This window comes from Panulirus ornatus, chromosome 10 (assembly GCF_036320965.1).
Source record: "Panulirus ornatus isolate Po-2019 chromosome 10, ASM3632096v1, whole genome shotgun sequence".
NCBI lineage: Eukaryota > Metazoa > Arthropoda > Malacostraca > Decapoda > Palinuridae > Panulirus > Panulirus ornatus.
The window spans coordinates 30,913,174-30,985,262 of NC_092233.1; the positions used below are offsets into that span (position 1 = coordinate 30,913,174).

General features: G+C 43.0%; 1 long non-coding RNA gene across 1 annotated transcript; it reads right to left on the reverse strand.

Annotated features, from left to right (window-relative positions):
• Positions 1 to 4,716: 4,716 nt before the first annotated feature.
• On the reverse strand, positions 4,717 to 25,172 carry LOC139750875 (uncharacterized). The gene is made up of 2 exons (XR_011713241.1): positions 25,050 to 25,172; positions 4,717 to 9,119 (listed from the first exon to the last, which is right to left on the reverse strand). It is a non-coding gene; the product is annotated as an uncharacterized lncRNA (long non-coding RNA).
• Positions 25,173 to 72,089: the final 46,917 nt, after the last annotated feature.

Sequence of the window (72,089 nt, forward strand, 5' to 3'; positions counted from 1 at the left end):
CTCTTCCCTAATCTGATGCTCTGTACATGTCTTCACCCTCTCAATCAATACCCTCCCATATGATTTCCCAGGAATACTCAACAAACTTATACCTCTGAAATTTGAGCACTCACTTTTATCCCCTTTGCCTTCGTACAATGGCACTATGCAAGCATTCCGCCAGTCCTCAGGCACCTCACCATGAGTCATAAACACATCAAATAACCTTACCAACCAGTCAACAGTACAGTCACCCCCTTTTTTAATAAATTCCACCGCAATACCATCCAAACTCGCTGCCTTGCCGGCTTTCATCTTCCGCAAAGCTTTTACTACCTCTTCTCTGTTCACCAAAATCATTCTCCCTAACGCTCTCACTTTGCACACCACCTCGACCAAAACACCCTATATCTGCCACTCTATCATCAAACACATTCAACAAACCTTCAAAATACTCACTCCATCTCCTTCTCACATCACCACTACTTGTTATCACCTCCCCATTAGCCCCCTTCACTGAAGTTCCCATTTGTTCCCTTGTCTTACGCACTTTATTTACCTCCTTTCAAAACATCTTTTTATTCTCCCTAAAATTTAATGATACGCCCTCACCCCATCTCTCATTTGCCCTTTTTTTCACCTCTTGCACCTTTCTCTTGACCTCCTGCCTGTTTCTTTTATACATCTCCCACTCATTTGCATTATTTTCCTGCAAAAATCGTCCAAATGCCTCTCTCTTCTCTTTCACTAATAATCTTACTTCTTCATCCCACCACTCACTACTCTTTCTAATCTGCCCACCTCCCACATTTCTCATGCCACAAGCATCTTTTGCGCAAGCCATCACTGCTCCCCTAAATACATCCCATACCTCCCCCACTCCCCTTACCTCCTTTGTTCTCACCCTTTTCCATTCTATACTCAGTCTCTCCTGCTACTTCCTCACACGTCTCCTTCCCAAGCTCACTTACTCTCGCCACTCTCTTCAGCCCAACATCCTCTCTTCTTTTCTGAAAACCTCTACAAATCTTCATCTTTGCCTCCACAAGATAATGATCAGACATCCCTCCAGTTGCACCTCTCAACACATTAACATCCAAAAGTCTCTCTTTCGCGCGCCTATCAATTAACAAGTAATCCAATAACGCTCTCCGGCCATCTCTCCTACTTACATATGTATACTTATGTATATCCCGCTTTTTAAACAAGGTATTTCCAATCACCAGTCTTTTTTTAGAACATAAATCTACAAGCTCTTCACCATTTCCGTTTACAACACTGAACACCCCATGTACACCAATCATTCCCTCAACTGCCACATTATTCACCTTTGCATTTAAATCACCCATCACTATAACCCGGTCTCGTGCGTCAAAACTACTAACATACTCACTCAGCTGCTCCCAAAACACTTGCCTCTCATGATCTTTCTTCTCATGCCCAGGTGCATATGCACCAATAATCACCCATCTCTCTTCATCCACTTTCAGTTTTACTCATATCAATCTAGAGTTTACTTTCTTACACTTTATCACATACTCCCACCACTCCTGTTTCAGGAACAGTGCTACTCCTTCCCTTGCTCTTGTCCTCTCACTAACCCCTGACTTTACTCCCAAGACATTCCCTTACCACTCTTCCCCTTTGCCCTTGAGCTTCGTTTCACTCAGAGCCAAAACATCCAGGTTCCTTTCGTCAAACATAATACCTATCTCTCCTTTTTTCTCATCTTGGTTACATCCACACACATTTACACACCCCAATCTGAGCCTTCGAGGAGGATGAGCACTCCCCGCGTGACTTCTTCTTCTGTTTCCCCTTTTAGAAAGTTAAAATACAAGGAGGGGAGGGTTTCCAGCACCCCGCTCCCGTCCCCTTTAGCCGCCTTATACGACACGTGAGGAATGCGTGGGAAGTTTTCTTTTTCCTCTATCCCCAGGGATAATATATATATATATATATATATATATATATATATATATATATATATATATATATATATATATACGATTTTTGCAGGGAAAAAATGCAATTGAGTGGGAGATGAATAAAAGAAAGAGACAGGAGGTCAAGAGAAAGGTGCAAGAGGTGAAAAAGAGGGCAAATGAGAGTTGGGGTGAGAGAGTATCATTAAATTTTAGGGAGAGTAAAAAGATGTTCTGGAAGGAGGTAAATAAAGTGCGTAAGACAAGGGAGCAAATGGGAACTTCAGTGAAGGGCGCTAATGTGGAGGTGATAACAAGTAGTGGTGATGTGAGGAGATGGAGTGAGTATTTTGAAGGTTTGTTGAATGTGTTTGATGATAGAGTGGCAGATATAGGGTGTTTTGGTCGAGGTGGTGTGCAAAGTGAGAGGGTTAGGGAAAATGATTTTGGTGAACAGAGAAGAGGTAGTAAAAGCTTTGCGGAAGATGAAAGCCGGCAAGGCAGCAGGTTTGGATGGTATTGCAGTGGAATCTATTAAAAAAGAGGGTGACTGTATTGTTCACTGGTTGGTAAGGTTATTTAATGTATGTATGACTCATGGTGAGGTGCCTGAGGATTGGCGGAATGCGTGCATAGTGCCATTGTACAAAGGCAAAGGGGATAAGAGTGAGTGCTCAAATTACAGAGGTATAAGTTTGTTGAGTATTCCTGGGAAATTATATGGGAGGGTATTGATTGAGAGGGTGAAGGCATGTACAAAGCATCAGATTGGGGAAGAGCAGTGTGGTTTCAGAAGTGGTAGAGGATGTGTGGATCAGGTGTTTGCTTTGAAGAATGTATGTGAGAAATACTTAGAAAAGCAAATGGATTTGTATGTAGCATTTATGGATCTGGACAAGGCATATGATAGAGTTGACAGAGATGCTCTGTGGAAGGTATTAAGAATATATGGTGTGGGAGGCAAGTTGTTAGAAGCAGTGAAAAGCTTTTATTGAAGATGTAAGGCATGTGTACGTGTAGGAAGAGAGGAAAGTGATTGGTTCTCAGTGAATGTAGGTTTGCGGCAGGGGTGTGTGATGTCTCCATGGTTGTTTAATTTGTTTATGGATGGGGTTGTTAGGGAGGTGAATGCAAGAGTTTTGGAAAGAGGGGCAGGTATGAAGTCTGTTGTGGATGAGAGAGCTTGGGAAGTGAGTCAGTTGTTGTTCGCTGATGATACAGCGCTGGTGGCTGATTCATGTGAGAAACTGCAGAAGCTGGTGACTGAGTTTGGTAAAGTGTGTGAAAGAAAATTAAGAGTAAATGTGAATAAGAGCAAGGTTATTAGGTACAGTAGGGTTGAGGGTCAAGTCAATTGGGAGGTAAGTTTGAATGGAGAAAAACTGGAGGAAGTAAAATGTTTTAGATATCTGGGAGTGGATCTGGCAGCGGATGGAACCATGGAAGCGGAAGTGAATCATAGGGTGGGGGAGGGGGCGAAAATCCTGGGAGCCTTGAAGAATGTGTGGAAGTCGAGAACATTATCTCGGAAAGCAAAAATGGGTATGTTTGAAGGAATAGTGGTTCCAACAATGTTGTATGGTTGCGAGGCGTGGGCTATGGACAGAGTTGTGCGCAGGAGGGTGGATATGCTGGAAATGAGATGTTTGAGGACAATGTGTGGTGTGAGCTGGTTTGATCGAGTAAGTAATGTAAGGGTAAGAGAGATGTGTGGAAACAAAAAGAGCGTGGTTGAGAGAGCAGAAGAGGGTGTTTTGAAATGGTTTGGGCACATGGAGAGAATGATTGAGGAAAGATTGACCAAGAGGATATATTTGTCGGAGGTGAAGGGAACGAGGAGAAGTGGGAGACCAAATTGGAGGTGGAAAGATGGAGTTAAAAAGATTTTGAGTGATCGGGGCCTGAACATGCAGGAGGGTGAAAGGCGCGCAAGGAATAGAGTGAATTGGATCGATGTGGTATACCGGGGTTGACGTGCTGTCAGTGGATTGAATCAGGGCATGTGAAGCGTCCCTGTGGATAGGGGGAGAAAGAATACTTCCCACGTATTCCCTGCGTGTCGTAGAAGGCGACTAAAAGGGGAGAGAGCGAGTGGCTGGAAATCCTACCCTTTCTTTATTTTTTTTAATTTTCCAAAAGAAGGAACAGAGAAGGGGGCCAAGTGAGGATATTCTCTCAAAGGCCCAGTCCACTGTTCTTAACGCTACCTCGCTGACGCGGGAAATGGCGAATAGTATGAAAGAAAAAAAAAAAAATATATATATATATATATATATATATATATATATATATATATATATATATATATATATATATATATATATATATATATATATCCTTGAGAACGATTCTGTCGCTATTAAGGTGAAAAGAAGCAGTTAGGGGAATGTGCCTGTTAGGACGACTGAAGATATGAATTAATAAATCGTAAAAATGAAATACATATACGATACCAAGCGTTCCTGGCAGCGTATCAGACCTTTGAAACAGATAGAAGGTCATATAAAGAAGGTGGGAAGAAAAGCAACACCAGTAAAAAGGACTTTGAAAAAATAAAAATTCTCAGCGTGAAGAACTCCAAAGAACTCTCTGAGTACGTGAGAAACAAGATGGAATGAGAGAAGCTATTGATCCATCGTCTCATGAACACGGCAGCTTACTGACAGAAAAAACTGGTTTCATCTCTAACCAGTTCAGAGATGAATATCGAAAATTCCTGATATATACAACACGTATAAATACTATCTCTGGGTACAGAAAGTGAATATCATAAACATATGCATAAAACCATAGGAAAATGAAACACAGTAAGTTCCTAAGTGCACTTTTGTGTAATGATCACATCGTTAAGGGAGATACAAGAACGAGACAAAAGACGTAAAACAGTCTGTTGATATACAAGGAAGGTACGTAGCTAAGACGCCATTGGTAAACAAACATTACCGGATAGGGGTGTTCGGGTTGGTAGTTATGTGCATATTCTAGATAACGCGCACCACTGAGAGTTGGGGGGAGAGAGTATCATTAAATTTTGGGGAGAAATAAAAAGATATTTTGGAAGGAGGCAAATAAAGTGCGTAAGACAAGAGAACAAATGGAAACATCGGGTAAGGGAGCTAATGGGGAGGTAATAACAAGTAGTGGTGATGTGAGAAGGAGATGGAGTGAGTATTTTTAAAGTTTGTTAAATGTGTTAGATGATACAGTTGCAGATAAAGGGTGGTTTGGTCAAGGTGGTGTGCAAAGTGAGAGGGTTAGAGAAAATGATTTGGTAAACAGGGAAGAGGTAGTGAAAGCTTTGCGAAAGATGAAAGCCGGCAAGGCGGCGGGTTTGGATGGTATTGCGGTAGAATTTATGAAACAAAAGGGTGTGACTGTGTTGCTGAATAACCGGTTGGTGAGGATATTCAGTGTATGTATGGTTCAAGGTGAAGTGCCTGAGGATTGCCGGAATGCGTGCATAGTGCCATTGTACAAAGGCAATGGGGATAAAGGTGAGTGTTCAAATTACAGAGGTATAAGTATGTTCAGTATTCCTGGAAAATTGTACGAGAGAGTATTGATTGAGAGGGTGAAGGCATGTACATAACATCAGACTGGGGAAGAACAGTGTGGTTTCAGAAGTGGGAGAGGATATGTGGATCAGGTGTTTGCTTTGAAGAATGTATGTGAGAAATACTTAGAAAAACAAATGGATTTGTATGTAGCATTTATGGATCTGGAGAAGGCATATGATAGAGTTAATAGAGATGCTATGTGGAAGGTATCAAGAGTATATGGTGTGGGAGGTAAGATGCTGGAAGCAGTGAAAAGTTTTTATCGAGGATGTATGGCATGTGTACGAGTAGGATGAGAGGAATTTGATTGGTTCTCAGTGAATGTCGGTTTGCGGTAAGGGTGCGTGATGTTTCCATGGTTGTTTAAATTGTTTATGGATGGGGTTGTTAGGGAGGTGAATGCAAGTGTGTTGGAGAGAGGGGCAAGTATGCAGTCTGTTGTGGAGGAGAGGGCTTGGGAAGCGAGTCAGTTGTTGTTCACTGATGATTCAGTGCTGGTGGCCGATTCGGGTGAGAAACTGCAGAAGCTGGTGACTGAGTTTGGTAAAGTGTGTGAAAGAAGAAAGCTGAGAGTAAATGTGAATAAGGGCAAGGTTATTAGGTACAGTAGGGTTGAGGGACAAGTTAATTGGTGTTTGGACGAGTTTTGCAGGGAAGTAATGCAAATCACTAGGAGATGTATAAGAGAAAGCGGCAGGAGGTCAAGAGAAAGGTGCAAGAGGTGAAACAGAGGGCAAATGAGAGTTGGGGTGAGAGAGTATCATTAAATTTTAGGGAGAGTAAAAAATGTTCTGGAAGGACGTAAATAAAGTGCATAAGACAAGAGAACAAATGGGAACATCGGTGAAGGGGGCTAATGGGGAGGTGAAGTGAGAGGGAGATGGAGTGAGTATTCTGAAGGTTTCTTGAATGTGTTTAATGATAGAGTGGCAGATATATGGTGTTTTGGTCGAGGTGGTGCGCGAAGTGAGAGGGTCAGGGAGATTGGCTTAGTAAACAAAGAGGTAGTGAAAGATTTGCGGAAGATGAAAGTCGGCAAGGCGGCGGGTTTGGATGGTATTGCAGTGGAATTCATATGAAAAGGTTATGACTGTGTTGTTGATTGTGTATGTATGGTTCATGGTGAAGTGCCTGAGGATTGGCGGAATGCATGCATAGTGCCATTGTATAAAGGCAAAGGGGATAAAGTGAGTGTTCAAATCACAGAGGTATAAGTTTGCTGAGTATTCCTGGGAAATTATATAGGAGGGTACTGACTGAGAGAGTGAAGGCATGTACAGAGCATCAGATTGGGGAAGAGCAGTGTGGTTTCAGAAGTGGTAGAGGATGTGTGGATCAGGTGTTTCCTTTGAAGAATGTATGTGAGAAATACTTAGAAAAACAGATGGATTTAAATGCAGCATTTATGGATCTGGAGAAGGAATATGATAGGGTTGATAGAGATGCTTTGTGGAAGGTATTAAGAGCATATGGTGTAGGAGGCAAGTTGCCAGAAGCAGTAAAAAGTTTTTACCAATGATGTAAGGCATGTGTACGTGTAGGAAGACAGGAAAGTGATTGGTTGCCAGTGAATGTCGGTTTGCGGCAGGGGTGCGTGATGCATCCATGGTTGTTTAATTTGTTTTTGGATGGGATGGTTAGGAAGTTGAGTTGGAGGGGCAAGTATGCAGTCTGTTATGGATGAGAGGGCTTCGGAAGTATGTCAGTTGTTGTTCGCTGATGATACAGTGCAGGTGGCTGATTTGGGTGAGAAATTGCAGAAGTTGGTGACTGAGTTTGGTAAAGTGTGTGAAAGAAGAAATCCAAGAGTAAATGTGAATAAGAGCAAGGTTATGAGGTTCAGTAGGGTTGAGGGACGGGACAAGTTAATTGGGAGGTAAGTTTGAATGGAGAAAAACTGGAGGAATTGAAGTGTTTTAGATATCTGGGAGTGGATTTGGCAGCGGATAGGACCATGGGAGCGGAAGTGAGTCACAGGGTGGGGGTGAGGGCGAGGGTTCTAGGAGCGTTGAAGAATGTGTGGAAAGTGAGAATGTTATCTCGGAGAGCAAAAATGGTTATGTTTGAAGGAATAGTGGTTCCAACAATGTTATATGGTTGTGAGGCATGGGCTATAGATAGGGTTCTGCGGAGGAGGGTGGATGTGTTGGAAATGAAATGTTTGAGGAGAAAATGTGGTGTGAGGGGGTTTGATCGAGTAAGTAATGAAAGGTTAAGAGAGATGTGTGGTATTAAAAAGAGTGTGGTTGAGGGAGCAGAAAGGGTGTTTTGAAATGGTTTGGTCACATGGAGAGAAAAAGTGAGGAAAGATTGACAAAGAGGATATATGTGTCAGAGGTAGAGAGAACGAGAAGTGGGAGACCAGATTGGAGGTGGAGGGATGGGGTAAAAAAGATTTTGAGTGATCGGGGCCTGAACATACAGGAGGATGAAAGGCGTGCAAGGAATAGATTGAATTGGAACGATGTGGTATACCGGGGTCGATATGCTGTCAATGAATTGAACCAGGTCAGGTGAAGCGTCTAGGGTAAACCATGGAAAGTTTTGTGGGGCCTGGATGTGGAAAGGGCGCTGTGGTTTCGGTGCATTATTACATGACAGCTAGAGACTGAGTGTGAACGAATGTGGCCTTTGTTGTCTTTTCCTAGCGCTACTTCGCGGGGAGGGGATGCTTCTTCATGTTTGGTGGGTGGCAACGGGAATGTATGAAGGCAGCAAGTATGAATATGTGCATGTGTATATATGTATATGTCTGTGTATGTATATGTGTGTATACGTTGAAATGTATAGGTATGTATATGTGCGTGTATGGGCGTTTATGTATATAAATTTGTATGTAGGTGGGTTGGGCCATTCTTTCGTCTGTTTCCTTGCGCTACTAGGCTGAGGTGGGAGACGGCCCGCTCACTGTATTGTACTGTGAGTATCTACTGTTTGTCTCAAGTGTTTATGTCCAGCACTCAACATCGCTGTGATAAACTACTTCATTTTGTGTTTTTGATGATTAGAAATGTTTCTCAGAACGTCACACACCATCATCAGTCAACATGGATAAACAACATTGAAAATTTTATCTATAATCTTTAATCTTTCACTGCTTGTGAAAACTGCAACAACGAAAATAGTAAAGTACAATTTGATAATAACAATTAAGAAACTAGTGAATACTGAAGTGTACTGGTCTTTAACAGAATTTTATCTATATGGAAGTAAGAAGACTGTAGGCAGTATTGCTGGTAAACTAAATGTCGAACAGATTTCCACATGATGGTACATAAGCCACAACACTACAAGCTTGCTAATGTGAAATCAATTCTAAAAAAGAAAAATATTAAAATTTCACTTCTAACCACTGCCCAATCAGCCTTACTTTGATCCTACAAAAAATGTTAGACTCATTATTTGGAGACAAAATGTTCACATTTTCAGGCAATATTAACCTCATAACCAATTATAAACCTGAGAGTTGAAATGAAAATCATGTTTAACGAAGCTAAGAGAATTCAGTCATGATGCAAATAACAATTTGTACAACAAAATATCCTCAGATGTTATACACTTAGATTCTCGAAAAGCCTTCGACCAAGTACCACATTAACGATGGTTCAGTCTGGTCACACCTCACTTGCAGTACGTTGTTCACTCATGATAGACAAACCTGATCAAAAAAGTAAAAAATACAGAAAAATGCAATAAAGCTAATTCTGCCACTCAACATATATAACCTATATTACTGAACATATATAAGACCTATATTACTCCACATATATAAGACCTATATTACTGAACATATATAAGACCTATATTACTCCACATATATAAGACCTATATTACTGAACATATATAAGACCTATATTACCCTGGGGATAGGGGAGAAAGAATACTTCCCACGTATTCCCTGCGTGTCGTAGAAGGCGACTAAAAGGGGAGGGAGCGGGGGGCTGGAAATCCTCCCCTCTCATTATTTTTTTTTTTAATTTTCCAAAAGAAGGAACAGAGAAGGGGGCCAGGTGAGCATATTCCCTCAATGGCCCAGTTCTCTGTTCTTAACGCTACCTCGCCAACGCGGGAAATGGCGAATAGTTTGAAAAAAAGAAAGAAAGAATATAAGACCTATATTACTGAACATATATAAGACCTATATTACTCCACATATATAAGACCTATATTACTGAACATATATAAGACCTATATTACTGAACATATATAAGACCTATATTACTGAACATATATAAGACCTATATTACTGAACATATATAAGACCTATATTACTGAACATATATAAGACCTATATTACTGAACCCACATAAAACCTATATTACTCCACATATATAAGACCTATATTACTGAACATATATAAGACCTAAATTACTGAACACATATAAGACCTATATTACTCCACATATATAAGACCTATATTACTCCACACATATAAGACCTATATTACTCCACATATATACGACCTATATTACTCCACACATATAAGACCTATATTACTCCACATATATAAGACCTATATTACTCCACACATATAAGACCTATATTACTCCACATATATAAGACCTATATTACTGAACATATATAAGACCTATATTACTCCACACATATAAGATCTATATTACTGAACATATATAAGACCTATATTACTCCACACATATAAGACCTATATTACTCCACACATATAAGACCTATATTACTCCACACATATAAGAACTATATTACTCCACACATATAAGACCTATATTACTCCACATATGTAAGACCTATATTTATCATCGCTGAGAAAAATGCAAACTCTAAGGAATTTCCAAAATACTGAATACTTTCGAGAACATGACGTAAGAAAATGTCTTCCCGTTAGATACAATGGTTCAATAACCATAAATATCGGTGTGAAATCATAAGCAAGATATAACAGCAATCATGGCCATTTTTTTTCTCTCTCTCAAAAGCAGAGTTCCAGACTACTGGAATAACCAGCCACCAGATGTCACTCATGCCAACACTATCAACAACTAATCCAAGCCAGATAAACACTTTCGTAATATCTTCTCGTATCAGCGAAGCGTCATGTTTCAAGACATCTTTTCTTAAAAGTACCTTAAAAAAAAAAATTGTTTGTTTATTTGTTCTAGTGTTCAGCCCAGGAGATAACCCAGTGCACTCAGAGTGGGGAACTCTTCACGTAGACACTGTCCTACACAATATCTCTTGACGTCATACGTTCCCCCCGTGGTGTAGCGGTTAGCGTCCCTGACCGTGACGCATTCACGGGCCGCCCAGGGTCGAGCGCATAGGTTCGAATCCTGGTTGCTGCAGTCGATCCAAGGTCATCCCAGCTGTTCACATCCACCCCTGGTGGTTGGTCGATGAAATGGGTACCTGGCTCAGGCTATGCCGTCTCAGCGAGCATTAGAAAAAAAAACACATCTCACATGGCGTGCACGACTTTCCCCTGCCGCCGGATGGTGAGCCGGAGGGAGTGGTGGGGTGGATAGATAGTACCCTACCCATGAACACTCAGTTCTCCTGTAATCTGTCCTTCCCAGGTACTCTCGTGTCCTGCTGACATCTAGCAATGTTACCTGAACAAGAGGCCCCATACACCGTCAGCCAGGGCACTGTAAGCACCACATAACGTCAGCAGGACACTGTAGGCCTCCAACACCGTCAGCCAGGACACTGTAGGTCCCCACAGAGTCAGCCAAGCACCGTACGCCTCACACACTGTCAGCTTAGGAACTGTAAGTCTCACACATCGTCAGCCAGGGCAGTGTAGGCCTTACACAGCGTCAGCCAGGGCAGTGTAGGCCTCAAACAGCGTCAGCCTGATCACTGTAGGGCCTCACACAGCGTCAGCCAGGGCACTGTAGGCCTTACACATCGTCAGGCAGGGCACTGTAGGGCCTCACACAGCGTCAGCCAGGTCACTGTTGGCCCTAAACAGCGTCAACCAAGTCACTGTTGGCCCTACAGAGCGTCAACCAGGTCACTGTTGGCCCTACATAACGTTAATGAGGGCACTGTAGGCCTGACACAGCGTCAACCAGGTCACTGTTGGCCCTACACAGGGCGTCAACCAGGTCACTGTTGGCCCTACATAACGTTAATGAGGGCACTGTAGGCCTCACATAGCGTCAACCAGGTCACTGCTGGCCCTACACACAGCGTCAGCCAGGGTACTGTAGGCCTTACACATCGTCAGGCAGGGCACTGTAGGGCCTCACACAGCGTCAGCCAGGTCAGTGTTGGCCCTCCATAGCGTCAACCAGGTCACTGCTGGCCCTACACACAGCGTCACTAGATCACTGTAGGCCTCACACAGCGTCAGCCAGGTCACTGTTGGCCGTACATAGCGTCAACCAGGTCACTGTTGGCCCTACACACAACGTCTACCAGGTCACTGTTGGCCCTACATAACGTTAATGAGGGCACTGTAGGCCTCACACAGCGTCAGCCAGGGCACTGTTGGCCCTACATAGCGTCAACCAGGTCACTATTGGCCCTACATAACGTTAATGAGGGCACTGTAGGCCTGACACAGCGTCAGCCAGTAGTGGCTGACGCCGCCAACAATTTACCGCGTCACTCCTCAAGATAAACTGCAAACAACTTTCCCTTCATAAAATTTCACGTATCTTGATCTTCTTTATTTATGGACGAGATTAATTAAACGAATACTTCAACTGATACTTTATTAAGGGATAAAGAAAAGTGATTATAGTGCGACGTTATCTTAGTTATCCTCGTCCAAGATGGCCGGGGAGAGTCGTCCTGTGTGATCACCGTGATAACCGGCTCTACGGCCTTGACAAATGTCAACAAAAAATGGCGACAATATAACAGAAATTGTGACACCATGATAACAAGATAACGTGAATGTGGGCACTTAGATAACTGGTTTACCAGGAACGTAGACTCTAAGAAAACTGCTTTATAAGGAACGTGGGCTCTATAAGATGACTGATTTACAAGGAATGTGAGCTATAAGATAACTAGTTTGCAAGGAAATACTTGGTCTACAAGGAACGTGGGCTCTACGTTAACTGGTCTTCAAGGAATGTGGGCTCTACGTTAACTGGTCTTCAAGGAATGTGGGCTCTACGTTAACTGGTTTACAAGGAATGTGGGCTCTACGATAACTGGTTTACAAGGTTTGTGGGCTCTACGATAACTGGTTTACAAGGTTTGTGGGCTCTACGATAACTGGTTTGCAAGGAATGTGGGCTCTACGATAACTGGTCTTCAAGGAATGTGGGCTCTACGTTAACTGGTCTTCAAGGAATGTGGGCTCTGCGATAACTGGTTTACAAGGAATGTGGGCTCTACGATAACTGGTTTACAAGGTTTGTGGGCTCTACGATAACTGGTTTACAAGGTTTGTGGGCTCTACGATAACTGGTTTACAAGGAATGTGGGCTCTACGATAACTGGTCTTCAAGGAATGTGGGCTCTACGACAACTGGTTTACAAGGTTTGTGGGCTCTAAGATCATTGATTTACAAGGTATGTGGGTTTTATGATAACTGATTGGCAAGGAATGTTCTCTCTAAGATAGCTGGTTTACAAGGAATGTGAGCTGTTAGATAACTAGTTTACAAGGAATGTGGGCACTAAGATAACTAGTTTACAAGGAATGTAGGATCTAAGATAACTAGTCTACATGAAATGTAGCTCTAAGATACCTGGTTTACAAGGAATGTGGCCTCTAAGATAACTGGTTTACAAGGAATGTTTGCTCTAAGATAACTGGTTTAAAAGGAATGTGGGCTCTACAATAACTCGTTTACAAGGAATGTGGACGCTAGGATAACTGAGTGACAAGGAATGTGGGCTATATGGTAACTTATCTACAGGAATGTGAGCTCTAAGATAACGGTTTCAAGAAATGTGGGCTCTAAGACAACTGGTTTACAAGGAATGTGGGCTCTAAGATAACGGTTTCAAGAAATGTGGGCTCTAAGACTACTGGTTTACAAGGAATGTGAGCTCTAAGATAACGGTTTCAAGAAATGTGGGCTCTAAGACAACTGGTTTACAAGGAATGTGGGCTCCAAGATAAATAGTTTACAAGGAATGTAGGCTCTAGGTTTATGGGTTTACTAGGTATGTGGGCACTACGATCATTGATTTACAAGGAATGTAGCTCTATGATACCTGGTTTACAAGGTATGAGCGCTCTAAGATCATTGATTTACAAGGAATGTGGGCTCTACGATATCTGTTTTACAGGGAATGTGGGCTCTACGATATCTGATTTACAAGGAACATGTGCTCTTAAGGTAACTGGTTTACAAGGAATGTAGGCTCTAAGATAACTGATCTACAAGAAATGTGGGCCCTATGATAACTGGTCTACAAGTAAAGTGGGCTCTAACATTACTGGTTTACAGGGAATGCTAGCCCTAAGATAACTGATTTACAAGGAATGTTGGCTCTATGATAACTGGTTTACAAGGAATGTTGGCTCTATGATAACTGGTTTACAAGGAATGTGGGCTCTAAAATACCCATCTACAAGGAATGCGGGCTCTAAGATAACTGGCTTACAAGGAATGTGCACTCTAAGATAACTAGTTTACTAGGAATGAGGGCTCTAAGATAACTGGTTTACAATGTTTGTAGCTCTAAGGTCAATGATATACATGGAAAGTAAGCTCTAAGATAACTGATTTACAAGGAAAGAGGGCTCTAAGATAACTAATCTACAAGGAATGCGGGCTCTAAGATAACTAGTTTACAATGAGTGTGGGCTCTAAGATAACTCGTTTACATATAAAGTGGGCTCTAAGATAAATGATTTACAAGCAATTTGGGCTCCTAGATGACTGGTCTACAAGGTATGTGGCATCTATCTGGTTTACAAGAAATGTGGGCTCTAACATAGCTGGTTTACAAGAAACGTGGGCTCTAACATAGCTGGTTTACAAGAAATGTGGGCTCTAACATAGCTGGTTTACAAGAAATGTGGGCTCTAACATTGCTGGTTTACAAGTAGTGTGGGCTCTAACATAGCTGGTTTACAAGAAATGTGGGCTCTAACATAGCTGGTTTACAAGAAATGTGGGCTCTAACATAGCTGGTTTACAAGAAATGTGGGCTCTAACATAGCTGGTTTACAAGAAGTGTGGGCTCTAACATAGCTGGTTTACAAGAAGTGTGGGCTCTAACATAGCTGGTTTACAAGAAGTGTGGGCTCTAACATAGCTGGTTTACAAGGAATGTGGGCTCTAGAATAACTGATTGAAGGGAATGCGGGCTCTAGGATAACTTATCTACAAGGCCTGTGGGCTCTAAAATAACAGTTTCAAGGAATGTGGGCTCTAAGATAACCGATTTACAAGGAATCTGAGCTCTAAGATAACTCGTTTAGAAGGAATTTGGGGCTCTAAGATAACTGGTCTACAAGGAATGTGGGCTATAAGATAACTGGTTTACTAGGAATGTGGGCAAAGATAACTGGTTCACTAGAAATGTTGACTCTAAGATAACTGGTTTACAAGGAATGAGAACTGCAAGATAACTGGTCTATAAGGAATTTGGACTCTAAGATGACTGGTTTACAAGGAACGTGATCTCTTAGATAATTAGTTTACACGGAATGTGGGCTCTAAGATAACTGGTTTACCAGAAATATGTTGTCATTCTAGGCACTGGGTCAAAGATCACGCTATTCCTTACAGTCACAGTGTGACGGCTGATAACAGAAGTGATCTTTCTTTATAAAGCAAGATGAAGAAAATATGTAAAGTGAGGTGATTCCATTCTTTATAAAGCAAGATGAAGGAAGTATGTAAGGTGAGGTGATTCCATTCTTTATAAAGCAAGATGAAGGAAGTATGTAAGGTGAGGCGATTTCATTCTTTATGAAGGAAGATGATGGAAGTATGTAAGGTGAGGTGATTCCATTCTTTATAAAGCAAGATGAAGGAAGTATGTAAGGTGAGGCGATTTCATTCTTTATGAAGGAAGATGAAGGAAGTATGTAAGGTGAGGTGATTTCATTCTTTATGAAGGAAGATGAAGGAAGTATGTAAGGTGAGGTGATTTCATTCTTTATGAAGGAAGATGAAGGAAGTATGTAAGGTAAGGTGATTTCATTCTTTATGAAGGAAGATGAAGGAAGTATGTAAGGTGAGGTGATTTCATTCTTTATGAAGGAAGATGAAGGAAGTATGTAAGGTGAGGTGATTCCATTCTTTATAAAGCAAGATGAAGGAAGTATGTAAGGTAAGGCGATTTCATTCTTTATGAAGGAAGATGAAGGAAGTATGTAAGGTGAGGTGATTTCATTCTTTATGAAGGAAGATGAAGGAAGTATGTAAGGTGAGGCGATTTCATTCTTTATGAAGGAAGATGAAGGAAGTATGTAAGGTAAGGTGATTTCATTCTTTATGAAGGAAGATGAAGGAAGTATGTAAGGTGAGGTGATTTCATTCTTTATGAAGGAAGATGAAGGAAGTATGTAAGGTGAGGTGATTCCATTCTTTATAAAGCAAGATGAAGGAAGTATGTAAGGTAAGGCGATTTCATTCTTTATGAAGGAAGATGAAGGAAGTATGTAAGGTGAGGTGATTTCATTCTTTATGAAGGAAGATGAAGGAAGTATGTAAGGTGAGGCGATTTCATTCTTTATGAAGGAAGATGAAGGAAGTATGTAAGGTAAGGTGATTTCATTCTTTATGAAGGAAGATGATGGAAGTATGTAAGGTGAGGTGATTTCATTCTTTATGAAGGAAGATGAAGGAAGTATGTAAGGTGAGGTGATTTCATTCTTTATGAAGGAAGATGAAGGAAGTATGTAAGGTGAGGTGATTTCATTCTTTATGAAGGAAGATGAAGGAAGTATGTAAGGTGAGGTGATTTCATTCTTTATGAAGGAAGATGAAGGAAGTATGTAAGGTAAGGTGATTTCATTCTTTATGAAGGAAGATGATGGAAGTATGTAAGGTGAGGTGATTTCATTCTTTATGAAGGAAGATGAAGGAAGTATGTAAGGTGATGTGATTTCATTCTTTATGAGGGAAGATGAAGGAAGTATGTAAGGTGAGGTGATTTCATTCTTTATGAAGGAAGATGAAGGAAGTATGTAAGGTGAGGTGATTTCATTCTTTATGAAGGAAGATGAAGGAAGTATGTAAGGTAAGGTGATTTCATTCTTTATGAAGGAAGATGATGGAAGTATGTAAGGTGAGGTGATTTCATTCTTTATGAAGGAAGATGAAGGAAGTATGTAAGGTGATGTGATTTCATTCTTTATGAGGGAAGATGAAGGAAGTATGTAAGGTGAGGTGATTTCATTCTTTATGAAGGAAGATGAAGGAAGTATGTAAGGTGAGGTGATTCCATTCTTTATGAGGGAAGACGAAGGAAGTATGTAAGGTGAGGTGATTTCATTCTTTATGAAGGAAGATGAAGGAAGTATGTAAGGTGAGGACGTAGAGTGGGAGGAGGGGCAGTGGGCGGCTGCTGATATTGTGTATACACGACTCTTACGTTGTCGGAGTGGAGGAGGGGGAACCGTGTGGCCAGCATGGCGGGACACGCCAGAGTTTCCACATTCACCTGGCTGGAGGACGGTCGCCTGGATGTGGCAGGAGTGGTGGAGGGTCATCCCTCAGGCTTGGGTGAAGGGGAGCAGTGCGGTGTGACCTGATCATCTGCCATGTTCAACTCATGATGAAACATACCCTCGACACCTCCGTGACCCAGACGAACGTCTGCTCATGTTTACGGTCGTCACCTGAACACTTACGACTCTGGCTCCCCAAGGGCGTTGAGCGGTGCCCCGGCCACCCACCCCCATCCTGCAGGTGAGCCGCTCCCCTCCTCCCTGATCCTCTAGGACCTCGTGAGGAAGGCGCGCTTGCCAGGAGCCTGTGTCAGGAGGTATGGCTACGTCTGTGAAGCGTCCCCTCGTGGCTTGCGTCATTCTAACGGTTGTCTGTTTCTTTGATTTTCTTTGTTCGTTTGTAAGTAATCACTGTCGCTGAGCAGGTGTTCCAGCGTCCCTGGCTGTGGTTGTATATCTGGCAGACGGTGTGATGGGCACTAGCCTTCCGTGACTATATCGAGGACAGTAGGTGCGAAGGTCTGGTTGTGGGCGGGTTGGTGTTGTACAGGTTGTTGGTGGTGCTGCAGTTGGAAAGGTTGTGGTGGTGCAAGTGGTGCAGGTGGTTAAGTTTTCGTGGTGTAGGTGGTAAAGTTGTGGTGGTGTAAGTGGTGCAGGTGTTAAGGTTGTGGTAGTGCAGGCGGTGTAGGAGGTAAGGCTGTGGTGGTGCAGGTGGTAAGGTTGTGGTGTTGTAGGTGGTGCAGGTGGTAAGGTTGTTGTAATGCAGGAGGTAGGTCTGTATTCCTCGGTGTCATATGATCGCAACACACTGTGTGTATTCCTAGTAAGCGTTAATCATGTCCCTGTGTCCCTCCCACTAACGTGTTGCCGGGACTGTCGTGTTCACCTTCATGTGTCACCAGCGTGACTCTGTGATGGTGGTGACATTTCGCCTGAATTGTTCGCTGCCTGACGGAAGCCTCGTCAAGCTTGTAAAATTACAAATGATGGCATGAGGATCATCCTTGGCTGCCCTAAAACATCCAACCACGAGGAAAGAGTCTGGTCTTCATAATAACAGAGACAAATAACTTATATCAATCTTCTTTATAGGATCAGGATGCTCAGACAAACACATCTCACTCCATATAAAGAAACCTTCCAGACCTCCTCCTCCTCCTCCTCCTCCTCCTCCTCCAGTGGGAGACATATCCAGACGGGTCACCACAACAGATAATGGGCTTAGAATGTATGGTATGCATGAACTCTACCGTGAGAGACGAGTCACACTATCCTGCCCCGGGGAAGATTAAACTCTTTGTTGTCGCTGTTCACACATTTCCCTCAATCCCCTGCCCTGATCACTGTGCGAGTTAACATTCAGTGCCAGTAATGACGCCCGCTGACACCATTACCACTGGACATAATCATCCACAGATCTTATATACATATGGTCCCCTACAACAGACCACTGGTGCTGCTGCTGCTGTTGTAGCACGTACTCGCGGGTTTTACGATGACCTGAGACAGTGTCAACAACAGGGCAATCACACTCCAGTACTATTTGCCACAGATACCCCTTACATTCGTAAAAAAAAAACAAGAGAGATACAAAGGAATTCAAATAGCAGCAGACCATTGGGTACTTTGGAGGCTATTTGTGATAGTGGAAGATATCGGAAACTCACAGGTTAGGGAAGTAAAAGTGAGAAGGCATACAGATAATTCACACAGAACAACCTGCAAATTGTCATTTTCACTACGTAGGGGAAATTAATGTAAGTCGTGGACATGAAGCGAGATATCTATCAAGTCCATTCTTAAACGTATCTAAACTACTACTTTCAACCAATCTAGTTGACAAATCGTTCCTTATCTCAACAATCCTGTTGAAGAAAAAATACTTCACCTCATCCTAGGTAAATCGTTTGCCCACGAGTTTGCATCCATTACTACGAGTAAAATCAGACGAATCAAGTCTTAAATAACTTGATCAAGGCGATCAAAGCCTTTGATAATTTTGAGTGATTGCATTAGATCACCTCATAACCTCTTTTTTAAGCTAAATAGATTCGGATGGTTTAATCTATTTAATCTGCTCTCGTAAGATTTGTTTCTCAGCCCGGGAATCATCTTGATGGCTCGATGTTGCACTGTTTTCTTATGTAGAGAGACCAAAACTGAAGACAGTATTCAAGATGGGGACGAACCAATAAAATGTAAAGAGTAAGAACGATTTTCCTTGACTTAAATCAGAAGGCGTTACCAACGTATCCGAGAATTTTGTTCGCTCTTTTAAGACACTGCTTTTGTGCAGTTTACATGGTTTTAGGTCACCAGAGATTATTACGTCCAAGTCTTTATTCTCATTTACCTTTTGCATGCAGCATAACGGAATTCATACTGTAGCTTGCCCTTTCCTTTTAACTATCGATACGTCAAACTTTGCACTTATCTATACTAAAATTCATTTGCCACTTATGAGCCCAGTTCATCAGTTCGTCTAAGTCATTTTGAAGCTGCAGACCCTCAAGCTAGCATGTAAATTTATTTTCCAGCTTTGTATCGAGAGGAAATTTTGATACCTTGCAATATAGACTAATATCAGTATCATTAACATATATGAGAGAGAGAACCGGTCCTAAGACTGATCCCTGTGGTACTACACTTGTTACGTCTAACCATTCAGAGGTTTGACCATTGACCACAAATCTTTGTTTATGGCGTCAGCCAATTTCCTATCCAATGAAGCACAACACCATCAATGCCTAGTGATTCAAATTTTGCTAGTAACCTTTAATGCCGAACCTTATTAAAAGTTTTCTGAAAATCTAGATAGCTAACATCAACTGCTTCATTTACATCATACGCGTTGATTATATCATTCAAGAAATCAAGCAGATTTGTCAGACGAGCAATTTCGTCGAAAGCCATGCTAGGAATCGTTTATCAAACGGTGGTCCTCTAAATGGTTTAAATTTTTTCCTCACTAACAGCAATAAACTCGCTTCAGTACGACTGTAATTTGCCTGTGGCTGAAGCACGACACAGGTAACCACATCATCCATGCTGGAATCCAGCTTCTCTGAATTCCTTCACATAATGGACTGAGAATGCACCACACGGCTGATGAACTAGCCAAAACTTCTACCGTGAAGGATAAAACTGATTACCTCCTGGGTCTAACTACGAGTGGCCTTAAAACACAATCATTTAAAAAGGACCACGAACGTGATATTATCAACACAAGCAGATCCATCTACCATCATAATACCATACTATACCAACCACATACATCTGGTTTCACTAACAGGAACAGAAGACACCTTCTTGATGTCCTTGTCGCCCGACCCAGACTGATGATATGATGAACAGACCAAATGTAAACTTTGCCAGCAAAATTAGTCACACCCTGCAACATTACTTACTTGAATGTTGTAGAATTATTGAGTTCGGAGATGATTCTTAATCACCATTACCATATAAGTGTAAGCATTTCCTCCATAACAATGTTCTGCTTCAGATACTCAAAAAGTATCATAACTTCAGTCACTGAGGTTCAACATCAAACGTCCCTTGACCTATTGTGCACTGTGACCTCTTTTGCGTCACCACCCACAGGATGGATAAGAGTACTCAATATACTACTCTCTGATCTTGGAGCAAAAATCAATTAAAAATCATGACTGTTGGTGTTGTGTTTCACAATGAAAAAATATCAGTCGAATTATTCTAAGTCTGAAGGCGTACTGGAGTTGTTTGAATACAAGTCATCTACGTCACCTCACGGGACGTGTAGCGAAGGTTGTGGCGAGCATGGGGGGGCCACGGCGCTCACTCCGACCCTCACGGTACCATTTGTGAGGTCTGGAGGGAAGGGTAATGAGTGGGTCGGATGTGAGAGAGCCGTGTCCTGAGGGTGGGTCGGACTGAGGGAGGGAGGGCTGATGGTGGGCCAGAGTGAGGAATAGAGAGCTGGTAGTTGTGGCTGTTCTACCTTATGTTTGGCTTTAGTTTGGTGCTGAAGTTTTCGAGGGTTAATTGTCTTCCTTGTGTTGGCAAGACTGGCTGATGACGCGGTGTTGGTGCTGATGATTGACACGTGTTGCGGGGGCGGCCGGCGCACCGCCTCCACGCCTCTGTTTTTATCTCCAACTTTAACAGATTTATTTTAGCCTACATTCACTGGTGTGATGATCATACTTGTCGTATTTATGGTTTAATGGAATGATATGAGGGACAAGTACAAATTCCTCTAGTCTCCACTGTTCAGAGAGGGAAATTCAGGTGTGCATTCTTTTAACTTCAAAGATACTGTTAAATCTGTGTAAACTGTTGCTCACAGTTTTCATCATGTGCAGTCTTCTCCGACCATTCACCAGCCTTTCCACTAACACAGCACATCTTTACTTCCTTACTAACCAGTTTGTCGTAAAGGCTTCTGGTAATTCCGGACTGATTCTCGTGAAGAAGTGCTGAGTGTCCAAGTCATCCAACTAATTTAAAAACATGAAGGTTGTCATCAGGTCACCCCTTGCTCTTCTCTCCTCCATGGAGTGCAGATCTGTAGCCCTCATCTTTCCTTGTAGCTCAGTCCTCTTATTTCCGATACCAACTTTGTTGATCTTTTCTGGATCACATGAATCGCATCATCGTGCTGCAGGTAACCAGACACGAAAATCACAATTCAGGTTTGGTCTAGCGTATGTTGTGGTCAGCCATCATTGATCTTTTTCCATACATTTAAATGCCATTCTATTATCTACCACAAGACTGAGTGTTCTGAGGGCAGATCGTCTCAAGAGGAGGGCCCAGGGGGACACAGTAAGGTTAGGCAGGTCCAGCTCAATTAGATTACTCCCGCCATCATAACCAATGCTATACTGTGATCTACTCTGAGGTGCCATGTTTACTCTGGAGTCCAAAGTATTGACTCGTAGGTGTAGACCGTCTCCCAGGTGATCCGTGAGTGTAGGTGGTGTGTGTGTGTACCAGTACACCTGATGCCAAGTAGATGTAGTTACGCACGTCTTTTTTCTGACGCACATCTAACCTGCTTATATATATTTCTTCATCCTCGCCTCTTCACATACATTCTCATCCTCTCTTTTACTTCCTTAAAAATTCTCGGACTTTATTTTCTTTTTCTTTCTCTGGACTACAGTTTTTCCTCTCAAGACCTAGTCCAGCCTGGACCAAGACTTCCGTCTGTCCCTGGAGGCTTTGTCTTAGCCACGACAGACACACTCCTCTGGTGTTCATACTGTGTTCGGGCAGCCATGAGAGAACCCATGGCACGGACGCTACCCACACCTGATCAACTACGGTACACAACAAACGATCATCGCAAATATATAGGAAATTTTTATTCATGTTACCTCAAAGTTCATGGATTACTGGATCTATTCCAGAGAAAACTGAAAGAATGATGTATTTAAGAATATCAACTAATGATCAAACATCCATCACCATCAAGGAATGATAGAGGTGAGAAGCAGCCGATCAAACTATTCTCGTCGAAATTCATTAACTTTTTATTTCTATGGATTTTTCATAAATTCATGAAATAAATGACATCAGGACGACATTCACCAGTGACAAAATAAACTGAAAAATAGAATCAAAACATTTTAGGTGGAGCTGCTGAACAGCCGCTGGGTAATGTGGCGTGTGACCACGTCACGAGAGTGTGTGGGGTCCGCCCCAGAGACCAGTGCAGGCCAGGACCACCCCTCCCTCACCTGCCATACTGTAGACATGTCACCGCACTACACACCATTATCAGTGGTCAGTACATATTGATAACAATGATCACTACAAAACAGTGATCATAACAATGATAACAGGTATAACAACAGTGATCATTACAGAAAGCTAAGTGATCACTACATAATGATAACAGTGATCTCTACATGATGATAACAGTGATCACATAACAGTGATCACTACATGATAACAGTGATCACATGATAGTGATCACTACATAATGATAAGTGATCACTACATAGTGATAACAGTGATCACTACATAATGATAACTGATCACTACATAACGATAACAGTGATCACTACATAATAACAGTGATCACTACATAATGATAACAGTGATCACTACATGATAATAACAGTGATCACATAACAGTGATCACTACATAATCATAACAGTGATCACTACATAATGATAACACTGATCACTACATAATCATAACAGTGATCACTACATAATGATAACAGTGATCACTACATAATCATAACAGTGATCACTACATAATCATAACAGTGATCACTACATAATGATAACAGTGATCAATACATAATGATAACAGTGATCACTACATAATGATAACAGTGACCACTACATAATGATAACAGTGATCACTACATAATGATAACAGTGATCACTACAGAATGATAACAGTGAAAAGTACATAATGATAACAGTGATCACTACAGAATGATAACAGTGATCACTACATAATGATAACAGTGATCACTACATAATGATAACAGTGATCACTACATAATGATAACAGTGACCACTACATAATGATAACAGTGATCACTACATAATGATAACAGTGACCACTACATAATGATAAGTGATAAGTACATAATGATAACAGTGATCACTACAGAATGATAACAGTGAAAAGTACATAATGATAACAGTGATCACTACAGAATGATAACAGTGATCACTACAGAATGATAACAGTGATCACTACAGAATGATAACAGTGATCACTACATAATGATAACAGCGCGAGTCTTGTGTGGTTAGTACCATGTCTGAGGCAGGAGGGACGGACGCTGTCGTGAGGCAGGGTAGTGGTCTTGGCTGTGTTGACAGAACTCCTTCCTTATGAGTTATCCCTTCGTCTACATCGGCCGTGTACAGTGTCAGGAAACATGTAATGGTTTGGCTGGCAACAGTACAGCGAATCTCTCAAGTCCTTCCCGGGGCTCCAGCTATGATATATTCTCTCTTACCTTGTGTTCTTCTACACGTGACAACAACACAAAGTCTACCTGTAGTACTTAGTATGAGCCATCCAAACTCCTCACCCAGATATTCCCTTGAGATATCACAACATCTAAGAAGTCTTAGTCCCTTAAAAAAAAAAAAAATTGTCTGTGTCAATGACCCAGGCGAGTCACCCCTGTAACCCGTCACATTTTCCCTCAATTGCGTCGCGAGCAACGGTCATCCCAGACAGCCAGCGGCAGATTCAAACTTATGGAGAGAGAGAGAGAGAGAGAGAGAGAGAGAGAGAGAGAGAGAGAGAGAGAGAGAGAGAGAGAGAGAGAGAGAGAGTGCTACTGGACGTGTTGCAGACGACGTTAGACATTGTTACCAGTTGGACGAGACGATGTGAAACAGAATACTGGTTGTCTGAATGTTTATCGAGTTCCACATGGTCAGTTGAACGGCTGTGCTGCCTGCCTTGTTGTAGCATCTAGAGAAGAGCAGAGCATGAAGACACGATGGAAGTTATCCACCACAGATGTTTGTGGAGGGACGTGAGCAGTCATTTCCTAAGCAAACTCAGAATAATCATACGAAAATAAAATGAATAAGGCACAGGCGAGGCCCCACAAGTGCACACTTCCCAATGTACACACGAAAAACAGTAGCATAAAATGTTTCAAAGATATATGGTACAAAAAAAAGAGAAAATATGCGAAAATTATCGGAAATAAATACTTTATAAAGACTAAACTAATCTAATTCTTTACTTACCTTTTGTAAAGATCGGTCGACACTGGCTAACAAGTGGTACAACAGCTGGGTCAGACAACAATATAGGCAGATGTGGTGCTGGAACATCCTTAACACCAGGAGATGTTAAGGATATTTCGGTTAGTTGGCCAGCTTGGCGGTAACGACCTTAATGACCCTGGCAGTTCAGAGGTCAAACGTCCAATCAGCCAACTAGCTGTGTAGTAGTTCAGTTGTTACTTGATGTAAGCTAGCTCAGCCACAACAGCTATAAACTAGCTTGCGACTTACAACTTAAATAATACGAAGTATTCTCACCTGCATAACCAAGATGGATTGTAAACTTATTGGTGGAAATTATGAAATGTTCTCGTGCAGGACCTGGAGCCATCAAGCCACAGTGGAGGAGGAGCAGCTCTGCTGTTGACGACTGTAGCACCTGATGTAATAAACCAGTTATCTATATAAGAGACCCAGAGTAAGTGGAACTTAAACACTTACATGTAATTATGAAAACTTACATCGTTATTTTCGTACCAACATTAAAAACTATAATAAGAGACATGAACCTTTAGCTGATTATGAACACTATTTTCTTGTTGTTATGACAGATTTAAACTTTACAGTAAAATCCATTAGAGTGAGTTAGTCGTACACTATTTGTGCAACTGACAGATGTACAAAGATGACCCAGGTACAACAACTCTGGAAAAAATGCCGTGTCGTGGACAGAAACGCCAATACAAATTAAGAACATGTAACTCTCTCTCTCTCTCTCTCTCTCTCTCTCTCTCTCTCTCTCTCTCTCTCTCTCTCTCTCTCTCTCTCTCTCTCTAACAAACTTTGATGAAAATGAGGCAAAACATTAAGAATAATAAATGGATAAATCTCGATATAAACACAGCCGAGGTTATGTGAAATCCTTTCAGCCACAAACTACTTTTCATAAGAAAGATGAAAATATGGCAGCAAGAACTACAGTAATTAACGTATAGTGAGAGGCAGCCCGGGTGACAAAACAGATGATACAGTGTGTGGCAACAATAAACGCACAAATTTATACATAATAACTGAAGCAATTGACTTGTAACTTCTGAACACAACACTGTACAACTACAACCCTCCATAACGTAGCTGGCCGAGCCATCCAGGTATTGACGTGTTCCGGACAAGAATGGAACAATTCGTGCCTATAATGTTCACAACACAATAACAACAGTTGACATCTGGATGATAATAATCAGAAGCCAACATTGGTAAACAGAAAATTCACACAAACGTCTTCTGTTGTCTTCATTCTCATCATCATAATGTTAATAATTTGGTAGTCATCTCTATGTTTCTAGGAGCTTTTGTGAAACTGTAAATCATGAATTATTGATGATGAAATGAAAACTATATCAGAGATTCGCAATAAACTCAAATATTCAGTATAATCATAAAGCAATGTTATGATAGAAAAAACAAAAACGAGATTTACGATGATACACAACACAGAAAAATAATAACAAAAAATTTTGTGTTCTATTATTCCATGAAAATTTCATTAATATTGTTCCAAGTTTTAGAAAGTCTCATGTCGTACATGAGCATAATAAAAAGCATCTTTACCCAGCATATCCCTGATGATGTTAGTGATAGCGTGTATAGGACTCCTAGTGAAGGTTGTGACCTTGTGTTCACGTTGGTCACAAAGGTTGTGTGTACTAGGATTTATGTTGGTCAGTAGAGGGTAACATGCCATACTGACTCCCGTAACTCTTCTAAAAAAAAATGAAACCTTTGTTAAACTGTAATTTCCCTTTGAAGAATTAAATAAACAGCTGATGTGCACTTAGATAAATGTGATTACTTATACAAGGTGAGAAAAATACTTGCCACGGTGGCCAGGTGTGTATCAGGCAGAACCCCTCCGTTCCATACAACGGCCTCTTGTTTGTTATTGTGCACACGTTGTCTGTGTTCCCATTTGTTTGTTATTGTGCACACGTTGTCTGTGTTCCCATTTGTTTGTTATTGTGCACACGTTGTCTGTGTTCCCATTTGTTTGTTATTGTGCACACGTTGTCTGTGTTCCCATTTGTTTGTTATTGTGCATACGTTGTCTGTGTTCCCATTTGTTTGTTATTGTGCACACGTTGTCTGTGTTCCCATTTGTTTGTTATTGTGCACACGTTGTCTGTGTTCCCATTTGTTTGTTATTGTGCACACGTTGTCTGTGTTCCCATTTGTTTGTTATTGTGCATACGTTGTCTGTGTTCCCATTTGTTTGTTATTGTGCACACGTTGTCTGTGTTCCCATTTGTTTGTTATTGTGCACAAGTTGTCTGTGTTCCCATTTGTTTGTTATTGTGCATACGTTGTCTGTGTTCCCATTTGTTTGTTATTGTGCATACGTTGTCTGTGTTCCCATTTGTTTGTTATTGTGCACAAGTTGTCTGTGTTCCCATTTGTTTGTTATTGTGCACACGTTGTCTGTGTTCCCATTTGTTTGTTATTGTGCATACGTTGTCTGTGTTCCCATTTGTTTGTTATTGTGCACACGTTGTCTGTGTTCCCATTTGTTTGTTATTGTGCACAAGTTGTCTGTGTTCCCATTTGTTTGTTATTGTGCATACGTTGTCTGTGTTCCCATTTGTTTGTTATTGTGCACACGTTGTCTGTGTTCCCATTTGTTTGTTATTGTGCACAAGTTGTCTGTGTTCCCATTTGTTTGTTATTGTGCATACGTTGTCTGTGTTCCCATTTGTTTGTTATTGTGCACACGTTGTCTGTGTTCCCACTTGTTTGTTATTGTGCACACGTTGTCTGTGTTCCCACTTTTGTTAACCTATAAATTTGTAAATACAAACTGTGTTCTTAAGGAGTATTGTGGAATCTTACTAGCACGCATTACATTTAAAAATAAAATAGGATAATGGTTAACATTTTATAGTGTAATTCCCACTAAGGCAACTTCATCAATAGATTATAGGGTTCTCGCGAGGCTGTGTGTGATGGAAGATATCAGAAACAATGAGAATAGTTTGGTAAAAGTTATATGACATACACATAATTCAGAGACAATAACCTGCCAATTGTTACTGTGATCATGGAGGCACCAAAAACATAAGTCGTGGACTTGAACGGAAGTATTTATCAAGTCTAATCCTATACATATCTTGTAACAGTACTGCTTTCAATCACTGATTCACAAATTGTTCCACAAGTTAATATGAAAAAGTACTTCGCCTCAATCGAAGTCAGACATTTGCCCACGAGTTTCTATCCATTACTACGAGTGAAATTAGACGAATGAAGTGTATCATCATCAATGTATATGAGAAAGAGAACCGGCCCCAAGACTGATCCTTGTGGCACTCCATTTGTTACGTCTAACTGAATATTCAGAGGCTTAACCATTGACCACAACTCTGTTTACGTCCAGTTAACCAGTTTCCTATCCACCGAAGTATAACCCCATCACTGCCTTGTGACTTGAACTTCGCAAGTGATCTTTGATGCGGAACCTTATTGAATGTTTTTAAAAATCTATACAGATGCCATCAACTGCTTTAGTTTCCGTCATAAATGTTAATTATAACAAAAGGAAGCAAGCAGATACGTCAGACAAGAGCGATTTCACTGACAACCAAGTTGGGAATCATTTGCTGAGCAATCGTCCTCTAAATGGTTTACAAATCTATGGTGAATGATGGTTTCCGTAACTTTTCAAACAACAGACGTTAAGCTAATTGAACGATAATTTCCTCTCAGTGACTTGCTACCTATTTTTGAGTATCGGCGATACACTGGCAGACTTTCATTCATCAGCAGCTTTTTCCTTAGCAAAGACCAGTCAAGGGCTTAACTATCTCATTCTTCGCCTCTTTCATTGTCCTCCTTCAAAACTTCTCAGGACTTTCCGTTCTCTTTATCCTCACTCCGTTTACTGCTGATGTTGTGTCTTCAGCTTTTATGTCAGTTTATCTACAACGGTTCTCCTTTCTTATCAAATGAAACTGGATTTGGGACATGGGTCGTGTCTTCAGTCGTAAACACAGATGCAAAAACAGTCATTTAAGATTTTCGCCATGGCTTCGATGTCTTCAACCAAGTCACCGTTTTCCTTGATTAATAAACCAACTGCCTAGGTAATTAAACATGCTTTTAACATAACTATGAAAGTACTTTGGGTTGCTTTTGTTATTTTCAGCAATATACGCTTCATATTGACTCTCCACGAGTTTCTCATGAGCTACCTTCTTAAACATGAGGCACTTTCATATTTCACCGATCCACCATCTTGGCTTCGATTCTGAAATAAAACTTCTACACCGCATTGGCACGTATGTTCCCTCTACTGATTTGAAGGTTTTACCGAAGCTTTCTCAAACTACGTTCGTGTCGTTTTCATTGACCATATCATCCCAGGTTTGCCTGTGGAGAGCAATGCAAATATCATTAACATATGCATATCTCAAATCGGGTACTTTTTCACGACTGTCTTCCTAACCAGCATTACATGCAATGTTGACTGCGACCTCAAAAGTAATTTGTCGGTGATCACTTGTAACTTTTTTTTTTCAACTTCAGCATTATAAACAAGATCCTCATTTACAGTTAAAATTAATCTATGCTCGTCGCGAGCGGGTATCCCGACTAATTGGATTAGGGTACGATCAAGTCAGATCAAGTCTTTATCTATCTCTGTTGTGTGTGTGTGTGTGTGTGTGTGTGTGTGTTGGGGAGGAGTGGGTACAAACTAGTCCTACTGTCATTTTCAGACGAGATTCGTATCTAATCTCCATAAAAACTATGTCGACATTCTCAACAACGGCGACAACATTTTTTTTCCCCAGTGGATTCAGATGAATAACTGCAAGACACCATCGCCCACAATGTCTCCCCAAACCCTATCAAGGAAGGAGTAACCTGGGACCGAGTATTAAGCCAGAAAATCTCTAGTTTTGATATCTAACCAAGATTCGCCAATGACAATCATATCATAACTTCCTTCTAACGATGTTCTCACCAACTGTGGGACTTTACTGCGTACACCGAGGTCTATTTCGAAGGGTAGTTCCGTAGGGGGATGTGTTTGCTCCACATGGGATGCGATTTTTTTGACCAAACCCGTGCGCGTACACTCACCTCAACTTCGTTAAGGTGCGGTCCGTCCTTCATTAACAAACCAGAAAGCATGTGGAAATTTTTGCCACAAGTTTACGAACTCAACTCCTCCCTGACAACAGAGGTTCATTCATCTATCATTCAGACTGAACGCCTTACTGAGGAGGGCGTTCCCGGTGCCGATCCCGGGAAGAATTCATGAAATCGTAATATTATTTCGTTTTATCTCGGAACCGTACAATAAGCTGGCTGCATTTCTCCGATCTCTCCTTCGGTACATCGTTCGTAACAACATGATGAATAACAAGTGTATGATCGTTAAATGGGTAGGGAATGTCCTGCATTGTCTTATTGCCTGACATTTTAATTATGTGCGTTCCATATAAACAGTTCACTTTCTTTTAGTACTTGGGCTGAAGATGTAATATACTAAAAAATCTCGTAAAGCGTCGTTCCTTCCTACCGTTATACTCAGTATTTCCATCATATATTTAGTTTTTTATTATAATGTGTTACTGTCTCCCGCGTTAGCGAGGTAGCGCAAAGAAACAGACGAAAGAATGGCCCAACCCACCCACACACACATGTATATACATAAACGCCCACACACGCACATATACATATCTATACCTTTCAACGTATACATACACAGACATACACATATATATAAACACGTACATATCCATACTTGCTGCCTTCATCCTTTCTCGTCGCCACCTTGCCACACATGAAATTGACCCCCCCCCCTTCCCCCTCGCACGCGCGAGGTAGCACTAGGAAAAGACAACAAAGGCCACATTCGTTCACACTTAGTCTCTAGCAGTCATGTGTAATGCACCGAAACCACACCACCCTTTCCACATCCAAGCCCCAAAAAGCTTTCCATGGTTTACCCCAGACGCTTCACATGCCCTGGTTCAATCCACTGACAGCACGTCGACCCCGGTATACCACATCGTTCCAATTCACTATTCCTTGCTCGCCTTTCACCCTCCTGTATGTTCATGCCCCGATCGCTCAAAATCTTTTTCACTCCATCCTTCCACCTCCAGTTTGGTCTCCCACTTCTCGTTCCCTCCACCTCTGACACATATATCCTCTTTGTCAATCTTTCCTCACTCATTCTCTCCATGTGAGAACACCATTTCAATACACCTTCTGCTCTCTCAACCACACTTTTTATTACCACACATCTCTCATAACCTTTCATTACTTACTCGATCAAACTACCTCACACATATTGTTCTCAAACATTTCATTTCCGACACATCCATCCTCCTCCGCACAGCCCTATCTATAGCCCACGCCTCGCAACCATATTACATTGTTGGAACCACTATTTCTTCAAACGTACCCGTTTTTGCTCTCCGAGATAACGTTCTCGCCTTCCACACATTCTTCAACGCTCCCAGACCCTTCGCCCCCTTCCCCACCTTGTGACTCACTTACGCTTCCATGATTCCATCCGCTGCTAAATCCACGCCCAGATATCAAAAACACTTCACTTCCTCCAATTTTTCTCCATTCAAACTTACATCCCAATTAACTTGTCCCTCAACCCTACTGAACCTAATAACCTTGCTCTTATTCACATTTACTCCCAGTTTTCTTTTTCCAAACACTTTACCAAACTCAGTCACCAATTTCTGCAGTTTCTCACCTAAATCAGAAAGGGTAGTGAATGATGGGATGAAGTAGTAAGACTGTTAGTGAAAGAGAAGAGAGAGGCATTTGGACGATTTTTGCAGGGAAGTAGAGCGAATGACTGGGAGATGTATAAAAGAAAGAGGCAGGAGGTCAAGAGAAAGGTGCAAGAGGTGAAAAAGAGGGCAAATGAGAGTTGGGGTGAGAGAGTATCATTAAATTTTAGGGAGAATAAAAAGATGTTTTGGAAGGAGGTAAATACAGAACGTAAGAGCCGAGAACAAATGGGAACATCGGTGAAGGGGGCTAATGGGAAGGTACTAACAAGTAGTGGTGATGTGAGAAGGCGACGGAGCGAATATTTTGAAGGTCTGTTGAATGTGTTTGATGATAGAGCGGCAGATATAGGGTGTTTTGGTCGAGGTGGTGTGCGAAGTGAGAGGGTCAGGAAGAATGGCTTGGTAAACAGAGAGGAGGTAGTGAAAGCTTTGCGGAAGATGAAAGCCGGCAAGGCGGCGGGTTTGGATGGTATTGCAGTGGAATCTATTAAAAAAAGTGGATGACTGTGTTGTTGACTGGTTGGTAAGGATATTCAATGTATGTATGGATCATGGTGAAGTGCCTGAGGATTGGCGGAATGCATGCATAGTTCAAATTACAGAGGTATAAGCTTGAATATTCCTGGGAAATCATATGGGAGGGTACTGAGTGAGAGGGTAAAAGGCATGTACAGAGCATCAGATTGGGGAAGAGCAGTGTGGTTTCCATTATATATATATATATATATATATATATATATATATATATATATATATATATATATATATATATATAGATATATATATATATATATAGATATATATATATATATAATAGAGATGCTCTGTGGAAGGTTTTACGAGTATGTGGTGTGGGAGACAAGTTGCTAAAAACAGTGAAAAGTTTTTATCGAGGATGTAAGACATGTGTACGAGTAGGAGAGGAAAGGGAGTGGTTCCCAGTGAATGTCGGTTTGCGGCAGAGGTGTGTGATGTTTCCATGGTTGTTTAATTTGTTTATGGATGGGGTTGTTAGGAAAGTGAATGCAAGAGTTTTGGAGAGAGGGGCAAGTATGCAGTCTGGTTTGGATGTGAGGGTTTGGGAAGAGAGTCAGTTGTTGTTCGCTGATGATACAGCGCTGGTGGCTAATTCGGGTGAGTAACTGCAGAAGTTGGTCACTGAGTTTGGAAAAGTGTGTGAAGGAAGAAAGCCGAGAGTAAATGTGAATAAGAGCAAGGTTAATAGGTTCAGTACGGTTGAGGGAAAAGTCAATTGGGAGGTAAGTCTGAATGGAGAAAAACTGGAGGATGTGAAGTGTTTTAGATATCTATAAGTGGATTTGGCAGCGGATGGAACCATGAAAGCAGAAGTGTCACAGGGTGTGTGTGTGTGTGTGGTGGTGGTGGTGGGGGGGGGGGGGGGGGGGTGTTTGGGTGGGATCGTTGAAGAATGTGTGGAAGGCAAGAACGTTATCTCGGAGAGCAAAAATGGGTATATCTGAACGAACAGTGGTTCCAACAATGTCATATGGTTGTGAGGCATGGGCGATAGATATGGTTGTGCGGAGGAGGGTGGATGTGTTGGAAATGAAATGTTTGAGGACAATATGTGGTGTGAGGTGGTTTGATCGAGTAAGTAATGAAAGGGTAAGAGAGATATGTGGTAATAAAAAAGATTGTGGTTGAGAGAGCAGAGGAGGGTCTATTGAAATGGCTTGGTCACATGGAGAGAATGAGTGAGGAAAGATTGACAAAGAGGATATATGTGTCAGAGGTTGAGGGAACGAGAAGTGGGAGACCAGATTGGAGGTGGAAGGATGGAGTGAAAAAGATTTTGAGCGATCGGGGCTTGAACATACAGGAGGGTGAAAGACGCGCAAGGAATAGAGTGAATTGGAACAATGCGATATACCGGGGTCGACGTGCTGTCAAAGGATGGAACCAGGGCATGTGAAGCGCTCAGGTAAACCATGGAAAGGTCTGTGGGGGCTGGATGCCTTGCACATGACAGCTAGAGACTGAGTGTTAACGAATGTGGCCTTTTTCGTATTTTCCTAGCGCTGCCTCGCTGGAGGGGGGAGGGGGGGGGGAAGAAATGCCATGTCGTGTGTGGCGGGGTGGCGACGAGAATGGATGAAGGCAGCAAGTATAGACGTGTACATGTGCATATATGTATATGACCGTGTATGCATATGTATGTATACATTGAAATGTATATGTATGTATATGTGCGTTAATGTATACACATGTGCATGTGGGTGGGTTGGGCCATTCCTCGTCTGTTTCCTTGCCCTAACTTGCTAACGCGGGAGACGGCGGTTAAGTATAATAAATTAATAAATAGAAATGAATATATATATATATATATATATATATATATATATATATATATATATATATATATATATATATATATATATATATATATTTTTTCGCTGTCTCCCGCGTTTGCGAGGTAGCGCAAGGAAACAGACGAAAGAAATGGCCCAACCCACCCCCATACACATGTATATACATACACGTCCACACACGCAAATATACATACCTACACAGCTTTCCATGGTTTACCCCAGACGCTTCACATGCCCTGATTCAATCCACTGACAGCACGTCAACCCCGGTATACCACATCGATCCAATTCACTCTATTCCTTGCCCTCCTTTCACACTCCTGCATGTTCAGGCCCCGATCACACAAAATCTTTTTCACTCCATCTTTCCACCTCCAATTTGGTCTCCCACTTCTCCTCGTTCCCTCCACCTCCGACACATATATCCTCTTGGTCAATCTTTCCTCGCTCATTCTCTCCATGTACCCAAACCATTTCAAAACACATTCTTCTGCTCTCTCAACCACGCTCTTTTTATTTCCACACATCTCTCTTACCCTTACGTTACTTACTCGATCAAACCACCTCACACCACACATTGTCCTCAAATATCTCATTTCCAGCACATCCATCCTCCTGCGCACAACTCTATCCATAGCCCACGCCTCGCAACCATACAACATTGTTGGAACCACTATTCCCTCAAACATACCCATTTTTGCTTTCCGAGATAATGTTTTCGACTTCCACACATTCTTCAAGGCTCCCAGGATTTTCGCCCCCTCCCCCACCCTATGATCCACTTCCGCTTCCGTGGTTCCATCCGCTGCCAGATCCACTCCCAGATATCTAAAACACTTTACTTCCTCCAGTTTTTCTCCATTCAAACTTACCTCCCAATTGACTTGACCCTCAACCCTACTGTACCTAATTACCTTGCTCTTATTCACATTTACTCTTAACTTTCTTCTTTCACACACTTTACCAAACTCAGTCACCAGCTTCTGCAGTTTCTCACATGAATCAGCCACCAGCGCTGTATCATCAGCGAACAACAACTGACTCACTTCCCAAGCTCTCTCATCCCCAACAGACTTCATAATTGCCCCTCTTTCCAAAACTCGTGCATTCACCTCCCTAACAACCCCATCCATAAACAAATTAAACAACCATGGAGACATCACACACCCCTGCCGCAAACCGACATTCACTGAGAACCAATCACTTTCCTCTTTTCCTACACGTACACATGCCTTACATCCTCGATAAAAACTTTTCACTGCTTCTAACAACTTGCCTCCCACATCATATATTCTTAATACCTTCCACAGAGCATCTCTATCAACTCTATCATATGCCTTCTCCAGATCCATAAATGCTACAAAGCATACATCTGATCCACACATCCTCTACCACTTCTGAAACCACACTGCTCTTCCCCAATCTGATGCTCTGTACATGCCTTCACCCTCTCAATCACCCTCTCAATATATATATATATATATATATATATATATATATATATATATATATATATATATATATATATATATATATATATATATATATCCATGGGGATAGGGGATTAAGAATACTTTCCACGTATTCCCTGCGTGTCGTAGAAGGCGACTAAAAGGGGAGGGAGCGGGGGGCTGGAAATCCTCCCCTCTCGTTTTTTTTTTTTAATTTTCCAAAAGAAGGAACAGAGTGGGGCCAGGTGAGGATATTCCAAAAAAGGCCCAGTCCTCTGTTCTTAACGCTACCTCGCTAACGCGGGAAATGGCGAATAGTTTAAAAGAAAGATATATATATATATATATATATATATATATATATATATATATATATATATATATATATATATATATATATATGGATGTGGAAAGGGAGCTGTGGTTTCAGTGCATTATATATGACAGCTAGAGACTGAGTGTGAACGAATGTGGCCTTTGTTGTCTTTTCCTAGCGCTACCTCGCGCACATGAGGGGGGAGGGGTTTGTTATTTCATGTGTGGCGGGGTGGCGATGGGAATGAATAAAGGCAGACAGTATGAATTTATGAACATGTGTATATATGTATATGTCTGTGTGTGTATATATATATGTATACGTTGAGATGTATTAGGTATGTATATTTGCGCGTATGGACGTGTATGTATATACATGTGTGTGTGGGTGGGTTGGGCTATTCTTTCGTCCGTTTTCTTGCGCTACTTCGCTAACGCGGGAGACAGCGACAAAGCAAAATAAAATAAAAATGAACAAATAAATAAATAAATATATATATATATATATATATATATATATATATATATATATATATATATATATATATATATATATATATATATATATTTTTTTTTTATACTATTCGCCATTTCCCGCGTTAGCGAGGTAGCGTTAAGAACAGAGGAAGCCTTTGAGGGAATATTCTCACCTGGCCCCCTTCTCTGTTCCTTCTTTTGGAAAATTAAAAACGAGAGGGGAGGATTTCCAGCCCCCCGCTCCCTTCCCTTTTAGTAGCCTTCTACGACACGCAGAGATTACGTGAGAAGTATTCTTTCTCCCCTATCCCCAAGGATAATATATATATATATATATATATATATATATATATATATATATATATATATATATATATATATATATATATATATATATATATAATGTAAGAGATCAATGATGGAGTGATCTAGTATATGCAAAAATCCACAGGAAAATGAAACACGCAAGTTCCCAAGTTCGCTTTCGTGTAATGGTCAGAACGTCAGGGAAGATACAAGAATGAGATAGATGACGTAGAACAGTCTGTTGATATATAAGAAAGAGACGTAGCTAAGACGCCATTGGTAAACAAGCGTTACTGGATGGTGGTGTTCGGGTTGGTGTGTTTGGGTCTGTCAACATTCCTGTCATTAAATATTCATCATGTGGACAAGAAAGGGAACTGTTCATAAATTCTGGCTACAATAAAGCTATCTAGTTTGTATAGACCTTCACTAATATTAACGTAACAGTTCTTTGTGTACCTGATAATAGAAGATTCAATGATATCTCTCGTGGTAAAGGAGTTACAGTTAATAACTGGACTGGCATTACTCGTGTCAATACAATAATCAAAAGTTTTAACATGATAAAACAAAGCACCAGTAGCCACCCTCCCTCTTCAGGCAAGCCAGCAGCCATCCTTCCTCCTCCACGGGTACACAACCAGCCAACCTCCCTCCCTCCTCCTCCTCAAACACAACAGTAACCATCCTCCTTCCTCCTCGACCACACCAGGAACCATCCTCCTTCCTCCTCAAGCACACTAAGAGCCACCATGTATTTTTTTTTTTTTTCCTTTTTTGTGACAAGTTTATTGCAGGTAATATTTTACATGAGAGGAGGAGGGGCTCAGAGCCCGTAAGAACTGGATCAGACCACAGTTGCTTCCAGGGCAGATGACCGGGAATGATGTATATAGGAGAACTAACCCATGGGGGTAGTTAAGAATGTATATTGTGTATAGGATTCAGCGGGAGGGAGTGTGGGTGCCGGGGGAAGAGGTATCTGGACAGTACGTGTTCCTCTTATGCACATGTTGCTCTGGTCTCAGGTGTAGCAAGAGACTTGCCCCTCAGACTGGTCGTGGTGGTGACGTGAATGGCGATGGTGGTAGTGGTGGTGGTGGTGGTAGCGACTGTGGTGGCAAAATCTGAACGCTCTTGGCTGTGGTGGTTCAAATGTTCATGTAACTGGTAATGATGGCTGTGGTGACTGTGGTGGTGATGGTAACTGAGACATTAATGTGTATTAGTCTAGCACAGATGATGGTGTTAGTAGTGGTGGTGGTGGTGGTGGTGGTTGAGGCTAACCAGTCTGTGTACCGGCAGGTTCGTGGACCTGCTGGCCAGCCTGACGCTGGTGGCCGCCCCGGAGGCCCAGCCCAGCCAGCGCCTCACCAAGGGACCTGAGCTCAAGCAGGACGCTGCCCTCCTCCTCAAGTTCTAGGAGGACTCACTGACTCACTACCCCTGCCCCGTTGGACTCCGCTTCTGGCCCACTGGACCCTGCTTCTGGCCCGCCGAACCCCGCCTCTTGGATCAAGTCCCCCTCGGGGAAGAGCAGGTTGCGGCCATACCCTTCAGCAAGGTTGTGCTTATGTCATCTTGTCATCACGGCTCCATGTTTCTTTTTTACCTGAGATGGCCTTACGGCACTTGATCACCATAAGGCCATCTCATCTTCATATATATATATATATATATATATATATATATATATATATATATATATATATATATATATATATCCCTGGGGATAGGGGAGAAAGAATGCTTCCCACGTATTCCCTGCGTGTCGTAAAAGGCGACTAAAAGGGAAGGGAGCGGGGGGCTGGAAATCCTTCCCTCTCGTTTTTAGTTTTCCTAGTGAAGGAACAGAGGAGGCGGCCAAGTGACGATATTCCCTCAAAGGCTCAGTCGTCTGTTCTTAACGCTACCTTGCTAACGCGGCAAATGGCGAATAGTATAAATATATATATATATATATATATATATATATATATATATATTTTTTTTTTTTTTTTTTTTTTTTTTTTTGCTTTGTCGCTGTCTCCCGCGTTTGCGAGGTAGCGCAAGGAAACAGACGAAAGAAATGGCCCAACCCACCCCCATACACATGTATATACATACGTCCACACACGCAAATATACATACCTACACAGCTTTCCATGGTTTACTCCAGACGCTTCACATGCCTTGATTCAATCCACTGACAGCACGTCAACCCCTGTATACCACATCGCTCCAATTCACTCTATTCCTTGCCCTCCTTTCACCCTCCTGCATGTTCAGGCCCCGATCACACAAAACCTTTTTCACTCCATCTTTCCACCTCCAATTTGGTCTCCCTCTTCTCCTCGTTCCCTCCACCTCCGACACATATATTCTCTTGGTCAATCTTTCCTCACTCATTCTCTCCATGTGCCCGAACCATTTCAAAACACCCTCTTCTGCTCTCTCAACCACGCTCTTTTTATTTCCACACATCTCTCTTACCCTTACGTTACTTACTCGATCAAACCACCTCACACCACACATTGTCCTCAAACATCTCATTTCCAGCACATCCATCCTCCTGCGCACAACTCTATCCATAGCCCACGCCTCGCAACCATACAACATTGTTGGAACCACTATTCCTTCAAACATACCCATTTTTGCTTTCCGAGATAATGTTCTCGACTTCCACACATTCTTCAAGGCTCCCAGAATTTTCGCCCCCTCCCCCACCCTATGATCCACTTCCGCTTCCATGGTTCCATCCGCTGCCAGATCCACTCCCAGATATCTAAAACACTTCACTTCCTCCAGTTTTTCTCCATTCAAACTCACCTCCCAATTGACTTGACCCTCAACCCTACTGTACCTAATAACCTTGCTCTTATTCACATTTACTCTTAACTTTCTTCTTTCACACACTTTACCAAATATTTTTTTTTTTTTTTTTATACTTTGTCGCTGTCTCCCGCGTTTGCGAGGTAGCGCAAGGAAACAGACGAAAGAAATGGCCCAACCCACCCCCATACACATGTACATACACACGTCCACACACGCAAATATACATACCTACACAGCTTTCCTTGGTTTACCCCGAACGCTTCACATGCCTTGATTCAATCCACTGACAGCACGTCAACCCCTGTATACCACATCGCTCCAATTCACTCTATTCCTTGCCCTCCTTTCACCCTCCTGCATGTTCAGGCCCCGATCACACAAAATCCTTTTCACTCCATCTTTCCACCTCCAATTTGGTCTCCCTCTTCTCCTCGTTCCCTCCACCTCCGACACATATACCCTCTTGGTCAATCTTTCCTCACTCATTCTCTCCATGTGCCCAAACCATTTCAAAACACCCTCTTCTGCTCTCTCAACCACGCTCTTTTTATTTCCACACATCTCTCTTACCCTTACGTTACTTACTCGATCAAACCACCTCACACCACACATTGTCCTCAAACATCTCATTTCCAGCACATCCATCCTCCTGCGCACAACTCTATCCATAGCCCACGCCTCGCAACCATACAACATTGTTGGAACTACTATTCCTTCAAACATACCCATTTTTGCTTTCCGGGATAATGTTCTCGACTTCCACACATTTTTCAAGGCTCCCAAAATTTTCGCCCCCTCCCCCACCCTATGATCCACTTCCGCTTCCATGGTTCCATCCGCTGACAGATCCACTCCCAGATATCTAAAACACTTCACTTCCTCCAGTTTTTCTCCATTCAAACTCACCTCCCAATTGACTTGACCCTCGACCCTACTGTACCTAATAACCTTGCTCTTATTCACATTTACTCTTAACTTTCTTCTTCCACACACTTTACCAAACTCCGTCACCAGCTTCTGCAGTTTCTCACATGAATCCGCCACCAGCGCTGTATCATCAGCGAACAACAACTGACTCACTTCCCAAGCTCTCTCATCCCCAACAGACTTCATACTTGCCCCTCTTTCCAAGACTCTTGCATTTACCTCCCTAACAACCCCATCCATAAACAAATTAAACAACCATGGAGACATCACACACCCCTGCCGCAAACCTACATTCACTGAGAACCAATCACTTTCCTCTCTTCCTACACGTACACATGCCTTACATCCTCGATAAAAACTTTTCACTGCTTCTAACAACTTGCCTCCCACACCATATATTCTTAATACCTTCCACAGAGCATCTCTATCAACTCTATCATATGCCTTCTCCAGATCCATAAATGCTACATACAAATCCATTTGCTTTTCTAAGTATTTCTCACATACATTCTTCAAAGCAAACACCTGATCCACACATCCTCTACCACTTCTGAAACCACACTGCTCTTCCCCAATCTGATGCTCTGTACATGCCTTCACCCTCTCAATCAATACCCTCCCATATAATTTACCAGGAATACTCAACAAACTTATACCTCTGTAATTTGAGCACTCACTCTTATCCCCTTTGCCTTTGTACAATGGCACTATGCACGCATTCCGCCAATCCTCAGGCACCTCACCATGAGTCATACATACATTAAATAACCTTACCAACCAGTCAACAATACAGTCACCCCCTTTTTTAATAAATTCCACTGCAATACCATCCAAACCTGCTGCCTTGCCGGCTTTCATCTTCCGCAAAGCTTTTACTACCTCTTCTCTGTTTACCACATCATTTTCCCTAACCCTCTCACTTTGCACACCACCTCGACCCAAACACCCTATATCTGCCACTCTGTCATCAGACACATTCAACAAACCTTCAAAATACTCATTCCATCTCCTTCTCACATCACCACTACTTGTTATCACCTCCCCATTTACGCCCTTCACTGAAGTTCCCATTTGCTCCCTTGTCTTACGCACCCTATTTACCTCCTTCCAGAACATCTTTTTATTCTCCCTAAAATTTACTGATAGTCTCTCACCCCAACTCTCATTTGCCCTTTTTTTCCACCTCTTGCACCTTTCTCTTGACCTCCTGTCTCTTTCTTTTATACTTCTCCCACTCAATTGCATATATATATATATATATATATATATATATATATATATATATATATATATATATATATATATCCAAGCCAGGTACCCAGTTTATCGACCAACCCCTAGGGGACGATGAACAGCTGAGTTGAATGCGAACCGACTGAAAAGTCCCGGATCAGTACCTGTGCGGGCTGGACCTCGGGCGGCCCGTGAAAGCATCATGGTCAGCAACGCTAACCGCCATGACACGGAGGTACTCAGTTTCAGGCATACACTAACTAAATGACGTCACTACGTGCCAGATCATCCACACACTAGATTATCCACAAACAAGGCTATCCGGACATTAGGCCATCCACACGCTAGACCATTTACACACTAGGCCATCCATACACAAGGCCAAACATACACCAGTCCATCCAAATACTAGGTCATCCCACACTAGTCCATCCACATACTAGACCATCCACATACTAGGTCATCCGCAAACTAGGCCATCCACACACTAGACCATCCACAAGCTAGGCCTTCCACACACCAGTCCATACACATACTAGACCATCTGTAAACTAGACCATCCACATACTAGGCCATCAACATACTAGGCCATCCATACACTATGCCACCTCACGCAAGGCCATCTGTATATTAGGCCATCCACACACAAGGCCATGAACACGCTAGGCCATCCACACGCTAAGCCATCCACACTTGGCTATCCATACACTAGGCCAACCACACAACAGACCATCCATACACAAGGCCATCCACACACATCAACACACACCAGTCCATTAACGTACTATGCCATCCGCACACTAGTCCAACCACACACTACACCATCAACACACTAGACCATCCGCACACTAGGCTATCCACACCATAGGCCGTCCACATACTTGGTCATACACACACTAGGCCATCAACACATTTGGCTTTCCACATACTAGGCCATACACACACTAGGCCATACAAACAATAAGCCATCCACATACTACATTATCCACACACTGTTATCCACACAAAAGACCATCCATATACTAGGTTTTCGACACACTAGGTTATCCACACACTAACCCAACCAAATAGTCGGCCATCCACATACTAGGTTATCCACACATAAGGCAATTCACACACTTGGCCATTACACACTAGGTTACTAACACACAAAGAAATCCATGTACAAGGTTATCCATACAAGGCCATCCACACACTATGCTATCCACACACTAAGTTTTCCACACATTAAACCATCCAAGTACTAGGTTATCCACACAATAAGCCATCCACATACTAGGTTATCCACACACTAAGCCATCAACACACTATGTTATCCACACATTAGGCCACCCAAATACTAGGTTATCCACACAATAGACCACCCATACACTAGGTTATCCATACACTAAGCTATCCACATACCAGGTTATCCAAATATCATACGTCTTCCACACACTAGACCAAACCACACACTAGACCAAACCACGCACTAGGCCATCCACATACTAGGTTATCCACACACTAAGTCATCCACAAATTGGGTTATCCACATACTAGGTCAGCCACACACTAGACCATCCACACAATAGGCCATCCACACACGAGGTTATCCACGTACTAGGTTATCCACGTACTAGGCCATCCACATACTATGCCATCCACACACTGGGACATCCACACAATAGGTTATGCACTTGCTAGGTCATCCACACACTAGGTCATAAACCCAATAAGCCATCCGCACACTAAGCCATCCTCACACTAAGCCATCCTCACACTGAGCCATCCACACACTAGTTTATACACAAATTAGGCCATCCAACATACAAGACCATCACACACTACGCCATCCACACACAAGGTTATCTACATGTTAAGCCATCCATACGGTACGTCATCCTCATACTAGACCATCCACACACAAGGTTATCTACATGTTAAGCCATCCATACGGTACGTCATCCTCATACTAGACCATCCACACACACTAGGTTATCTACATGTTAAGCCATCCATACGGTACGTCATCCTCATACTAGACCATCCACACACAAGGTTATCTACATGTTAAGCCATCCATACGTTAAGTCATCCTCATACTAGACCATCCACACACACTAGGTTATCCCCATACTAGGCCATCCACACGTTAGGTCATCCACACACTAGGTTATCCACACACCAGGCCATCCACACACTAGGGTAACCACACAGGCATCCACACGCTAGGCTATGCACATACTAGGCCATTACACACTAGGCCATTCACACACCAGGCCATCCACATGATAGGCCATCCACGCTCTAGGCCATCCACATACTAGGTTATCCACACATTAGGCATCCACTCGCTAGACCATCAACCCGCTAGGCTATCCACATGCTAGACCAGCACACATTAAGCCATCTACACAGGCCATCCATACAACAGGCCATCCACACAATAGACAATCCACATACCAGGCCACCCACACACTAGGCTATCCACAGACTAGGTTATCCACACGCTAGGCCATCCATAAAACATGCCATTCACATTCTAGGCCATACACACACAAAGATATCCACGCACAAGGCCATTGTCACACAGTTATTCACACAATAGGCCATCCACACACTAGGTCATACACCCACTAGACTATCCACACACTAGGCCATCCATACACTAGGTTATCCACATACTAGGCTATCCACACACTGGGTTATCCACACACTAGGCCACTGTCACACTAGGTTATTCACACAACAGGCCATCCACACACTAAACCATCCACACTCTAGGTTATCCACACACTAGGCCATCCACACACCAGGTTATCCACACACTAGGCTATCCACACACTAGGCCATCCACACATCAGGTTATCCATACACTAGGCTATCCACACACTGTCATCCACACAGCAGGTTATCCACACACTAGGCCATCCAAACACTAGACTATCCACACACTAGGTTATCCACACACTAGGTCATCCACACACTAGGTTATCCACACACACTAGGCCATCCACACACTTGGCTATCCATACACAAGGTTATCCACACACTAGGCCATCCACACATTAGGCTATCCACATACTAAGTTATCTACACATTAGCCCATCCACACATTAGGCTATCCACAAACTAGGTTATCCACACACTTGGTTATCCACACACTAGGCCATCCACACAACAACCCAGTCACATAATAGGCCATCCACACACTAGGCTATCCACACACTAGGTCATCCACACACTATGCCATCCACTCGACAGGCCATTCACATACTAGGCCATCCACACACTAGGTTATCCACACACTATGCCGTCCACTCAACAGTCCATTCACATACTAGGCCATCCACACACTAGGCTATCCACACACTAGGTTATCCACACACTATGCCGTCCACTCAACAGGCCATTCACATACTAGGCCATCCACACACTAGGCTATCCACACACTAGTTTATCCACACACTATGCCATCCACTCAACAGGCCATTCACATACTAGGCCATCCACACACTAGGCTATCCACACACTAGGTTATCCACTCACTATGCCGTCCACTCAACAGGCCATTCACATACTAGGCCATCCACACACTAGGTTATCCACACACTAGGTTATCCAATTACCCACAGGCTAACGTCATTACATGGAAGGGTAAACCTGTCGCGCTCAGGTCGCCATGCTCATGGGTTTAACTTGCCATACACAAAGGTTCAAGTCGCCATGCTCAGGTTTCAGCCGATATGTTCAAAGGTTTAAGTTGCCATACACAAGGGTTTAAGTAGTCATGATCAGGTTTAAGTCGCTAAGTTCAAAGGCTTAACTTGCCATACACAAAGGTTTAACTTGCGATGCTCATAGGTTTAAGTTGCTATGTTCAAGGTTTAAGCTGCCATGCAAAAAGGTTTAAGTCGCTATGCTCATGGGTTTACTTGCCATACACTAAGATTTAAGACGCCATGCTCAGGTTTAAGTCGCTATGTTCAAAGGTTTACGTTTCCATACACAAAGGTTTAAGTCGCCATGCTCAAAGGTTTACGTCGCCATGCTCAAAGGTTTAAATTGCCATACTCGCAGGTTTAAGTTGCTATACACAAAAAAATTAAGGCGCCACGCTCATAGGTTTAAGTTGCTATGTTCAAGTTGCCATACACGAAGGTTTTAGTCGCCATGCTCAAAGATTTAAATCTCTATGAACAAACGTTTAAGTCGCCATATACTAATAGGTTTAAGTTGCCATATTCGTAAGTTTAGGTCGTAATGCTCAAAGGTTTCAGTTGCCATACTCAGAGTTTAGTTCGCCATGTTAAAACGTCTAAGTTGCCAAACTCAGATGTTTAATTCGTTATCCTTAAAGTCGTAAGCTGCCACAGTCAAAGGCTTAAGTTGCCATACCCAAAGTATTAAGTCGTCATGTTTGTAGTACAAAGTTGCCATACTCATAGGTTTGAGTCGCAATGCTGCAAGGTACAAGTCGCCATACTCAAAGGTCTAATTTGCCACACTCAAAGGTTTACGTCGCCATGCTCAAGGGTTTACGTCGCCAAGCTCAAAGGTTTACGTCGCCATGTTCATAGGTATACGTCGCCATGCTCAAAGGTTTACGTCGTCATGCTCATGGGTTCACGTCGCCATGTTCAAGGGTTTACTTCGCCATGCTCAAGGGTTTATGTCGCCATGCTCAAAGGTTTACGTCGCCATGCTCATGGGTTCACGTCGCCATGCTGAAAGGTTTACGTCGCCATGCTCATGGGTTCACGTCGCCATGCTCAAGGGTTCACTTCGCAATACTCAAGGGTTTATGTCGCCATGCTCAAAGGTTTACGTCGCCATGCTCATGGGTTCACGTCGCCATGCTCAAGGGTTTACTTCGCCTTGCTTAAAGGTTTACGTCGCCATGTTCAAAGGTTTACTTAGCCACCATAATATTACAACTTTCACCACCACACACTCACCACTGACACTCACACACTCACCACTGTCACACACTCACCACTGACACTGTCACACACTCACCACTGTCACTGTCACACACACACCACTGTCACACACTCACCACTGTCACACACTCACCACTGACACTGTCACACACTCACCACTGTCACTGTCACACACACACCACTGTCACACACTCACCACTGCCACACACTCACCACGGACACTGTCACACACTCATCACTGTCACTGTCACACACACACCACTCCCACACACACACCACTGTCACACACTCATCACTGCCACACACTCACCACGGACACTGTCACACACTCACCACTGTCTACCATGCACTCACTACCCACGACCATGCACTGTCCAAATATGGACAGTCAAAACTGCTTGATCTTTAACTTATTCCCCTGAACTTATCACAGACACATTGGCAAATTCAACCAATGATGGTCAGATCTTGTCTTAGACCTTACTGGTAAGTTCAAACAGAGGTGGCCAGAACTTGACGCAAACCTCCCGGTGAGTTCAAGCAGAGATGGCCAGAACCTGTGTGACTCAGACCTTCTGGTAGATTCAACCAGAACATGATAGACCGAATCCCCGCGTCCCAGGGGAGTACTGACCTGGTCCATCAGTCACTTTCCACATTCCCTCAACACCCCCTGCATCAGGTGGCCGGCTGGAATCACTTCAGAAGTCTCTCCTCTCACTGCGACCGCCCACCAGAGTCCCCGAGGGAAGAGGGGCGTCCTTCAGGATCCTCTCCCGCCTCCCACTTGTTTTTCTCGTCTTCAACACCTCTGTTGTTGCTTGACAATGCTCTATCATCTTCACTTGTATCCCATTTGTATTCTCATATCCCTCAAGTCCACTCCACCCACTACAGCTTTGTGGGCCATATCCATGCATCAAATGTGTCTCGTTCCATTACCCCAGACCTGCCGTACGTACATATGGGTCACGGAGAGATGGCGAGGGTACAGGACGGGACACTGACCCACCAATATGGGTCGACAACAGATGGATGAAGCCACATGAACGGTCCAGCGCACACAACATTACCTCCCCAGTCTTCTGTCCTTTAAGTACGTAAACTTATCAATAATGCTAGTCTTCCACATCTTATTACCCAGTGGGTGTGTCGAGCTGCGCTGGCTCAACAAAGGTGTGGTGCTGGCTGCCCCGTAAACCTCAGCCTGGTGACTCATGCCTCTTGCATGGCCAACCGTTATTTATGAAGCTTTGTCAGCGCCACCAGACCTGCCTGCCTGCCGCCTGCTGCTGCCACCTGCTCCCGTGGGGAGAGTTTACCTACGGCTACTTATATCATGTGTCGGGGATGGTCTGCCTCAGGTAATACATCGTAGCACATCAGGGATAACTTCTTAACGGCTATTTCTTATATACCTCGAAGATGATGGCTTACTTGCAGCTATTGTAACAGCTCAGTAGCGGTGGTTTACCACGGCTGTTTCAACGTAACTCAAATAGGATAGTTTACCACAAGTATAACAGCTCGACGGGCATGCTAAACTCACTAGTATTGCACGAGCCTCACCATTTGCTGCACTGATCCCTGTTGTACGAGTGGTATACACACGCCACACTAGACTAACCGATGTTGTACAGTTGACGGAGATCTACACGAACCATCCATGTCAACTTCGGCTGAGATCTTCTCCGTAGTTGTTAAAGTGTTTATCTAAGGTGCTTCAGTTTCCGTCGAGATTACCCAGCTCAGATGGCCGGGTCAGCTGCCTCAAAACGTCCGTGGCACCATGGACGACAGAGTCAGTTGCACTAAGTGTACGTGGCAGCCTGGATGGCCGGGTCAGGAGCCCCAAGCGTTCGTGTCGAACTTCGTCAGCGTAAGAGAGGGTGGTTCCCAAGATGATGGTGCGGTATGAATGACGGACGGACGACGGACAATGCACTCAGAACACGTGCAAAGGACGACGGACGAGGCACATGGCGTACGTGCAACGAACCAGGGATGATAAGTGGATATGACACTGTTACTCTAAACGATGTCAATCTAATAAACTGTTGTTAATCCAACTTTACTGTGTTCTGAACTTGCCCCAAAACAATCACCTGCATACAGTAGTCTCATTATCCCAGAATTAGCGAAGAGAAACAAGACGCGTATGGACAAACACAGCCAGGTCAGCACCACACGGTATCAAGATGAACCGAGGATCTGAAGGTAAGTTACAATGTAATTTACAGAAAAAAAAACGATTGCAGTAGAACTCGCAGGAGGAGGAAAGGTAGACCAGTGCTTCAGGAGGAAGGTAGCAGTCCATGGGAGCTCCTGATTTATGCTACCAAACCCAAATACGTTACACCAGAGGGAGACGGCGAGACTCTCTGAGAGATATTCTCCTACAAATGCGAGATCACAAAACGAACAAGTTACTTCTACGCCAGAGCTGATGATGAAGCCAAGCCTTGAAATCTTGTCTCTGAAGTGTGTGTGTGTGTGTGTGTGTGTGTGTGTGTGTGTGTTGTTAGATGGGGGGGGGAGACTGAGGGTATACCGAACTACTCTAGTTTACATATTACAGGTCCAAACTGCTGTTAACAGTGCAGGCATCTCTAGGGATGCTGGGGAAGGAAATGAAGTGGTGCATAGATTATTTCAGGGTATATACGTGGGACCTTGGAAGGTATAGGTCGATAACTTCCCAGCAGACCAGACATAATGTAATCAGTCCTGACCAAGATAATTTAAAAATCATGAAGTATCCAGCCTTTACCCGGTTCCCAAGACACACTGGTGCGGCTTCGGCCCAGTCTGACAGTCGACCAGTTTTCGCTTCGAGACAACAACACCTCAGTAGCTACTACCTATCTGCCTGTATCTGACAAATTACGATCTTCGTGAAACAATGTCTTACATTTTACATTGCTGTCAAACTACTTTTACCGATGAAGTTATTCCATACACGGGAATTACAAGAATGGACAACATTTTCTCTGATTTTTTTTTGACGAATTGATATTTTTGCGAGTGTCTGTCGGGCCCACTACATCAAACACATTTTTGAGCTTGGCGTCATGACAATGATATTCACGTAAGTCATGGTCGGGTTTGTTCCGCTATCAAAGGTTCAATTTAAGCCGAGGCACTTTTTACAAAAAGGGCGGAAAAAGTTGGGTTTTACTCAACGTTTTTGTGACGGGAACGCTTGAAGAGCATCCTTTGTTGATTGTTTTGATGCTACCGCCTCCTGCTGCATCATTGTTAGGTGATTAGTGTTGTATTGTGTAGTGCAAGTACAGCTGCCACTATATAGGCACGAATTCATGATTACACACACACACACACACACACACACACACACATATATATATATATATATATATATATATATATATCAAACTTCCTTATGAAACATTCAAACGTTTCGAATGCTTGCTTCACCATCAACAGTGAACTGTAAACATCCTGTACTTAATGAGTGCCTAGTTTAAAATAAAATACGAGTAAAATTAACAAAATATTCAAGCAAAGGCCAGTTCCATTAAATCTGTCACAATATTTAATGTAAGAAATTCTACAAATTGGATAAACCAAACCATCACCATTGGAAGTGTATTCCACAGTAATCTAGTCGGCGGTACTGACAACCCAACCTCTGGGATAACAGAAAACGGAAGCCCAAGAGGACAAACATTAACTGATTGGGTCAAAAACAAAAGTCATGAAAGGAACTAAATAAACTTATAGACTGAATTAGACAACGAACCAGACCAAAGCCAGAGAAGCAAGGTAATATCTTTCACCTCAGTAACTTGAAAATTCTGGATGCCAGAAGTCTTAACGTGGATTTATGTATTTTCTAAGGCTTATGGATATAAGTAGTGCAACTAAATTCGAATAATCATTTGGGCCCAACTTAAACTTTCCAATACTGTACTGTTACAGTTGACCAGATGATAAACGATGAGTAGTGCTGAAGCTATTTCATCCAATTGCTGTAAACCTTGATTGTACATAATATTGTGTGGTAAATTACCAGTTTAGCCACGTATCGAAACTAGTCTTTGATACTCGATGATATTGTTCTGCAATGGTAGTGTAATGCTCAGACATGAAAAGAGAAGTGCGGAGTTGTTTGAGCATTATATTTCATTCTAGGATTTTACAATAGGCTTGGGTTGCGAGTATCAGGAAAAAAATGTCGAGTTAATTTAAACGTAGTTGAATAACGACAAACCAACCGATCCTTTGAAAACCTTCGTAACTTCCACTTAGAAGCGGAGGTTTGTGACGTCCATATGTATCATGCGGTATGCTGCTGGACACAACACCCTGCTTGTGAAGAGGTTAGGCTGTGGCGCAAACGGTCGCTCGGTCGTCGTCAATTTGTTGACATTGTCCGCAGTTGGCGTGATTCACAGACACAAGTGTCTCTGGTAACATTTCGACTACAATATTATAAATTAAGATAAATTTCGATTGTCAGAGGGGGTTGAGGATCTTCATTGCTTTTGTTGATTTTACTTAATTGTTTCACTTATGTTTACCCTCAGTAACCCCTCATTTTCCCTGATGTTCATTACCCTCACTCCTATCAACTTATATAACATAATTGAACTAAACATGAATACTATACAACTTAATATTATATTCCAATTGTAAAGCAAAATAACTTTATATCTAAAGCAAGTTTCAGTGCGTTGCTAAACTGGGAAATTACCAATTTTGTTATAACCATATGCTGCTACCGTAACTATGATCTGGCACATTTCAAATGACAGGTCCTTCACTTCCTCCAAACTTAGTAAACACTTTCCCTTGTCTTTTTTCTATTTTAATTAAGGCCCAGCCTTAATGTGGCCTTCTGTCCGTGACTGATACCTCGAACATGAAAAAAAAAAAAGTATCTGTCCTTAACATTCCATGTCCATTTTCTCACGAATTATCCTTTTAAACTATGTTCTTAGGCCGTGAATAATTACCGTTCACTGATGATGTGTGAAGCAAATACCTTCCATGTTTCAGTAATTCATGACAGTGAAGAATGAATATATTCTTACCGTTTCCTCCAGTCCTGTGGGTTCACAGCTGCGTTGATTGCGATTCACTGCTGCCACGAGTGGATTCGGTGCTACCACGAGAAAACTCACTGCTGAGGACGGCAACGAGTGGATTTCGGCGCTACCACGAGTAAGCCGCTGCTGACACGAGCGGGTTCACTGCAACTACCTACGAGTGACCACATTTCCGCCACGAGTGGGTTCACTGCAACTACCTACGAGTGACCACACTACTGCCACGAGCGGGTTCGCTGCTGACACTAGTGGTTGTGCCGTCAGCAAAGTTGTCTCCGGCATCTTAATCATATGCAAACCCTCTAAAGAATTATTATTATCATTATTATCATTATTATTATTATTATTATTATTATTATTATTATTATTATTATTATTATTATTATCATTATTATATGTAACATTTTGACATAGGGAAGGCGAGATAAAAACAAGTTCCGGATTCTAATCCGGATTCCTGTCTTGAAATTCCTCATATCTCGGGTAACGTGAAGTCAAAGGTGAGGGAGTATTACAAGTGGGGAACCAGGAGTGGGAGGGGGATTCGCGTGGCAGAGCCTCCACCTGAAGTGGATATGGAGGAGTGGAGCCTCCACTACATAGGGTTATGGATGAAGAGGTGGAGCTTCCACCATGTTGCGGGGCTAAGTTTTTCTCACACTGAGGAAGCGTTCTTTATAATGGGTGACGAAGCCTCCACTACAGTATGGTGATAGAGCCTCCAAAATAACACGGGAACAAAGCCTCCACAATAATTGGAGGTCAGAACCTCCACAAGAATATGGGGACGGACTCGCCACAATCATAAGGGGACGGAGCCTTCACAACAACAGGGAGACGGGATCTCTATACTAAGAGACCAGAACCTCCATCACATCAGGGAGATGGAATCATCACTATGATAGAAGAGAAAGCCTCCACTACAGCATGGGGAGGAAGCCTCCACTACAGTAGGGGAGGAAGCCTCTACTACAGCAGGGGGAGGGAGCATCCATTACAGCTGGAAGAGGGAGCCTCCACTACAGCAAGGGGAGGAAGTCTCCACTACAGCATGGGGAAGAAGCCTCCACTACAGCAGGGGAGGAAGCCTCTACTACAGCAGGGGGAGGGAGCATCCATCACAGCTGGAAGACGGAGCCTCCACTACAGCAAGGGAAGGATGCCTCCCCTACAGCATGGAGAGGGGGGCCTCCAAGACAGCAGAGGGAGGGAGCCTTCACTACAGCAGGGGAAGGAAACCTCCATTACAGCAGGGGAAGGAAGCCTCCACTACAGCAGGGGGAGGGAACCTCCACTACAGCCGGGAGAGGAAGCCTCCACTACGCAGGGAAGGAAGCCTCCACTACAGCAGGGGAAGGGAACCTTTACTGCAGCATGGGGAGGAAACCTCCACTACAACAGGGGGAACCTCCCCTACAGCAGGGGAGGGAATCTCCAGTACAGCAGGGGGAGAGAGTCTCCACTAAAGCAGGGGTAGGAAGCCTCCACAACAGCAGGGGGAGGAAGCCGCTACCACAGCAGGGGAAGGAATCCTTCGCCTACAGCATGGGAAGGAAGCCTCCACTACAGCAGAGAGAGGAAGCCTCCACTATGGCAAGAAGAGGAAGCCTCCACTATGGCAAGAAGAGGGAGCCTCCACTACAGCAGGAGGAGGGAGCCTCCACTACAGCAGCGGGAAGATGCCTCAACTACAGCAGGGAGAGAGCCTCCACTACAGCAGGGGGAAGATGCCTCCACTACAGTAGGAAGATAGAGATTTCACTACAGCAGGGGGAGGAAACCTCTATTACAGCAGGGAGAAGAAGCCTACACTACAGTAGGTGGAGGGAGCCTCCACTACATTATGGGGAGGAAGCCTCCACTACAACGGGGAGAGGAAGCCTCCACTACAGCAGGGAGAGGAAGCCTCCGCTACAGCAGGGAGGGAGCCTCCACTACAGCAGGGGGAAGGAGCCTCCACTACAGCAGGGGAAGAAGCCTCCACTACAGCAGTGAGAGAGAGCCTTCACTACAGCAGGGGAGGAAACCTCTATTACAGCAGGGAGAGGAAGCCTCCACTACAGCAGGGGGAGGAGGCCTCCACTACAGCAGGTGGAGGGAGCCTCCACTACAATATGGGGAGGAAGCCTCCACTACAGCGGGGAGATGAAGCCTCCACTATAGCAAGGAGAGGGAGCTTCTACTACAGCATGGGGAAGAAACCTCCACTACAGTAGGAGGGAACCTCCACTACAGCCGGGAGAGGAAGCCTTCACAACAGCAAGGGGAGGAAGCCTCCACTAAAGCAGAGGGATGAATTCTCCATTACAGCAAGTGGATGAAGCCTCCACTACAGCAGAGGAAGGAAGCCTCCACTACAGCATAGGGAGGAAGCCTCCACTACAGCAAGGGGAGGATGCCTCCACTACAGCAGGGGGAGGGAGCCTTCACTACAGCAGGAGAAGGAAACCTCCATTACAGCAGGGGAAGGAAGCCTCCACTACAGCAGGGGGAGGGAACCTCCACTACAGCCGGGAGAGGAAGCCTCCACTACGCAGGGAAGGAAGCCTCCACTACAGCAGGGGAAGGGAACCTTTACTGCAGCATGGGGAGGAAACCTCCACTACAACAGGGAGGGAGCCTCCACCACATCAGGAGAGGGAATCTCCAGTACAGCAGGGGGAGAGAGTCTCCACTAAAGCAGGGGTAGGAAGCCTCCACAACAGCAGGGGGAAGCCGCTACCACAGCAGGGGAAGGAATCCTTCGCCTACAGCATGAGAAGGAAGCCTCCACTACAGCAGAGAGAGGAAGCCTCCACTATGGCAAGAAGAGGGAGCCTCCACTACAGCAGGAGGAGGGAGCCTCCACTACAGCAGCGGGAAGATACCTCCACTACAGCAGGGAGAGAGCCTCCACTACAGCAGGAGGAAGGAGCCTCCACTACAGCAGGGGGAAGATGCCGCCACTACAGCAGGAAGAAAGAGATTTCACTACAGCAGGGGGAGGGAGCCTCAACTACAGCAGCGGGAAGATGCCTCCACTACACCAGGGAGAGAGCCTCCACTACAGCAGGAGGAAGGAGCCTCCACTACAGCAGGGGGAAGATGCCTCCACTACAGCAGGAAGAAAGAGATTTCATTACAGCAGGGGGAGGAAACCTCTATTACAGCAGGGAGAAGAAGCCTCCACTACAGCAGGTGGAGGAAGCCTTCACTACATTATGGGGAGGAAGCCTCCACTACAGCAGGGAGAGGAAGCCTCCACTACAGCAGGGGGAGGAAGCCTCCACTACAGCAGGGGAGGAAACCTCTGTTACAGCAGGGAGAGGAAGCCTCCACTACAGCAGGGGAAGGAAGCCTCCACTACAGCAGGTGGAGGGAGCCTCCACTACAGTATGGGGAGGAAGCCTCCACTACAGCGGGGAAATGAAGCCTCCACTATAGCAAGGAGAGGGAGCTTCCACTACAGCATGGGGAAGAAACCTCCACTACAGTAGGAGGGAGCCTCCACTACAGCAGGGAGAGGGAGCCTTCACCACAGCAGGGGTAGGAAGTCTCCATTACAGCAGGGGGAGGGAGCCTCCACCACAGCAGGGGTAGGAAGTCTCCTCTACAGTAGGGGGAGGGAACCTCTACTACAACCGGGAGAGGAAGCCTTCACAACAGCAAGGGGAGGAAGCCTCCACTAAAGCAGAGGGATGAATTCTCCATTACAGCAAGTGGATGAAGCCTCCACTACAGCAGAGGGAGGAAGCCTCCACTACAACAGGGAAAGGAAGCCTCCACTACAGCATGGGGAGGGAGCCTCCTTTACAGCAAGGGGAGGAAGCCTCCACTACAGCAGGGGGAGGAGCCTTCACTACAGCATGGGGAGGAAACCTTCACTACAACAGGGATGGAGCCTCCACTACAGCAGGGGAGGGAATCTCCACTACAGCAGGGGAGGGAGTCTCCACTACAGCAGGGGAGGGAATCTCCACTACAGCAGGGGGAGAGAGCCTCCACTACAGCAGGGGAAGAAACCTCCAATGCAGTAAGGGAGGAACCCTCCACTACGGCAGGGGAAGAAACCTCCACTGGAGCAGGGGGAGGAAACCTCCACTATGATGGGGTGGCTGAGGGAGCAGCGTCTGCAGATGCCAGTGTCACCAACTGTATCACTGGTGGGTGAGCTGGAGGTGACGATAAGCGAACATCAGTGGATGCTGTAGTTCGTCAACCAACGGTATAAACCACTGAAATATGTGCTGGACGTAGAAGTAGAGTCCGGATCCTCTTTCCAGGCCCTTTAAGGTGTTCCAAATGTCAGAGGTGTGGCCACGGCGAGGGGGAAAAAAATGTAGACGTCGAAAGTCTCGCTAAACCAAGTGTTTTCCCTGGCAACTGTAAGCCAGCAACCCTAGCATCTGTTGACCGTACAGGTGAGAACACTGGCTCCTCACTCACGACTGCCCCACTGGAAGGAAAAGAAGCGGGACCCGCACACTTAAGGCACAGGTAAATGTCTCATCTGCAGGTCGGACGAAGATGGTTGATGCGACCTCAGGAGAGTCGGGACCTGATGAATCCTTGGCATCTGTTCTCTACACAGTGAGGAAATGCAACACTGAGACATATACTGGCCCTCAACTTAACACACAACCTTGTGTGACCTTCTGCAGAGCATCTGTTATAACTCACCTTCCCGAATCAGATGTAACTCGCGTATCCCCACAATGCTAACGACCTCTCATCAAAGACCTCAGAATCCGAGCGAAAGACGAAAGAGATCTAGAAATCATATTTGAAGTTTAAAAAGAATTCTGACCTTTCGCCTGCAGAAACGCAGGTAGTCCCGCCATGAGAGTGCGCTACACGAGGGGACTCGGGTCAACGATCTCCCAGGAATCCATGGAAGGTACATTTACCAGAGGCTCGGCAAGGTCCCTCCGTCACCCGTCGACCCGAAGGCCACATGGATTATCCAGTTGAGGATGGTAACGTACCTGGGCGATCCTGTGACAGGAAAATACCGAAGAGGGTATAAGACAGTGGCAGGAGACAGGCGAGGAAGACTGGAAGCGGAATCATACAAAGTAAAATTTGAGAAGAAACGGTATCTAAAAGAGCGGCTTTATCAGCTGGAGATGTAGCTATCAATCAAGTCGGAAAAACAGGTGGAAAGGTTACATTACAAAGGTTACAGGAGATGCTTTTAGCGAAGGACCAGAAATATCTATTTGGTAGAACAAGTCACATCAACACATTCTTTTTTCATGAAAGTGTGCTTGACGTCTGAGCAGAAATGAAAGTGGAATTGGATTTAAGGCAAAGATTTATGGTCTGATATGATTTGTTCCTGATGCACGAGGCATCAGAACAAGAGCAATCAAATCATGGCTAGAGGGAGACAGAGCTGGTGGAGGGGACGCAGGGTTCCATTTCAGCTAAGATAACCTCCGCTATACGGTCGGCACAGCTGGAGGTATCCACTGCAGTACACATCCCAGGGGAAACTCAGTACAAAAGCTACACAAGGAATGGCCCTCAAACTCTCCTTAAGTGTTAAAATTGGCGTTCTCGGTTGGGGGATGATGGGGTGGACGTGGCCGACCTGAAGTTTGTGAACACGTTTCTGGCCATTCCATTTAACAATGATGTCGGAAAGTCAAGAACAGATATTGATGATAGAAGAGTTTAAATCGTTTATGAAAATGATACGTTTCCTCATAAGAACAATCACAATACGACCCCTCGTCACCGGACAGGCAATATGACCTCAGTCCAATTATCTTTGTTCTCCCCAAATGTAAAAGAATGACGTCATGTGTGGTAGTTACGGTGTTTCCCTGGGAAAAGATCACATCCCAGTCTGGATCTCTTTTGTAAGAGATCATGATTCTAAATCAGTAGGGTGGCCTGTGAGACTCCCTCAAGGACCAGCAGTCTAAACATATCTGGTGAGGAAGTTATTCTTATACCGAGAAAACTATGAATACATTCTTGAATCTTCCGAAGCCACTGTTATCAATACTCATAATAGTGATGGAGATCACAAGTCCCACCTGCACTCCACAATGCCAGGAGGCGCTGAGTGATCACAAGAGGAGGTACACGACTTTCGATAGAGCCTCACATGCCAACCTAACAGCCCTGCAGAGAAAAGTTACAGCTCACAAAATAGCTCACAGAGGCAGGTCGCTAAATAAGCAACAGAAGACTCGTGGCTTACCTGAGCTTCAACTAGAAACCAATAAACATCGACCTGGCTATGAGAAAGGCTCCAGTCAATCACAACGTAAAGTCCTCATCCCAGCCCGACACACGGCACGGGTCCACTGCAGTAATACAGAGCTTGCGAGTGGATGTCAAGCACCGCCAGACTCCACCAAAAGAGCTGGGACTCTTCAAGAATCATCCATACTGAAGTAGATTCGAACCCCCTTCCAAATGTTGGTTGATTATCTTGATCTCCATTTTGAATTAATGTAAAGACATTAACTATGGTCAGGAATTCATACATATCTATTTCGTTATACACTACGAAGTCGACGCAAAAATTTTGCTATGGTGATCTTTATTACTCTTAAAACTGAGAATACCTGACAGACATACGCTTCGCTTGGTGACGTTTCCTTCAGCAAGCTAGATGTGTTGATCATCAAATATTTGAGAAAGTTTCTTTAATCCTCCGGGCGCCTCGCCTGGTTGAGGGTGGAGGTGTCTCCCATCTGTTGGCCCTCCAGCCTGGTGACCACCGGACGCTCATCTGCGTCATAATCATAATACACAACGTCACTCCTACCATCCCTCGACCCACCATCTCATGATGATGAACCCGCTGACACTACCGTCGGGGTCCCTGGCCACTCCTTACTGACACTACCGTCGGGGTCCCTGGCCACTCCTTACTGACACTACCGTCGGGGTCCCTGGCCACTCCTTACTGACACTACCGTCGGGGTCCCCAGCCACTCCTTACTGACAGTACCGTCGGGGACCCTGGCCACTCCTTACTGACACTACCGTCGGGGACCCTGGCCACTCCTTACTGACACTACCGTCGGGGTCCCCAGCCACTCCTTACTGACACTACCGTCGGGGTCCCTAACCACTCCTTACTGACATTACCGTCGGGGACCCTGGCCACTCCTTACTGACATTACCGTCGGGGTCCCTGGCCACTCCTTACTGACAGTACCGTCGGGGTCCCTGGCCACTCCTTACTGACAGTAGCGTCGGGGTCCCTGGACACCACCGTCACCATCTCCAGGTATCCAGGTGTCCAGGTGGCTGGAGATAAAGTTATGAAGATGTGTCTTGGCTGTTAACAGACTGGAGGGACGAAGTTTAAGAGTTAAATACTTTAGGAAGGGAAGTGGGTTGCTGGGCGTGACGTGATCAAGACAATGACAGGAAAATAAAGGGAAAAATAGGACGGCAACAGAGCCTGTGGCTGGAGCCAGGCGCACGGATGTGTCAACCAGTCAAGTACACTGGCGGCTGTCAGTGTTAGAGGCAAGGACTCACAACCCCGCCACACTCCCTCATCAACAGTGTTAGTGTTAGAGACGAGGACCCACAACACCACCACACTGCCTCATTAACAGTGTTAGTTTTAGAGAGACGGACTCACAACCCCGCCACAATGCCTCATTAAGTGTTAGCGTTAGAGAGACGGACCCACAAACCCACCACACTGCCTCATTAACAGTGTTAGTGTTAGAGAGACGGACCTACAACCCCACCAAACTTCCTCATTAACAGTGTTAGTGTTAGGAAGACGGACTCACAACCCCACCACACTTCCTCATTAACAGTGTTAGTGTTAGGAAGACGGACTCACAACCCCACCACACTTCCTCATTAACAGTGTTAGTGTTAGGAAGACGGACTCACAACCCCACCACACTGCCTCATTAACACTATTAGTGTTAGAGAGAGGGACTCACAACCCCGCTACACTGCCTCATTAACAGTGTTAGTGTTAGAAAGACGGACCCACAACCCCACCACACTGCCTCACTAACAGTGTTAGTGTTAGAGGCGAGGACCCACAACCCCGCAACACTGCCTTATTAACCAGGCCACAATATATTACACAAGAAACACTATAATTCATAAGTGTGTAATATGTTAAAATGTTGGATCTGTAAGTACACATTTTATTTAGTGTACAATGTGACTTGCGAAAGCACTTTGCTAACAAAGGAATTGTCATGGGACACACTTAGTGTCAACAAATGCAGGAATATTCTCATTTCTTCATGTAAATCTGAAATGAATATCATATATATATATATATATATATATATATATATATATATATATATATATATATATATATATATATATATATATATGTGTGTGTGTGTGTGTGTGTGTGTGTGTGTGTGTGTGTGCGTTTATATTGATCAGCCATAATTCCTCGCTGTTACTGGTGTCACTTCTGAGAACACACTCTTTGGGAAGATGTGTGGCATTACCGTACTCCACCGTCACATACCAGCGAGGCAGCAACACACACACACACACACACACACACGTCAGTAGGGCACGTCAGGGTGAGGTATAGCGACAGTACCGTAGTTACATTGACTAAATTTTTTCCCCGCTGTTACTGCCATGATTATAATGATTATCAGCCTCGGTACTACTCCTAATGATCGAGGAGGAATATGTGTGACGGTGGTGTGGCCGGGCAGATGTGGCGCTCAGATCGCTGCCACCAACCGTCATTTAGTGGACCTCCAGGAACAACCCTCACTCTTTATATATATATATATATATATATATATATATATATATATATATATATATATATATATATATATATATATGAATATATGGATGCACCTGTCAGATGTCCGCGTGGCAAGCTTTAGCGGTAGGTGGATGGAATAGCCATGGGGCGCCCCTGGGGTGGTTCTCTTTGCGCAGACATTTAGGTCCTTATGTGGAGTGTGCAGCAGTGCGCACTGACAACATGAGAGCCCAGGTTGACTGCAGAAATATAGACGACATTCTTATCTGCGTCGATAACTTAAACTCACTGCAAAACCTTCGTAACCGACTTCAAGAAACTCCAGGCTTAAGATTTACAGCCGAGCTGAATAATATGGTAAGGTTCCTTTCTCAGATGTCATGGTGAGGGCCACAACAGGGTCTGTCATCACCGACGTCTACAGAAAGCCCACCAACCAAGCAAGGTAAATGTATGAATGGAATACGTGAATGTGTTGAACATGACAAGAGGAGTGTCAGTCGTGCATGTGTGAGGAGAGCGATCAAGGTGTGCTCAACCTGGCAACTCCTACACCAAGAACTCCGACGTGTTCAGCAAATGTTATTTAACAATGGATATTCAAATACGGAATCTGATACCATTGTGAACAACATGCTAGAGCAAACAGAAAACCTCAACTTGACAGCATTAAAGTTTACTACAGGAACACATTTACGACAATGTATCGAAAGGAAGAGAAGGTCGTACGAGATATTGTAGCTAGAAACTGCAAGGCGATTGATGAAGACAAGATTCTCAGTCTGATAATATACTACAATAATTGATGAAGACAAGGTTCTCAGTCTGATAATATACTACAATAATTGATGAAGACAAGGTTCTCAGTCTGATAATATACTACAATAATTGATGAAGACAAGGTTCTCAGTCTGATAATATACTACAATAATTGATGAAGGACTGATGATTGGGAATACCTGGTTTAAAAAGCGAGATATACATAAGTATACTTATGTAAGTAGGAGAGATGGCCAGAGAGCGTTATTGGATTACGTGTTAATTGACAGGCGCGCGAAAGAGAGAATTTTGGATGTTAATGTGCTGAGAGGTGCAACTGGAGGGATGTCTGATCATTATCTTGTGGAGGCTAAGGTGAAGATTTGTATGGGTTTCCAGAAAAGAAGAGTGAATGTTGGGGTGAAGAGGGTGGTGAGAGCAAGTGAGCTTGGGAAGGAGACTTGTGTGAGGAAGTGCCAGGAGAGACTGAGTACAGAATGGAAAAAGGTGAGAACAATGGAAGTAAGGGGAGTGGGGGAGGAATGGGTTGTATTTAGGGAATCAGTGATGGATTGCGCAAAAGATGCTTGTGGCATGAGAAGAGTGGGAGGTGGGTTGATTAGAAAGGGTAGTGAGTGGTGGGATGAAGAAGTAAGAGTATTAGTGAAAGAGAAGAGAGAGGCATTTGGACGATTTTTGCAGGGAAAAAATGAAATTGAGTGGGAGACGTATAAAAGAAAGAGACAGGAGGTCAAGAGAAAGGTGCAAGAGGTGAAAAAAGGGCAAATGAGAGTTGGGGTGAGAGAGTATCATTAAATTTTAGGGAGAATAAAAAGATGTTCTGGAAGGAGGTAAATAAAGTGCGTAAGACAAGGGAGCAAATGGGAACTTCAGTGAAGGGCGCAAATGGGGAGGTGATAACAAGTAGTGGTGATGTGAGAAGGAGATGGAGTGAGTATTTTGAAGGTTTGTTGAATGTGTTTGATGATAGAGTGGCAGATATAGGGTGTTTTGGTCGAGGTGGTGTGCAAAGTGAGAGGGTTAGGGAAAATGATTTGGTAAACAGAGAAGAGGTAGTAAAAGCTTTGCGGAAGATGAAAGCCGGCAAGGCAGCAGGTTTGGATGGTATTGAAGTGGAATTTATTAAAAAAGGGGGTGACTGTATTGTTGACTGGTTGGTAATGTTATTTAATGTATGTATGACTCATGGTGAGGTGCCTGAGGATTGGCGGAATGCGTGCATAGTGCCATTGTACAAAGGCAAAGGGGATAAGAGTGAGTGCTCAAATTACAGAGGTATAAGTTTGTTGAGTATTCCTGGCAAATTATATGGGAGGGTATTGATTGAGAGGGTGAAGGCATGTACAGAGCATCAGATTGGGGAAGAGCAGTGTGGTTTCAGAAGTGGTAGAGGATGTGTGGATCAGGTGTTTGCTTTGAAGAATGTATGTGAGAAATACTTAGAAAAGCAAATGGATTTGTATGTAGCATTTATGGATCTGGAGAAGGCATATGATAGAGTTGATAGAGATGCTCTGTGGAAGGTATTAAGAATATATGGTGTGGGAGGCAAGTTGTTAGAAGCAGTGAAAAGTTTTTATCGAGGATGTAAGGCATGTGTACGTGTAGGAAGAGAGGAAAGTGATTGGGTCTCAGTGAATGTAGGTTTGCGGCAGGGGTGTGTGATGTCTCCATGGTTGTTTAATTTGTTTATGGATGGGGTTGTTAGGGAGGTGAATGCAAGAGTTTTGGAAAGAGGGGCAAGTATGAAGTCTGTTGGGGATGAGAGAGCTTGGGAAGTGAGTCAGTTGTTGTTCGCTGATGATACAGCGCTGGTGGCTGATTCATGTGAGAAACTGCAGAAGCTGGTGACTGAGTTTGGTAAAGTGTGTGAAAGAAGAAAGTTAAGAGTAAATGTGAATAAGAGCTAGGTTATTAGGTACAGTAGGGTTGAGGGTCAAGTCAACTGGGAGGTGAGTTTGAATGGAGAAAAACTGGAGGAAGTGAAGTGTTTTAGATATCTGGGAGTGGATCTGGCAGCGGATGGAAACATGGAAGCGGAAGTGGATCACAGGGTGGGGGAGGGGGCGAAAATTCTGGGAGCCTTGAAGAATGTGTGGAAGTCGAGAACATTATCTCGGAAAGCAAAAATGGGTATGTTTGAAGGAATAGTGGTTCCAACAATGTTGTATGGTTGCGAGGCGCGGACTATGGATAGAGTTGTGCGCAGGAGGATGGATGTGCTGGAAATGAGATGTTTGAGGACAATGTGTGGTGTGAGGTGGTTTGATCGAGTAAGTAACGTAAGGGTAAGAGAAATGTGTGGAAATAAAAAGAGCGTGGTTGAGAGAGCAGAAGAGGGTGTTTTGAAATGGTTTGGTCACATGGAGAGAATGAGTGAGGAAAGATTGACCAAGAGGATATATGTGTCGGAGGTGGAGGGAACGAGGAGAAGAGGGAGACCAAATTGGAGGTGCAAAGATGGAGTGAAAAAGATTTTGTGTGATCGGGGCCTGAACATGCAGGAGGGTGAAAGGAGGGCAAGGAATAGAGTGAATTGGAGCGATGTGGTATACCGGCGTTGACGTGCTGTCAGTGGATTGAATCAAGGCATGTGAAGCGTCTGGGGTAAACCATGGAAAGCTGTGTAGGTATGTATATTTGCGTGTGTGGACGTATGTATATACATGTGTATGGGGGTGGGTTGGGCCATTTCTTTCGTCTGTTTCCTTGCGCTACCTCGCAAACGCGGGAGACAGCGACAAAGCAAAAAAAAAAAAAAAAAAAATTGATGAAGACAAAGTTCTCAGTCTGATAATATACTACAATAATTGATGAAGACAAGGTTCTCAGTCTGATAATATACTACAATAATTGATGAAGACAAGGTTCTCAGTCTGATAATATACTACAATAATTGATGAAGACAAGGTTCTCAGTCTGATAATATACTACAATAATTGATGAAGACAAGGTTCTCAGTCTGATAATATACTACAATAATTGATGAAGACAAGGTTCTCAGTCTGATAATATACTACAATAATTGATGAAGACAAGGTTCTCAGTCTGATAATATACTACAATAATTGATGAAGACAAGGTTCTCAGTCTGATAATATACTACAATAATTCGAAAACATGTTCGATTGTAATGACCAACAATATTGTTAGCTAGGGTGTATTACCACCAACGTAAAACTGTTTTGATTACCTCTGTAATAGTCAATCCTCGTCACGTACAGACGTAAATCATTACATAAGGTCATCCGATCCTCCACACAGCCATGACTGACCGCTGAGAGGGCAACAAGTGCCCGTAACTTCGACCAGTCTGTGGTAATAAATGTTTTCCCTCGTACGGGAGAAATCATCAACACTGATCCGAAACTTCATCCCGAACTTTGAACTAAAACAAACATATGTTTTTACCAGAAATGATATTGTGAGGTGTTTCAAGTACGAGCATACGTCCTATGTTTGCCTATTATCGTCAGCTATACCTATGTCAATATACCTGAGAGAGATGTAGGTCTCACTGCTTTGGTTCAGCCTACCATATACCTCCAGGCTCGTATTTCCCAGCCTCAGAGTCGATCATTGAGAACCAGCCACTTAGGTAGAGAAACACCCAGTCATGGAGACCTTTGTCATCCTCAACACCACCCAGTCTGTGACTCTGTAATACTGGTGAGTTACACTCCAGGTATGAGCACTTGTGCGCCTCCAGCACAAGCTGAGGTCTTGTACATCTACCTACCAGCACAAGCAGAGGTCTTATACACCTACCTACCAGCACACGCTGAGGTCTTATACACCTCTCGAACGCTGGCGGCTTGTGTGCCCCCACCACTAGCTTGACCACGCAATACTCGGCAAACTGCTGGGTCACGTGATTACTGTGAGGCAATCGGCATTTCAAGGGTGGGCCGTTTTGATACCTGCTTCTATCCCTACACGTCGAAGCTTTAGAACTCTTTCCTGTCTCATGTCTTTCCAAGTTAACTATGACCTGGCACATCTTAAAAGTCAGGATATTCACTTCCTCCTAAATTCGTAAATAATTTACCACGTCCTTTCTTTTTCCTTTTCAGTAAAATATCTGTATTTCAATTAAATCCCAGCTTTGATGTGGACTTTTTGTGTGATTAGACCCTCCAAAGTAATATATATATATATATATATATATATATATATATATATATATATATATATATATATATATATATATATATATATCTTTTTTTTCTTTTTTTTTGTCGCTGTCTCCCGCGTTTGCGAGGTAGCGCAAGGAAACAGATGAAAGAAATGGCCCAACCCACCCCCATACACATGTATATACGTACGTCCACACACGCAAATATACATACCTACACAGCTTTCCATGGTTTACCCCAGACGCTTCACATGCCCTGATTCAATCCACTGACAGCACGTCAACCCCGGTATACCACATCGATCCAATTCACTTTATTCCTTGCCCTCCTTTCACCCTCCTGCATGTTCAGGCCCCGATCACACAAAATCTTTTTCACTCCATCTTTCCACCTCCAATTTGGTCTCCCACTTCTCCTCGTTCCCTCCACCTCCGACACATATATCCTCTTGGTCAATCTTTCCTCACTCATTCTCTCCATGTGCCCAAACCATTTCAAAACACCCTCTTCTGCTTTCTCAACCACGCTCTTTTTATTTCCCCACATCTCTCTTACCCTTACGTTACTTACTCGATCAAACCACCTCACACCACACATTGTCCTCAAACATCTCATTTCCAGCACATCCACCCTCCTGCGCACAACTCTATCCATAGCCCACGCCTCGCAACCATACAACATTGTTGGAACCACTATTCCTTCAAACATACCCATTTTTGCTTTCCGAGATAATGTTCTCGACTTCCACACATTCTTCAAGGCTCCCAGGATTTTCGCCCCCTCCCCCACCCTATGATCCACTTCCGCTTCCATGGGTCTATCCGCTGCCAGGTCCACTCCCAGATATCTAAAATACTTTACTTCCTCCAGTTTTTCTCCATTCAAACTTACCTCCCAATTGACTTGACCCTCAACCCTACTGTACCTAATAACCTTGCTCTTATTCACATTTACTCTTAACTTTCTTCTTTCACACACTTTACCAAACTCAGTCACCAGCTTCTGCAGTTTCTCACATGAATCAGCCACCAGCGCTGTATCATCAGCGAACAACAACTGACTCACTTCCCAAGCTCTCTCATCCCCAACAGACTTCATACTTGCCCCTCTTTCCAAAACTCTTGCATTTACCTCCCTAACAACCCCATCCATAAACAAATTAAACAACCATGGAGACATCACACACCCCTGCCGCAAACCTACATTCACTGAGACCCAATCACTTTCCTCTCTTCCTACACGTACACATGCCATACATCCTCGATAAAAACTTTTCACTGCTTCTAACAACTTGCCTCCCACACCATATATTCTTAATACCTTCCACAGAGCATCTCTATCAACTCCATCATATGCCTTCTCCAGATCCATAAATGCTACATACAAATCCATTTTAAGTATATATATATATATATATATATATATATATATATATATATATATATATATATATATATATATATATATGTATATATATGTATATATACATATATATACTTAGTATATATATATATATATATATATATATATATATATATATATATATATATATATATATATATATATATATATATATATATTATTGGTTGGTAACAACATTCAATGTATGTATGGCTCATATTGAAGTGCCTGAGGATTGGCGGAATGCATACATAGTGGCATTGTACAAAGGCAAAGGGAATAAAAGTGAGTGCTCAAATTACAGAGGTATAAGTTTGTTGAGTATTCCTGGTAAATTATATGGGAGGGTATTGATTGAGAGGGTGAAGGCATGTACAGAGCATCAGATTGGGGAAGAGCAGTGTGGTTTCAGAAGTGTTAGACGATGTGTGGATCAGGTGTTTCCTCTAAAGAATGTCTCTGAGAAATACTTAGAAAACAGATGGATTTGTATGTAACATTTATGGATCAGGAGAAGGCATATGATAGGGCTAATAGAGATGTTTTGTGGAAGGTATTAAGAGTATATGGTGTAGGAGGTAAGTTGCTAGAAGCAGTGAAAAGATTTTACCAAGGATTTAAGGCATGTGTACGAGTAGGAAGAGAGGAAAGCGGTTGGTTCCCAGTAAATGCTGGTTTGCGACAGGGATGCGTGATGTCTCCATGGTTGTTTAATTTGTTTATGGATGGGGTGGTTAGGGAGGTATATTCAAGATCTTTGAAGAGAGGGGCAAGTATGCAGTCTGTTCTCAATGATAGGGTTTGGGAGGTGAGTCAGTTGTTGTTCGCTGATGATACAGCGTTGGTGGCTTATTCGGGTGACAAACTGCAGAAGTTGGTGACTGAGTTTGGTAAAGTGTGTGAAAGAAAAAACCTGAGAGTAAATGTGAATAACTGCAAGGTTATTAGGTTCAGTAGGATTGATGGACAAGTTACTTGTTAGGCAAGTTTGAATGGAGAAAAAGAGGAGGAAGTGAAGTGTCTTAGATATCTGGGAGTAGATTTAACAGCGGATGGAACCATGGATGCGAAAGTGAGTCACAGGGTGGGGGAGAGGGCGAAGGTTCTGGGAGCGTTGAAGAATGTGTGGAAGGCGAGAACGTTATCTCAGAGAGCAAAAATGGGTATATGTTTGAAGGAATAGTGGTTCCAACAATGTTATATGGTTGCGAGCCATGGGCTATAGATAGGGTTGTGCGGAGGAGGGTGGATATGTTGGAAATGAAATGTTTGAGGACAATATGTGGTGTGAGGTGGTTTAACTGAGTATGTAATGAAAGGGTAAGAGAGATTTGTGGTAATAAAAAGACTGTGGTTGAGAAAGCAGAGGCGGGTGTGTTGAAGATGTCTGGTCACATGGAGAGAACGAGTGAGGAAAGATAGACATAGAGGATATATGTGTCAGAGGTGGAGGGAACGAGGAGAAGTGGAAGACCAAATTGGAGGTGGAAGGATGGAGTGAACAAGATTTTGAACAACCGGGGCCTGAACATGCAGGAGGGTGAAAGGTGTGCAAGGAACAGAGTGAATTGGAACGATGTGGTATACTGGAGTTGACGTGCTCTCAATGGATTGAACCAGGGCATGTGAAGCGTATGGGATAAACCATGTAAATTTTTGTGGGGCCTGGATGTGGAAAGGGAGCTGTGGTTTCGGTGCATTATACATGACAGCTAGAGACTGAGTGTGATCGAATGTGGCCTTTGTTGTCTTTTCCTAATGCTACCTCGCGCGCATGCGGGGGGAGGGGGTTGTCATTTCATGAGTGGCGGGGTGGCGACGGGAATGAATAAAGGAAGCAAGTATGAATTCCGTACATGTGTATATATGTATGTGTCTGTGTATGTATGTATATGTAATGTTGAAATGTATAGGTATGCATATGTGCGTGTGTGGACGTGTATGTATATACATGTGTATGTGGGTGGGCTGGGCCATTCTTTCGTCTGTTTCCTTGCGCTACCTCGCTAACGCGGGAGACATCGACAAAGTATAAAATAAATAAAATAAATTTATAAATATAAATATATAAAATAAATAAATAAATAAAAAAAAAAAAATATATATATATATATATATATATATATATATATATATATATATATATATATATATATATATATATATATATATATATATATTTTTTTTTTTTTTTTTTTTTTTTTTTCCCAGAGAAGGAACAGAGAAGGAGGCCAGATGAGGATATTCCCTCAAAGGCCCAGTCCTCTGTTCTTAACGCTACCTCGCTAATGCGGGAAATGGCGAATAGTATGAAAGAAAAGAAAAGAATATATATATATATATATATATATATATATATATATATATATATATATATATATATATATATATATATATATATATATATATATATACATAAATATATATATATATATATATATATATATATATATATATATATATATATATATATATATATATATAATGGAAAGGATCACAATTTTGCGCAAAATCAAGTACATTCCTATGAGTCCACGGGGAAAATGAAACACAATAAGTTCCCAGGTGCACTTTCGTGTAATAATCACATCATCAGGGGAGACACAAGAGAGAAATATAACAGTCAGTTGATATACGACGAAGAGACGTAGTTTGTTTACCAAATGGCGTCCTATCTACGTCTCTTCGTTGTATATCAACTGACTGTCATATTTCTCTCTTGTGTCTCACTTGATGATGTGATTATTACACGAAAGTGCACTTGGGAACTTATCGTGTTTCATTTTCTCCGTGGACTCATAGGAATATCTTGATCACGCGCAAAATTGTGATCCTTTCCAATATATATATATATATATATATATATATATATATATATATATATATATATATATATATATATATATATATATATAAATACGAACTTACGCACACATATGGACATACCTACGCACATATTCAATGTATGTATGACTCATGGTTAAGTGCCTGAGGATTGGCGGAATGCATGCATGGTGCCACTGTACAAAGGCAAAGGGGATAAAGGTGACCTTTCAAATTACAGAGGCATAAGTTTGTTGAGTATTCCTGGTAAATTATATGGGAGGGTATTGATTGAGAGGGTGAAGGCATGTACAGAGCATCAGATTGGTGAAGAGCAGTGTGGTTTCAGAAGTAGTAAATGATGTGTGGATCAGGTGTTTCCTTCAAAGCATGTATGTGAAAAATACTTACAAAAGCAAATGGATATGTATGTAGCAATTATGGATCTGGAGAGGGCATATGACAGAGTTGATAGAGATGCTCTGTGGAAGGTATTAAGAGTATAGAAGGTATTGAGAGTATAGAAGCAGTGAAAAGTTTTTATCGAGGATATAAGGCATGTACGAGTAGGAAGAGAGGAAAGTGATTGGTTCCCAGTGAATGTCTGTTTGCGGTTAGGGTGCGTGATGTCTCTATGGTTGCTTAATTTGTTTATGGATGGGGTTGTTAGGGAGGTGAATGCAAGAGTTTTGGATAAAGGGGTAAATATGAAGTCTGTTGTGGATGAGAGAGCTTGGGAAGTGAGTCAGTTGTTGTTCGCTGATGATACAGCGTTGATGGCTGATTCGGGTGAGAAACTGCAAAAGCTGGAGATTGAGTTTGGTAAAGTGTATGAAAGAAGAAAGCTGAGAGTAAATGTGAATAAGAGCGAGGTTATTAGGTTCAGTAGGGCTGTGGGACAAGTCAATTGGGAGGTAAGTTTGAATGGAGAAAAACTGGAGGATTTGAAGTATTTCAGATATCTGGGGTGGATTTGGCAGCGGATCGAGCAATGGAAGCGGAAGTGAGTCACAGGGTGGGGGAGAGGGCGAAGGTTCTGGGAGCGTTGAAGAATGTGTGGAAGGCGAGAACATTATCTCGGAAAGCAAAAGTGGGTATGTTTGAAGGAATAGTGGTTTCAACAATGTTATATGGCTGCAAGGCGTAGGCTATAGATAGGGTTGTGCGGAGGAGCGTGGATGTGTAGGAATTGAAATGTTTGAGGACAATATGCGCTGTGAGGTGGTTTGATCGAGTAAGTAATGACAGGGTAAGAGAGATGTGTGGTAATAAAAAGAGTGTGGTTGAAAGAGCAGAAAAGGGTGTATTGAAATGGTTTGGTTACATGGAGAGAATGAGTGGGGAAAAATTGACGAAGAGGATGTATGTGTCAGAGGTGGAGGGAACGAGGAGAGGTGGAAGACCAAATTGGAGGTGAAGATTGGAGATTGACAAAGAGGATATATGTGTCTGAGGTGGAGTGAACGAGGAGAAGTGGAAGACCGAACTGGAAGTGGAAGGATAGAGTGAAAAAGATTTTGAGCGATCGGGGCCTGAACATGCAAGAGGGTGAAAGGCGTACAAGGAAAAGAGTGAATTGGAACGACGCGGTACACCGGGGTCGACGTGCTGTCAATGGATTAAACCGAGGCATGTGAAGCGTATGGGGTAAGCCATGGAAAGTTTTGTGGGGCCTGGATGTGGAAAGGGAGCTGTGGTCTCGGTGCATTATACATGACAGCTGGAGACTGACTGTGAACGAATGTGGCCATTGTGTTTTCCTAGCGCTACCTCGCGCGCGTGCGGGGGGGTAGGGGGGGTGTCATTTTCATGTGTGGTGGGGTGGCGATGGGAATGAATAAAGGCAGCAAATATGAATTCCGTACATGTGTATATATGTATGTGTCTGTGTATGTATGTATATGTAATGTTGAAATGTATAGGTATGCATATGTGCGTGTGTGGACGTGTATGTATATACATGTGTATGTGGGTGGGCTGGCCATTCTTTCGTCTGTTTCCTTGCGCTACCTCGCTAACGCGGGAGACATCGACAAAGTATAAAATAAATAAAATAAATTTATAAATATAAATATATAAAATAAATAAATAAATAAAAAAAAAAAAATATATATATATATATAAATTATATATATATATATATTATATATTATATATATATATTATATATTATATAAATATATATATATATATTTTTTTTTTTTTTTTTTTTTTTTTTTCCCAGAGAAGGAACAGAGAAGGAGGCCAGATGAGGATATTCCATCAAAGGCCCAGTCCTCTGTTTCTTAACGCTACCTCGCTAATGCGGGAAATGGCGAATAGTATGAAAGAAAGAAAAGAATATATATATATATATATATATATATATATATATTATATATATTATATATATTATATATATATATAAATATATATATATATATATATTATATACATAAATATATATATATATATATATATAATATATATATATATATATATATAATATATATATATATATATATAATGGAAAGGATCACAATTTTGCGCAAAATCAAGTACATTCCTATGAGTCCACGGGGAAAATGAAACACAATAAGTTCCCAGGTGCACTTTCGTGTAATAATCACATCATCAGGGGAGACACAAGAGAGAAATATAAACAGTCAGTTGATATACGACGAAGGACGTAGTTTGTTTACCAAATGGCGTCCTATCTACGTCTCTTCGTTGTATATCAACTGACTGTCATATTCTCTCTGTGTCTCACTTGATGATGTGATTATTACACGAAAGTGCACTTGGGAACTTATCGTGTTTCATTTTCTCCGTGGACTCATAGGAATATCTTGATC